The sequence below is a fragment of the Salvelinus fontinalis genome, chromosome 11, assembly GCF_029448725.1.
Source record: "Salvelinus fontinalis isolate EN_2023a chromosome 11, ASM2944872v1, whole genome shotgun sequence".
NCBI classification, from domain to species: domain Eukaryota; kingdom Metazoa; phylum Chordata; class Actinopteri; order Salmoniformes; family Salmonidae; genus Salvelinus; species Salvelinus fontinalis.
Window position 1 is genome coordinate 44,296,398 of NC_074675.1, and position 60,948 is coordinate 44,357,345.

At 42.6% G+C, this 60,948-nt stretch overlaps 5 protein-coding genes and 1 long non-coding RNA gene across 6 annotated transcripts; 3 read left to right on the forward strand and 3 right to left on the reverse strand.

Annotated features, from left to right (window-relative positions):
- Positions 1 to 2,843: 2,843 nt before the first annotated feature.
- LOC129865772 (zinc finger protein 583-like) lies at positions 2,844 to 12,708 on the forward strand. Its single transcript, XM_055938782.1, has 3 exons — positions 2,844 to 3,085; positions 5,520 to 5,972; positions 11,306 to 12,708. Exons 1-3 carry the CDS (start codon positions 2,923 to 2,925, stop codon positions 12,595 to 12,597), a joined length of 1,908 nt encoding a protein of 635 aa, XP_055794757.1. The 5' UTR covers positions 2,844 to 2,922; the 3' UTR covers positions 12,598 to 12,708.
- A 5,855-nt stretch (positions 12,709 to 18,563) lies between these two features.
- LOC129865773 (uncharacterized) lies at positions 18,564 to 19,918 on the reverse strand. Its single transcript, XR_008761411.1, has 2 exons — positions 19,447 to 19,918; positions 18,564 to 18,806 (listed from the first exon to the last, which is right to left on the reverse strand). It is a non-coding gene; the product is annotated as an uncharacterized LOC129865773 (long non-coding RNA).
- Positions 19,919 to 21,296: 1,378 nt separating this feature from the next.
- Positions 21,297 to 25,498, reverse strand: LOC129865776 (tapasin-related protein-like). Its single transcript, XM_055938784.1, has 4 exons — positions 23,677 to 25,498; positions 23,173 to 23,481; positions 22,889 to 22,957; positions 21,297 to 22,728 (listed from the first exon to the last, which is right to left on the reverse strand). The coding sequence occupies exons 1-4, from the start codon at positions 24,002 to 24,004 to the stop codon at positions 22,682 to 22,684; spliced, it is 753 nt and encodes a 250-aa protein (XP_055794759.1). The 5' UTR covers positions 24,005 to 25,498; the 3' UTR covers positions 21,297 to 22,681.
- Positions 25,499 to 26,793: 1,295 nt separating this feature from the next.
- LOC129865775 (tRNA methyltransferase 10 homolog A-like) lies at positions 26,794 to 33,136 on the forward strand. The gene is made up of 7 exons (XM_055938783.1): positions 26,794 to 27,330; positions 29,760 to 29,925; positions 30,184 to 30,255; positions 30,378 to 30,452; positions 30,671 to 30,820; positions 31,063 to 31,168; positions 32,579 to 33,136. The coding sequence occupies exons 1-7, from the start codon at positions 27,158 to 27,160 to the stop codon at positions 32,782 to 32,784; spliced, it is 948 nt and encodes a 315-aa protein (XP_055794758.1). The 5' UTR covers positions 26,794 to 27,157; the 3' UTR covers positions 32,785 to 33,136.
- A 254-nt stretch (positions 33,137 to 33,390) lies between these two features.
- Positions 33,391 to 42,915, forward strand: LOC129865778 (spermatogenesis-associated protein 6-like). Its single transcript, XM_055938786.1, has 11 exons — positions 33,391 to 33,544; positions 36,195 to 36,332; positions 36,653 to 36,701; positions 36,986 to 37,027; positions 37,526 to 37,650; positions 37,888 to 37,983; positions 38,242 to 38,460; positions 40,252 to 40,505; positions 40,645 to 40,738; positions 41,472 to 41,570; positions 41,848 to 42,915. The coding sequence occupies exons 1-10, from the start codon at positions 33,497 to 33,499 to the stop codon at positions 41,541 to 41,543; spliced, it is 1,137 nt and encodes a 378-aa protein (XP_055794761.1). The 5' UTR covers positions 33,391 to 33,496; the 3' UTR covers positions 41,544 to 41,570; positions 41,848 to 42,915.
- An 859-nt stretch (positions 42,916 to 43,774) lies between these two features.
- On the reverse strand, positions 43,775 to 59,947 carry LOC129865777 (excitatory amino acid transporter 3-like). Its single transcript, XM_055938785.1, has 12 exons — positions 59,469 to 59,947; positions 50,513 to 50,653; positions 50,234 to 50,326; positions 50,019 to 50,133; positions 49,736 to 49,778; positions 48,921 to 49,031; positions 48,327 to 48,511; positions 47,096 to 47,203; positions 46,452 to 46,574; positions 46,163 to 46,357; positions 45,696 to 45,830; positions 43,775 to 45,360 (listed from the first exon to the last, which is right to left on the reverse strand). The coding sequence occupies exons 1-12, from the start codon at positions 59,551 to 59,553 to the stop codon at positions 45,126 to 45,128; spliced, it is 1,569 nt and encodes a 522-aa protein (XP_055794760.1). The 5' UTR covers positions 59,554 to 59,947; the 3' UTR covers positions 43,775 to 45,125.
- Positions 59,948 to 60,948: the final 1,001 nt, after the last annotated feature.

Sequence of the window (60,948 nt, forward strand, 5' to 3'; positions counted from 1 at the left end):
TTAAACAATGAATGGAACTATTTATGGAGATAGTTAATTGCCTAAAATAAGGGGATATTTTACCCCCTTTTTCAATCTTGTCACATCGCTGCAACTCCCCAACCGGCTCGGGAGGCGAAGGTTGAGTCATGCTTCCTCTGAAACATGACCCGCCAAACCATGCTTCTTAACACCTGCCCGCTTAACCCGGAAGCCAGCCGCACCAATGTGTCAGAGGAAACACAGTTCAACTAATGATCAGGGTCAGCCTGCAGGATCCCGACCTGCCACAAGGAGTCGCTAGAGCGCGATGAGCCAAGTAAAGCCCCCCTGGCCAAACCCTCCCCTAACTCGGATGACACTGGGCCAATTGTGCACCGCCCTGTGGGACTCCTGATCACAGCCGGTTGTGATACAGCCCAGGACCCGGGTCTGTAGTGATGCCTCTAGCACTGCGATGCAGTGCCTTAGACGGCTGCACCACTCAGGAGGCCCGCTATAATTTTTCTATTGAAAATGAATGAGCCATTGTCTTGAATACAAATTGTGCAATATCTGGTTTGGTTTGCTATACAGTACTTATACTGAAATGAGTATGTTGTTGTCTGTTTATTCTGAGTATGTTTATTACTGAAATGTCATTAAGTGTTGAGAATTTTGCCCTGTCACATTTAAGTGCTCTTAATATACAGTAGGTAAGAGGTGAATGTTTAGACATTTCATAAGAACACAAGGTATGCAGTGAGGAAAGTATTATCCATTTTTATTGTTTTTATAGTAACAGGGACAGAGCAATCTCACATTTATGAACTGAAGTGTGTTTTGGAAATATTTTCTTTCCAGACCCCTAGACAGTATATGCAAGCATATTACTGTTCTATATTGATGTGTATAGCAAACCACATGCTTTCAGAACTGCTGGCCAGTCCATCTGTCTCCCTTTATGAGTATGTTTTGGGATTGCTATTTGATATTTCTTATGCAGGATAACCCACTGACACAATTTAGGGCTCTATTCAATCCGTATCGCGGACCTTCAGCATTACAGCGTGTTTTAAATTGAAAGACAATGTTCCCACGTTAGAGAGAGACTGCATTCAATGTCGGCTCAATCAGAAATGACCTTTACATTTCTATCGCGCAATCTGTAACACTTCAGCAATACAGATTGAATAGAGCCCTTACTTTTATAATTTTACTTGTCTTCATAAATTAAACATTGCTCTGTGAATTTTTTTAAATTGATTTTCAGCAGTGGAATGTTTCAGGGTTGTCTAGGGCTGGACGTTTCGTAACCCAGTACATTTTATAAGTTTTGTTGGATAACAAAAAGGTGTCACAATCTTTTTGGAGGTGCCATTGTGAAGGGAAGTGTGTGTGCTAACAATTGGACAGAAGGACTAGAGAATGTTGAGGGTATGCACAAGTCTAAAAGTAATGGTTGAAAGGAAGAAGAGAGATTGAGAATATTGTCTTTTAAATATTGAGATCTCTTCTTCCACCTGACAATACGGACGTAGAACATGAGGCAAAAAGAAAAGATCAAGATGATTTCCTGGCCACAGGAAATGTAGATAACTAGTGTCAGTTAAAGAAAACAAACACAGCATAGAATACTTTGTGGCGTAAAATATGTTGATACTGCGAATGAATGTGTTTTTGCAAGCAAATATACATTTTGAGAGTTGTTCAATAAATTTGAAATACTTTTCCAGAACTTGTTCTCTTTTTCTTATTTCTTTATATTATATACTGAACAGAACACATATGTTGTAGTGAGTCTGACTTTAAAGGGAGGCTGGACATTTTTGTCTTTCTAGCGGGCATGACTGAAGCCAAAAGAGAGTTGGCTTGGGTGTGGTTTGATGTGGATGTTTCTTGGTCTGTAGTTGCCATTCAATCACATCAAACAAGGGCAGTAGTGAGTAGTGACAGCGAGGTAAGCTAAGGTAGCTTTGCTATGGAGAGAAGTTTTGAAGTACCGGACTTCTCCCCTCCTCCCTTACGAAAAAAGATTACAGTTAGAGTGCAGTATAACTGCAGTATGCTGCAAACACTGCGTCCAAATCAGCACAATTTTGCAGTGTTACTGCAGTTAGAGTATGTGCTGAAAACTCAGAAATGCAACAGAAATCGTCCTTTTTTTGAGAATATCAAGATCCGGATATGACCCTCAGTCAAAAGATATCTGGAATCAATATAGCTTCCTATCTTGAATGTGCTGAAAAAACAGATATGCTATGTACAGTATACAGTTAGTATTTGTCAACATGGAGAAAATAGGAGGTCACATACTGTATCTCAGGATATTGAATGAGCCATAGGAAATGTCCATGTCTGATATTTGGAGTAATCCCAATTTTATATACATTATGTCTAAAATACACATCTGGATTCCAAATATGTCAGGATGGTGCATTTCCACAAAACTACAAATGTGCATTGGAAATGGTCTGTATTCTATAGAACAGCTATTCCCGAACTGGGCTACGTACACGCAATGCTGTCGGGGCTACGTCAAATAAAAATGTGATTCACAATTTATTTATTTTTTAAATAATAAAATCTTCACATATTCAAACAGTCCATTTATATTTTCCAACGGGGCTGTACATTTGGGTGAGGTTTTTTTTCTCGCCTGAGTAGCCTCGTTTCACCGCCAAAAATAAATTTAAACCATTTACTGTTCAGCGAAATAACAAGACAATGTCAAATACAGGTAGCCTAGTCAAATAATTAACATCCAATCACATGAACCTTTACTCGCGGGAATTCCCGTGCAGTAAAACTCCATCCACATGGAGCGCTGTGTTGTGTCAATAGGCTCGCCACACGCTGATACACAGAGAAGAAGAAAATGCGGAAGTAAAAGTCATAGTTACGTTTCAACCCTCTTTGACGAAGACATACTGGATGAATTCCAAACTCGCAGTCGACTAAAACATGTCTAAACTACAGTCGTTTAGTGTGTTTTTAGATGATCGTTTATCGGCGGCCGCTCTTGAGATTTTCGGGGCAGTTGAGAAAACAGTAGTGGAGTACCAGGAAGAGAATGATCGTTTAAGAAGAATGCTGCTGATCACGCCGGAGATAAAACTATGTATAGGTTCGTATGTAGGTCTACTAGCTAGTTATAGTTCTAATAAGTTAATACACTGTTTAGGCTAACGGTGATCATTATTCCATAAATTTTTTTAAACAGTTATCTACTGTTACTTTTACCGTGAATGGAGAAAAAAATTGTCTGTCACGAAAATCTGATTGAAATAGCATAACGTTACATATATCTGCACTCAGTTATGACTAAAGGCTGAATTAGATCTAGCTGAGTACCTCACCTCCCCCATAACATTTAAAACTATATAAATATACAAAAATATATACAAAAATAAGACTCAGAAATATCAAAAAGAAGTAACAAAGACAGATAGAAACAAATTGTAGTATACAAATATAAAAGAGAATCGAATTATTACACTATTACCCTATTACTAACAAAAAACACAAACGAAACTAAATTGCACAAATCCTATATCACACAAATGCACAAATAGAATAACACACTTATGAAGAAGAGAACCTCATTATTAAACTATTGCACTTCAAACAAGAAACACACAAACTAAATTGCACAACTGCCATCTAAACCCTGACCTTTCTTGCCTTCCTTGATGCAAAGTCATCAATTACATCATCATAAGAAATCTGCCCAGCAATTGCATGGTTAATACTGATGACAGCAAGGCCACTAAGGCGTTCCTGTGACATGGTGGACCTCAGGTAGAATTTGTTGATCTTTGAAAAGCTCCTCTCAGCTTCAGGTACGGTCACTGGAAGAGTAAGACAAATTCTGAGACTGGTTTTATATTATTCTTAACGATTTTGCACAAACCAGAAAAAAATGCAACAATATGTCTGTGAAACTATATATTCATAGTATTATGAATTCATTGTGGTATATTTGGTAGCATTTCGTAGTGTGACTGATTCTACTAATTGTATTAGTACAAAGTTAGAGGTGCGCTATTTGATAGATTCCCCAGTACCCCTACCTCGGGCTTCCAGTGGGGAGACCTGAGCTCAACCTACCAACGCTCCCCTCCCCATCTCATACTTCTGAGTGGGAGACCTTCCCATGCAGTAGACTGCCTAGCTCACAAACTAGAATCAGGGCGCCCACTCCGACAAGCTTAATTGACCCACAGTCCCACACGGTGACATGATATCATTGACTTGACGTGCAAATGTCACCATTACAATTTTTTGTGTTCGGGCGCCCCGTGCCAACCTGGGCGGCTGCCCATGCCGCCTACACCTAAATCCGCTACTGCTTAAACCCTTACCATGTAGTAATGTCTGTCCTCTGTTGCATGCTTTTCTTTGATTGCTGAAATCCATACTTTTTGATAAAAAGTTAATCAAATAGACCCACCAACTGTTTCCTTGTTGAGATTGTATTGGCACATGTGCATTCGCACTGAGTTGGCATCTTAGAGCAACTGTCGATGGTTATATTTTAGGAAACAATCGTGGTTGTATTTAATTAATATTTAATTAAAACGTATGGATTTCAGCAAACAAAGGAAGGAGCGCAACAACAGAGGACAAACATAGGTACACGGTAAGGGTTTAAGATACATATTTGAAGTGTTGATGCATAGCGAGTCAGAGGTTAATTTAAAAAACTCTAGTCTGCTCTCAACTCCTCCGGTACTCTGCAATATTAGATAATTGCTTCAGATTTGTAATGGTCGATATGCAGTAATGTAATCTGTACTTGCATACACTGTTGAAAGCGTGGCACATTTCCATTCAAAGCGTGGCACATTTTCAACCAACCTTTACTTGCCGATACTTCTTTAATGATTCATTGGAAGGCACTGCAGTGTCTTATTAATGAGGGGATTAGATTAAGCTTTGGCCCTTCACGTGACTAGGCGAAGCCGGCGAGGGAGGTGCACCCTGCTCAAATCAAACAGGATCCTAATCTGTGCTGCTCGGTTATATTGTCAACAATGCAGCATAATGCATCGTTTAGAAACATCTTTCTGTAAAAGAAATGTCAAACTAGTTTTCATTGGGAAGGCAGGTAAAGCGTTTTTATCAAAGTAAATCACTTTAGCATGTGAAAACACAGAATCCTACTCATTAAGCGCGTATCAGAGTCCAAAGGATGTTTCGTGTCCACACAGCAGTGTTCTAGAATATGGATCTGTCTGCTCGAATTCTCAGCGCACCGCACACAATTTCCAAACCGTCACCACATTAATAAAATGAATAGAAGCCGCATAAGCGGAGTCGTGTTGGTTGGGACACAGTGGTGACAGAGCGGGACAGATATGTCACAATGGAGTACAATCGTGGCTTTGGACTCTGAATTGCGCATTACTCCATATGCTCATACGTCACTTTTCTTTTGAGGCAACTTCGCCTTAGGCCAGAGCGGGGCACCTGGCTCGCGGCTGGGATGCAGCCCGGTTCCAAAAGGAATGCAATCACTTTATATAGATAACCTCTGCTCCTCCTCTCCTACCCTCCAGACTCCTTGCAGCCCTCTCTCACTATCTCTGAAGAGGAGATTTCCCCTGAGCAGCAGCACTGTGAGCAGGAGTGGAGCCCCAGTCTGGGGCAGAAGGACACAGAGCCCACACAGATTAAAGAGGAACAGGAGGAACTCAGGACCAGTCAGGAGGAAGAGCAGCTTCAGCTCTTTGATACCAGCGACTCCATACTCACGCCTTCATGTGTGAAAAGTGAATGTGATCAGGAGGACCCATGTCAAGAAGCCATACTAGCTGAATGCCCAACTCTCAGTCTACTGAAAATGTCTAAACTAGAGTTATTTAGTGTGTTTTTAAATAAGCGTTTAACGGCGTCTGCTGCTGTGGAGATTTTTGGCGCCTTTGAGAAAACAGTAGCTGAGTACCAGGAGGAGAATGATAGCCTACGGAGATTGCTGCGGCTCATCCCAGAGATAAAATTATGTAGAATAGGTTTGTATGTATTTCTACCAATGTCTAGCTACAGTTCTAGTCAATGAATAAACTGTTTAGGCTTTCAGTGATCACAATTTCAAAAAAAGTGAAAGTACTTTTTACTTTTGCCATGAATAGATAAAAGTAGCACTGAAGTGCCAATGCTTTCCCTCGCTTGGACAGCAACATCACACATTTTTCCATTGACAAATGTTGAATACAATTACATTTGAACTTACTTCCCTAAAGTCCTTTTGTTGCCCTTCTGATTCCAATGCTACATTGGAGTTATTCAAGGTCCCTCAGGGATTTTTCTGCCATTGCAAACCTTGGGCGTGCCGCCTAAGTGTTTTTTAATGTTCTATTAAATCCAAACGGTGTGTTATTTAAAATATAATAAAACATCAGGATCGAAAATGCTAGGGAACTAGCTTTAAAACTGCAAAGAACTTGTAGAATTGCAGGAAATTTGCTTAGAAATGCACACATTTCTCTCCACCGCCAAGATGGGGGCCTCTAAAATGTAGTCGGGCCAACCGGGCTCATTGCCACGCCCACCACCTAAGCCCCTTATTTATCCAGAAACAACCCTGCCTTTTGATTAGCTGAGGATGATGATTTGATCAAGTGTGAAACGCTTTATCTAGAAACAATTGATCATTGATTGCGATATGGTTTTGGAAACCTTGAACACTCAATTTAATAATAATCCAACATAATTTTACAACAGATTGGCTGTTTTTTGTGGAACACAGCTTTAAGGTAATATACAGTTGAAGTTGGAAGTTTACATTGTGGTGGCATATTTTTGCTTTACCAAATGAGGAGAGTTACAAACTACACACCAGGCAGAGTTCTACTTAAACTACATCTTTAATAATAAGCTTTGCAATAGCATTTGACTTTCAACAATTCACTATTAATAATGAACCGTTGGGAAGTACCAACAGAAAAGTACAAAGATCTTTTATAGCCAAGATACACCCCTCTCAACCTACATGACAAACCACAGATCTTAGGAACAGTTCACAAAGGGACTTTATAATTGAGAAAGGAGTATCCCGTAGCCAGATAACATTCGCTATTAATTATCATTGAGTTTGGTCCCTCAGACGAGGTTCTAATCTCGTTCCTGGTTCTTCATAGTACACCCGACGTCCACGGGTGGGGGTTGTGCTTACAGCCCAACACCGTGCAGGACGTTTGGCATTTGCCAAACCGCCATAAAAAAGCCAGATTACGGTTTGCAACTGCACATGGGGACAAAGATCGAACATTTTGGAGAAATGTCCTCTGGTCTGATGAAACAAAAATAGAACTGTTTGGTCATAATGACCATCGTTATGTTTGGAAGAAAAAGGGGGAGACTTGCAAGCCGAAGAACCGTGAACCGTGAAGCATGGGGGTGGAGCACAGCATCATGTTGTGGGTGTGCTTTGCTGCAGGAGGGACTGGTGCACTACACAAAATAGATGGCATCATGAGGATGGAAAATTATGTGGATATATTGAAGCAACATCTCAAGACATCCGTCAGGAAGTTAAAGCTTGGTCGCAAATGGGTCTTCCAAATGGACAATGACCCCAAGCATACTTCCAAAGTTGTGGCAAAATGGCTTAAGGACAACAAAATCAAGGTATTGGAGTGGCCATCACAAAGCCCTGACCTCAATCTTATAGAAAATTTGTGGACAGAACTGAAAAAGCGCGTGCAAGCAAGGAGGCCTACAAACCTGACTCCGTTACACCAGCTCTGTCAGGAGGAATGGGCCAAAATTCACCCAACTTATTGTGGGAAGCGTGTGGAAGGCTACCTGAAACGTTGACCCAAGTTAAACAATTTAAAGGCAACGCTACCAAATACTAATTGAGTGTATGTAAACTTCTGACCTACTGGGAATGTGATGAAAGAAATTAAAGCTGATATAAATAATTCTCTCTACTATTATTCTGACATTTCACATTCTTAAAATAAAGTGGTGATCCTAACTGACCTAAAACAGGGAATTTTTACTAGGATTAAATATCAGGAATTGTGAACTACTGAGCTTAAATGTATTTGGCTAAGGTGTATGTAAACTTCCGACTTCAACTGTATATATATTATCTCTTTTTTTTGTTGCCTCCCTTGTTTCCATTAGCTAAGGAAGCATCATAGTTCAGGTAAATGTGCAATGGAAAACAGCATCTTTTGTATTTGTTAAAATAATTTTGGGGTGATATGAAAGTCAAGTTTCTAAGGTTTCCAAAACCGTATTGACAGTGAGGACTATTAATGGTCAGAGAGTGTTGGGACTTTCGTACACATTGGCTTCGGTGTGTTTCATAGTAGGCAATAGGAGTGAGAACCCAAGCGCTATGTGGCTTGTGTGAATGAGAGCAAATAGCAAGATATCTTCACTCAGACGTGTCTAAAGGCTATATACAGTGCCTAGTGATGGTCTCTACACCCCATTCACAGTCTTCACCTTCCTCTATGATATACCGTCGCTAGTGAAAGTCTACACATTTTGCCTCCTTAAAATGAAATATAAAAAGGGATTACATTAGATTCTTCCCTACAGATCTACACAACCTATTCCAAGGAAAGAAAAGTGTCAACAATTGTCAAAATTGTTGGCGGGTTTTCCTTTAACTTTTAACCAGGGCTTTCCTCATTTTAAATGTATTTTGATCCTGACAAACTCCCCAGTCCCTGCCAGTGACACGCATAACCATAACATGATGCTGCCATCGCAATACTTGAAAATACAGAGGATCAACACCATTGCATTCACTCCACATTACTGGCCTGTATGACAAAAGGAATGTAAGAAAGCCTGTGTTAAAATCCACTCCAAATCATCCATTATTTTTGCAACAAGGCCGTTAAGTAATAATGTTAAAAAAAACATAGCAAAGAAATTAACTTTTTGGCCCAAATTAATAAGTACAGTTTGGGTCAAATCACAGAGTGAAACACTCCATTTTCAAGTATTGTGGTGCGGTCTGCTTGTTATGGGAATGCATGCCATCGGCACAGACTGGGTAGTTTGTCGGAATCAAAATCAATATTAAAGGAGCAAAGCACAGTTAAAACGTTTGAGAAAAACCTGCCGTAGTCTTCCGAAAACCTAACCTGGAATAGAGATTTACAGTGGGACTGTCAAAGAGTCTTTGAATGTCAAAGACAACAGAAGGGCTTTCCAAGAGATGTTGAGTGTTCCTGAATGGTCCAGTCACAGTCCTGACTTAAATCTGCTTGAAAATCAGAGACACGGTTTGAATATTGCTGTCCATCAATGATTCCCAAACAAAATAGACTGAGCTTGAGCACTTTTTGACAGAAACAATAGATATGTTGCCCTAAGAGTTGTGCAAATTTGGTAGACCCTGATTCAAAATTATTCACAGCTGTAATGGCTGCCAAATGTGCTTCCACCAAGTATTAACTCTTCAATGTGAAGACATACACATCTTAATGTTTTATTAAGTTTTAAAATGTTCTATAATCTTCTTTCATTTAGAAAATGTGGAGTAGGTTGTGTATATCGGTAGTAAAAACAAAAATTGAATCTAATCCCTTTTTGGATTTAATTTCAAGGCATCAACATTTGAAAACTGTGCAAGGGGTGTGTAGACTTTCACTAGCGTCTGTATATCATAGGAATTATACAGTACCAGTCAAAAGTATGGACACACCTTCTCATTCCAGGGTTTTTCTTCATTTTTACTATTTTCTACATTGTAGAATAATAGTGAAGACATCAAAACTATAAAATAAAACATGGAATCAAGTAGAAACTAAAGTGTTAAACAAATCAAAATATATTTTATATTTGAGGTTCTTCAAAGTAGCCACCCTTTGCCTTGATGACAGCTTGGCACACTCTTGGCATTCTCTCAACCAGCTTCATGCGGTCTTCACCTTGAATGTATTTCAATTAAGAGGTGTGCCTTGTTAAGTGTGCAATTTCTTTCCTTAATCTGCGTTTGAGCCAATCAGTTGTGTTGTGACAAGGTAGGGGTGGTATACAGAAGATAGCCTTATTTGGTAAAAGACCAAGTCCATATTATGGCAAGAACAGCTCAAATAAGCAAAGAGAAATGACAGTCCATCATTACTTTAAGACATGAGGGCTCCTGAGTGGCGCAGAGGACTCAGTGCTAGAGGTGTCACTACAGACACCCTGATTCGGAGTCCCATAGGGCGGCACACAATTGGCCCGGGTTTGACCGGTGTAGGCCGTCGTTGTAAATAAGAATTTGTTCTTAACTGACTTGCCTAGTTAAAATAAAGGTTACATTTAAAACATTGTTTTAAAGTGAAGGTCAGTCAATCTAGAACATTTCAAGAACTTTGAGTTTCTTCAAGTGCAGTCACAAAATCCATCAAGCACTATGATGAAACTGGCTCTCATGAGGACCGCCACAGGAAAGGAAGACCCAGACTCACCTCTGCTGCAGAGGATAAGTTCATCAGAGTTATCTGCCTCAGAAATTGCAGCCCAAATAAATGCTTCACAGAGTTCAAGTAACAGACACATCTCAACATCAACTGTTCAGAGGAGACTGTGAATCAGGCCTTCATGGTTGAATTGCTGCAAAGAAACCACTACTAAAGCACACCAATAAGAAGAAGATACATGCTTGGGCCAAGAAACATGAGCAAAGGACATTAGACCGGTGTAAATCTGTTCTTTGGTCTGATTAGTCCAAATTTGAGATTTTTGGTTCCACCGCCGTGTCTTTGTGAGACGCAGAGTAGGTGAACAGATGATCTATGCATTTGTGGTTCCCACCGTGAAGCGTGGAGGAGGAGGTGTGATGGTGTGGGTTGCTTTGCTGGTGACAATGTCTGTGATTTAATTAGAATTCAAGGCACGCTTAACCAGCATGGCTACCACAGCATTCTGCAGTGATACGCCATCCCATCTGGTTTGCACAAAGTGGGACTATCATTTGTTTTTCAACAGGACAATGACCCAACACACCTCCAGGCTGTGTAAGGGCTATTTGAGGAGAGTGATGGAGTGCTGCATCAGATGACCAGAATATGTCGGAACTCCTTCAAGACTGTTGGAAAAGCATTTCAGGTGAAGCTGGTTGAGAGAATGCCAAGAGTGTGCAAAGCTGTCATCAAGGCAAAGGGTGGCTACTTTGAAGAATCTAAAATCTATTTGTTTAACACTTCTTTGGTCACTACATGATTCCATATGTGTTATTTCATAGTTTTGTTGTCTTCTATTATTCTACAAACCCTTCAATGACTAGGTGTGTCCAAACTTTTGACTGGTACTGTATATACTTCTAGTGTTCGATGTAATCCTGTGGTATATAGATAACGTCTGCTCCTCCTCTCCTTCCCCCCAGACTCCCTCCAGTCCTCTCTCACTGTCTCTGAAGAGGAGATTCCCTCTGAGCAGCAGCATTGTAAGCAGGAGTGGAGCCTCTGTCTGGGGCAGGAGGAACCAGAGCCCACACAGATTAAAGAGGAACAGGAGGAACTCAGGACCAGTCAAGAGGAAGAGCAGCTTCAATGGCTCTTTGATGCCGAAGACAACATATTCACTCCTCCCTGTGTGAAAAGTGAATGTGATCAGGAGGACCCACATTGGTTCTTGACTCCTCCCCAAACCCAGACTGTGGAGAACAGAGAGTTTGACTCTAAACCAGTGAATCGAAGACCTTTTGGCACTGTGACTTACCTAAAGGGTCTAGACACTTCCTGTGACACTCCAGATAATCAAAACGATGCCTCCAGCCACAACTCCGCCATAAGCAGCGACCGAGTTGGACTGAACAGCAGCCCACTATTGGATCCCAGCTCACCATTGAATCCAAACCCATCAATGGGGGAACACTGTTTGAAGCTTAGCACTACGTCTAAAAAAATTCACTGCTGCCGTGACTGTGGTGAAGCGTTTGCTCTGAAAGCTGACCTGCAGAGGCATGTGACTCTAGCCAAGAAAAGACTCAGTGAATGCCACTTCTGCAATAAATGTTATAACTCCATCTGTAAACTGAAGGCCCATGTCAGACTCTGTCACGGTGGGAAAACCTGCACTTGCCCCGTTTGTGGCAAGACCTTCAAATACAAAAAAGATCTGTCCAGGCACATGAGGATTCACACAGGAGAGAAATCATTCCACTGTGGTGACTGTGGGAAAAGCTTCAGTCAGAAGGGAGACCTAAATAAGCATATACGGACTCACACAGGAGAGAAACCATTTAGCTGTGGTGACTGTGGGAAAAGCTTCAGTCTCAAGGAGAACCTAACCAAGCATACACTGACTCACACAGGAGAGAAATATTTTAGCTGTGGTGACTGTGGGAAAAGCTTCAGTCAGAAGGGGGACCTAAGTAGGCACATACTGACTCACACAGAAGAGAAACCATTCATCTGTGGTGACTGTGGGAAAAGCTTCCGTCGTAAGGATAACCTAACAGATCATGTTCGGAGTCACACAGGAGAAAAACCATTTTGCTGTGTTGACTGTGGGAAAAGCTTCAGTGCCAAGGGGAACCTAAACGTTCATAAATTGACTCATACAGGAGAGAAACAACATGGCTGCTCAGTCTGTGGTAAAAGATTCACTAAGAAGGCTTCTCTGCTGACACATGTGAAAAACATCCACAAAGCAAGAAGACAAGACAAAAAATGAACAAAGAAAGAAAATTAGGACATAGACACAGAGAGTAGGTTTTCGATGTGTACAATAAATTCATTATGTGGGTGGAACACAGAATGAAACAATAAAAGCCCTGTGGTTGTAGTGACTGCCCATTACTGCTTATCAATTATCAACCATTTATAGACATTACATATTTGTTTTTCATAAATGAATTGCAAGAGGCGGGCAGTAAATCTTTATACACACACCTCACCAAATGCATTACCATGTATTACAGTGATGTCCATTATTAGTTTACTTGTCTAACTTTTGCGTTGTCCTGTCAAGCCATTGGGGCAAGATAAAGTTGTCACTTGGCCAATGTAACTTGATTGGCGGCTATGGGTGCATACTCTTGCCTATGATTAGCCAACTTTATGGAGGAGTTGTCAGATTATAAGTCTGTCTGTCAGCAGTGATGAAGTCAATGTCCTATTAATTTGATGTTGAAAAGCGGTGAAGTATTCTTTTAAGAATTGACTAATAGTAGTACTATTATAACTAACAAGACTGAACTGTACCTAGGTCATCAGCAGGCAGTCCTCAACTGCCCTCTCCCTCTTGCACCAATCAAAGAGCTGCATGTCCACAAAGTTTCAAATCCCAATCAGGAGCAGCATCCTGGGAAGAGACCGAGACAAATGTCATCTTAAAAAGCAGGCGTTTACGTCAGATAGCATATCACAAAGTATTAAGTCATGTTTTGCCGAGCATATACCACAAAATATGAAGTCATGTTTTTTTTCAGAGAATGCTACATACTGTCCTGGGACCATTCTTTACTTTTCCTGAAAAAATTAAATGACAAGCAATTTTACTAATTTAAATAAATAGTTGTGTGTGGTCAGCACCGTTTTGATTGGGACAGCGCCATCGCTCTGCTTTGAGACAAGCGTGGGGGACATAAATCAATCAATGTCAGATCTTTGTTTCTTTGTTTCCACTGAATCTCCGTTTGGATATTTGGTGACAATAAGGTTGGGAAAATGTTAGCTAAATTGAGCTGAGTGCTAATGATCAACTGATCAGTACATTTTATACAAGTGGATTTTGCTCTTCACTCGCGTTAGTAGCCAGTCCTACTACCAACAAAAAGCCTGTGATTTGTCTGATAACCAATGTGATTTTGTTTCAAGGAATCTCTGTCTGTATATTTGCTTAATTGATCTCTGGTCGGACTAGTGGAAGTGCTAGCTCATTTATTCGTTGGCTCATCTATCACTGATCAGAAACATTTACCATGCAATCATGTAGCCTGAATCAATCTATTGACTCGCGTAGTAGCCTTATAAGCATATACCAAGCTTTTTATTTTGAAAGCCTTTTAATTCAGCTTGTGTCATGCTAATGTTGCTTTTTGTGACAGGCTGAAACAACTTTAAAGATGACGAACACAAAATGTAAAATCCTCTGAAGTTCTTGCGAGGAACCTGCACTTCTATGTCAACAGAGCTCGGTGCTTATTATCAGATGTATTAGGTTACGAAATCCGACTTTTTGGATATAATGTTAATTATAAACTGGGTGGTTCGAGCCCTGAATGCTGGTTGGCTGAAAGCCGTACGGGTATGACAAAACAATTATTTTCACTGCTCTAATTACGTTGGTAGCCAGTTAATAATAGCAATAAGGCACCTCGGGGGTTTATGGTATATGGTGAATATACCTTGACTAAAGGCTGTATCCAGGCACTCCACGCGAACAGCCCTTAGCCATGGTATATTGGCATATTCCACACCCCCTCGGACATGTTTGTATAATTATATGTTAGAGAAAGACCCCACTGAACGACTAATAACATGAATAATCATATTTGGCTTGGTAACATATATTTCATAAGGAAGTTCAATTTCATCACCAAAATGCGTTTTCGTGGGTGGATGCTCTCTATTGTCTTCTTCTTCCTTTAGTACCAGCGGGTGGCGAGTCCATAAACACCTCACAGCAACCCCATAAGGTTGGGGTTTTACTACAAGGTACAAACCAGTTAACAGTCGACGCCTAAGTGCATTGTGTATGAGTGCATACTGTGTTTTACGTGCACTTCACTGTTTTTCCAGTACCAATTCAATATCATTCCTAATTTCTCCTGATAACTGCATTCTCTGGTTTAGTTATAGCTGGCCTGTGCCTTCCAGTAAAACCCATTCACATTTTGATAAACTATGAGTGAGAAAACGGTTCTAATTAGTAATGTGATGATCATTTATTGCATGAACTGAATTGGAAAACGCATTGAAACACAGATGATTATTGATAACTGCAACAGCTTGGAGCGAATGTGGCAGCCCCCAAACACGTTTCAGTCGACTGAGAGTTGGGAATTCAGCTAGTATGCCTTCGTCAACGAGGAAAGAATGTTGGTCACAAACAAAAACCCTCTTTAAAAAAAAAAACTCTTTGACTTTTACTTCTGCATTGTCTTCTTCTTCTGTTTGCGTCAGCCGGTGGCGAGCCCATAAACATAACACAGTGCCCCATGTGGATGGGTTTTTTCTGCAAGGTACAGGGACCAGTCATAACTACCCAGTCATAACTACAACATAAAGGAAGAATAGCATTGAATACTATTGACTGGAAAAACACTGCAGTGCACTTAAAACACTGTATGCGCTCATACACAATGCACTTATCAGGAGTTGACTGTTAATCATTACTTCCCAAAATAAACAATATCATGAATGAGCAGCACTTGTTCAAACTATATGAGAAATACCCTTGGACAAATGCAAGGACATATTTTCTGAAAAGCACTTTAAAAAAAATGTTTTTATCAATAACATCAATCACACTATTCTCTCATCACCCTGAGAAACATTCCAAAAACAATCCACCAGGAATTGCAGTTTCTTATGGCTTGAAGACATCAACAGACTTTTAACAGCAGACCTGATTCCCATAATACTGTGTATTATTGTTTGATCATTACCTCATCATTCAAATCAAACTTTATTCACATAGAACATTTTACAAAAGTAAATCCATCACACAGCTATTCATCTGAAACTCACAGTATGAATGACTCAGAGTTGCTTTGCTTTCCTAAAAGTGTTGTCCACATCCTGCCTTTTTACTCCCATCTTCTGACAGAAGATCTCTTAGCCCTAATTTCTTTCAGTTTTTGTCCAGTTTTCTTACTTCGGGGGAGCTGGGATCCAATAGTGGGCTAGGATGCAATGGTGGGCTTCTGTCAAGTCCTACTGGGTCGCTGCTTAAGGATGAGCGGTGGCTGGAGGTATTGTTTTGATTATCTGGAGGTTCACAGGGAATGTTGAGACCCTTTAGGTTGGTCACAGTGCCAAAAGGTTTGAGATCCACTGGTTTAGAGTCACTCTCTCTGTTCTCCACAGTCTGAGTTTGGGGAAGAGTCAAGGACTGAAGTGGGTCCTCTTGATCACATTCACTTTTCACACAGGAAGGAGTGATATCAAGCTCCAGGACTTGAAGCTGCTCTTCCTCCTGACTGGTCCCGAGTTCCTCTTTAATCTGTGTGGGCTTTGGTTATTCCTGCCCCAGACTGGAGCTACACTCATGCTTACAGTGCTGCTGCTCAGAGGGAATCTCCTCTTCAGAAACAGTGAGAGAGGACTGGAGGGAGTCTGGAGGGAAGGAGAGGAGGAGCAGAGGTTATCTATATACCACAGAATGAAACAGAACACTTGAATTATACACATGAATTATAGATCTCTATAATCTATACAGCCTTTAGACTCGCTTGAGTGCAGATATCTAGGTATTTCCTCTCGATCACACAAGCACTATAGGGCTTGGGCTCTCATGCCTACTATGGAACACACTGTGGTCAATGTGTCCAAAAGTCCAGACACTGTAACCTTTAATGATCCACAAACCTTAGAAACTCTACATTCATATCACCCCAAAATAATTTGAACAAATACAAATGATACACTTACAGTGCGCCCACAGAGGATTTTTGCATTGCACATTTACCTGAACTACGACACTTCCTGAGCTAATATGGAAACATGGGAGGGAATGAAGAAAAACGTTGGCTCAAATCTTTAGTATTTTTTTTGTTGCTATTTTAGGATGCTAATTCAATTGTGTTCAAGGTTTCCAAAACCGTATTGCAAACAAGTATAAATTGTACACAGACCGTTTCATGCTTTGACCAATTCCCCTCAGCTAATCAAAAGGAAGATTCAATGTCTCCAATGAAATGCATTGGAGTTGGGCTGTTGAACATTCAGCCTGCTGCACAGTCATATGGAAGCTCTAGTCTAGAGCACCTGGTTAAATTGTGGTTAAGCATTTTTTATTTAATTTTTTACTTTGTCTATAGTTAAAGTAGTAAGAAATATGTAATAGTTGTAAAAAAAAATCTGAGTGTGCTTGATTTAATATTATCCTAAATTGAAATGGTGAATTATTTTGACATTTAATTATTTTATATTTCGCAACTTTCCCCATGATGTTACTACATTACACAGAGTAACGTTTTCACCACACAAGAATTACAGGAAATACACATTGTTTTTACCTCAGATTGGTGATGTTAGTATAAAAGTTTATAGTCATCACGATGACACTGTCACGCCCTGGCCTTAGTATTCTTTGTTTTCTTTATTATTTTAGTTAGGTCAGGGTGTGACATGGGGAATGTTTGTGTTTTGTTGGTTTTGGGTGATTCTATGGTAAAGGGGTTGTTGGGTGTAGTATATGGGTTTGTGTTGAGTTCATGTGTCTAGCGTTGTCTATGTATGTTTAGTTGTCTAGGAGAGTCTATGGTTACCTGAATGAGTTCCCAATTAGAGACAGCTGATTTCGGTTGTCTCTGATTGGGAGCCTTATTTAGGGTAGCCATAGGCTTTCATTTGTTGTGAGTAGTTGTCTATGTGATACGTTTGTAGCCAGTGTGTGCACATCGTTGTTTAGCTTCACGATCGTTTTCTTGTTTTGTTTAGTGTTTAAGTGGTTTTTGTTTCGTTTGCCTTCTTCGTTCAAATAAAGGAGATGGCTTATTTTCCTAAAGCTGCGTTTTGGTCCGTCAATCCTCCACACGATCGTGACAGACACACAATTGATTGCCTAATTCAGATCAATATCTTTGGTTTTGTACCAGTGTTTGTCATAAGCGCCTGTCGGTAATGGGACGTAGAATGCAGCTGTCATTACAGCGAGGGGCAATTGAATGCCAGATTCACAAAAACATGAAAAAAAATTATAGCCTGTCTATCTATGGGTAACTGGGTTGACGTGTTATGCTCGACCCGCTCCTTTTTCCACCAAAAAACACCAGAAAATGGCCACAGAGAGTAGAATCAGCTTACCTGCTTTTACACTAGGATTTGACTATTAAATGTTCCATATTTCTTTTGAAATAAATATTTAAAAAATAATAATTTCACCATATCAAAACGCGAGTTCAGTTCACGTTGGCACCTCTCTTATAAATATCTCTGGCCTCAATACAATACACGGACGAGGGTCAAACTATTACTCAAATGAGAGCCAACACTAGTGGCTATTTAGAAATGTATATGCAGTGATGATTCTGCGAAATTAACTAGTATAAATATTGTTTTTCCTAAGATTTGTATTGTCTCTTCTGTAAACATTGAGGGGAATCGATTAAGATGGCCAGGCTGCTCAGGGTTTGCGTTGTTTAAAAGGGCAAGTTCGTTTTGCATAGACCGGTACCCTGGGTGGGTGGAGATTTTGCTCAAGGACCAATAGACGGGTTAGCTGACAACGTCACGAAAATGATGCGCTTCAATGGGGCAGAAGGCCGTGATTCTGGATGGCCAGATAGCTAGCAACAATTACAAAAAGCCTCCATGTGGAGAATCGTAGGTGTCTTGTTTCAGCTAGTTTAAAAAAAATGGTGTTCTTAATAGGTCTGCCATGTCTTGTTTTAAGGCATTTTGACTGTCATGTTTGTTGATGACACAAGTTTACTGGAGAACTGAGACGAAGTAGAGACTCTGGACAGGGTGGATATTCGTATAATAAAAAGCAGTTTTATTCAGAGGTAAAGATATCTGATACAAACATGCATGGACTCGTTCATTCAGCTCGTAAGGAACCTGCAGACAGAGCCCAGATAACAGAAATACATAGTCATTTTATACAGGACAGAAAGTAGGTTGAGTCTGGTAGATCTGGTTTTCTGGTTGGTCCTGATCAGGTTGTTGTCTTCTCAGATTGGTCCGGATGAGCTGTGCGTCATCCTTCTGAGTCTTGTATCAAAAGTTCTTTGTTACCAAATGGTCAGCTAAAACAGGAGATTTAGGTGTGTGCGCAGATGTTCCTATCTAATCGGTGTTTATGAAAGGTTTACGTCAGCCCTCAGTCCTTGGTTATGTGTGTGTCTCATTATTTCGTGAAATGCAGACCCAAGCACTCTTGCTCAAGGCCTTTCCTGCCTTATCAGTGTTTATGAATGTTCTGTGTCAGCCATCTGTCTCTGGGTGTGTGTGGGGGTCTCAGTTTCTGCTTATGAGTATGTGAGAAAACCTTGTTTAAGAAAGAAGTTAGTTATAACAATGTAATAGCAATGTGCTTGTGTTATTTAAAATGGTATTTATTACATGTATATGCGAATATGGCTAAAATTCGCTAGCTAGCTAACCAACAACCGTAACTATGTATTTGAGAGACAACAAGTGATCGTTTTGAAAACAAATACATTTGCACTAAACATTGCAGACAAAATATAGTTTAGGCTACATGTTGTCAACAATCTCTAAGCCAACCCAGTCTGTTTTGCCCCATAGTTGCGCATGCCTCAGTTTTGTTGCTAAACAACCCGTTTATGGAATGGTCTAAAATATACAAATTCCGCCAACCTGGGGTACCGGCCATGTAAAATAAACTCACCCAAAGTGATTGCATTTGTTTCGTAACCGGCTGCCTCCTATGCCTGAGCCGGGAGCCCCGCTCTGGCCGGTGATTTCGGCTCAAAACAAAAGTGACGTAGTAGAGGTATTTTTTAATTGTACCGCAATTAAGAAACGATTCACATTTATATGGAGTATTTGGCTGTTTTGGCTTCAAGCGACAACTCGCCTTTAAACAGAACATGTATGGTCCTTGGACTAAGGAGTACAGTTTAGTCCAATATTAGGCTACATACGCACCGATTCTACAGTTTATCTGGCGTGATCCGCAGCATTCTTCGTAACCGATCTTTCTCTTCCTGGTAATCGGCTACCGTTTTCTCTGCCCACTTTAAATGCTGATCTACAAATAACAAATAACCCTGACTGCAGTGTGCAGTTCTGGGCCGGGACAAATGTGGGCGGGGTCAAACGTTTGACCCCACCCACCTGTGCTTTTTTGTCCATCTGAGGTTTGACAGTCACACACTGAATACAAACACACACGTTTGTGCAAGGCACACGTTGATTACAAACGTATTTCATTTTTGAAGATCATAAGAAATATTATAGAAAGTGGTACCAGCACATGTGTTGTACTTTTTGCTTCATGCTATATTTGAGACAAGCTACTGATATTGTTGCAGTGAACAACAGACTTGTTATGTATGTCATGTACTGTTACAATTGTGTTGATGTTATAACTTTGCAATTATATTATTTCATTGAGCATTTATATACAGTTACTACCTATCCTGAGTTATAATGCTATTTACTTTCCTCATGATAATGGAGACAGACTATACCATATAGACATACTGACAAGCTGACTGTGCTTTGTACATTAAGTTATACCAGCTCCAGTAAAGAGATCAGAGACTCGGGTGACTTACTAAACATCAAAACACAATTAACACAGCAGACAAAAAAACAGGTTTGACCACTCCTCAAAAATGGCTTCACTCCTGCTTCTCAAGAGGCAAAGGCAGTCTATTTCTTGTTGTCAACTGCCTCCACATAAACAGTGTTCTGTTGATTATTGTTGCCGTAGCAATAGCAACAATGAAAGTATGTCGCATTTCAACAACTGAAGCCACACTTTATGATTGTGATCTCTGAAAGAGAGGAGAGGAATAACAGTGAAGTAACACGTTATACAATTTAATTAAATACACTGATGTATCTGAAAAAACAGGGCAAATCCAAAAAAACGTGAACGTCAAATATATTCAATAAACAAAGGAATAAATAGTTATTGAATAATTTAATTATTGTATATACTATGTGTAGGCTGTGTAGACTCGCTATGTGTAACTTAGGGAATGGCCGTCGGCATCAACGATACACATTTAGAGCCAGGCAAACACAACAAGGCATACATTGAAGAAACACAGAAAATCAACGATCAAATCGATTACATAACTGTACATGTAAACCTAGCCTTGATGCTCAAATAGGCAAATTTGTCCAAATAAGATTCACTTACTGTAAGCAATTAGCTAGTGTAACAGTATAACTTTAAACCGTCCCCTCGCCCCAACCTCGGGCGCGAACCAGGGACCCTCTGCACACATCAACAACTGACACCCACGAAGCGTCGTTACCCATCGCTCCACAAAAGCCGCAACCCTTGCAGAGCAAGGGGAAACCCTACTTCAGGTCTCAGAGCAAGTGACGTAACCGATTGAAATGCTATTAGCGCGTACCCGCTAACTAGCTAGCCATTTCACATCCGTTACACTAGCTCACGTGCAAATGTGTGCTAATTAACGCTATGCTAATATCAGTGCAATAGTTGGTTATATAAAAATATACCACTGCACTGGTATAACATGAATATTACAAAGTACATTATGCCTTATTATTTTCTTTTTTAAATTTAGTTTATTGCAAAAATAATATTACACATCAATACAGGGACAATGAAAAAAATGAAATAATAGAACATCAGGCAAACCCCCCCAAAGAAAGAATAAGTACTCATTTACAACTGCGACCTGGCCAAGATAAAGCAAAGCAGTGTGACACAAACATACAGTCAATAACACAATAGAAGAATAGTTCAATGGAAAAAAAACTACAAAATAAGGAATTTTTCCACCCCATTTACATTTGTGAATATAATATTTGGCCAAGAGAATAATAATGTTAATAAAATAGTTATAGTCGGGATAACAAGATTAAGCATAATGCCATTTAACATCATCAAAGGTAAACATACAGTTGAAGTCGGAAGTTTACACACACTGTTGGAGTCATTAAAAATAATTTGTCAACCACTCCACAAATTTCTTGTTAACAAACTATAGTTTTGGCAAGTCGGTTAGGACATGTACTTTGTGCATGACACAAGTCATTTTTCCAACAATTGTTTACAGACAGATTATTTCACTTACAGTGAATTATATCACAATTCCAGTGGGTCAGAAGTTTACATACACTAAGTTGACTGTGCCTTTAAACAGCTTGGAAAATTATGTCATGGCTTTAGAAGCTTCTGCTAGGCCAATTGACATCATTTGAGTCAATTGGAGGTGTACCTGTGGATGTATTTCAAGGCCGACCTTCAAACTCAGTGCCTCTTTGCTTGACATCATGGGAAAATCAAAGGGGGATCCATAATAAATACAAATACACTGACTTAATGAAACTCATGGAATTAATCCTATCATCGATGTTTAAAGATTCTAAATCTGAATGCAAAGAGTGTGCAAAGCGGTCATCAAGGCAAAGGGTGGCTACTTTGAAGAATCTCAAATATATTTTGATTTGTTTAACACTTTTATGGTTACTACATGATTCCATATGTGTTATTTCATAGTTTTGATGTCTTCACTATTATTCTACAATGTAGAAAATAGTAAAAATAAAGAAAAACCCTGGAATGAGTAGGTGTGTCCAAACTTTTGACTGGTACTGTACATGGCTAATATGACCAGTGGACTTTACCGCTATAACTACAGTCTACATAAGAAATTTATTTAGAAAATAGGACATAATAAAATGTTGTATTGAGATGAATCGATAATTATTCATAGGTCAAGTTATGTGAATAATAAATACCAAAGCAAGTATAGAACTGTTGAAACACACAATCCAGAAACAGTGTAGTAATTATTAAATACAAGCAATTAAACAAACAATAAAGGTACTTCACACACCCAAAATGTCCAAATTAAGCACTGAGCTGCAAAGGGGGAACAAGGAGGTGGAGACTTTCTTGTTTTGTCTTTCTTTTATCGTCTTCTTACTGTCTTGTTAAAAAAACGTCGTCTTGTTACTGCTGTGAAAGAAAATAATTTGTCCTCACAATCAATTAACACTGTCCCATCGAACAAGTTTACAGGTTAAGGAAACCAAAATAATATTTTATAATTTGAGTGAATTATCAGTCATTCTAGCAGTGACTCAATGATTATGTCCACAGAGTAGGAAAGGCTCACCTATGAAAATGATCATTAAAACCAGGCATACCAATCCAGGCAAGGTCAGATGAAACCAAGTCCAACAGCCTGATAAGATTCATCACAGGTTAAATATAATACAATATTACATTCACACAGAGGATTAACTCCTAACATTTGAACAGAAATGTCCTCTTAAAACGTGCTGTGTTTAAGTCATCTCTAGGTGTCTTCTAACTAGGCTGTTTTTCTAACCATCTTTGCATCACTTTGTGACTGGTGCTGATGTATAGAGCTTTATACATGGGATTGATTGATCTCACCTGGGCCGATAATGCTCTTGTGGATGTACAGACCTTGCAGGGAGACGTGTGACACTCTACAGGAATAGGTTGCGCACCCAGAGTCCTGAGGGGAGGGCCGCAGCCGGACGAAGGCTGCCAAAGAGTGAGTACCGTCATGATGTTGGAGGTGACTAGAGTGCAAGACGTTCCCCAGCTTCTCAGGCCGTTGACCACTGCTGGTCTCCTTGAAAAGGTCAATCTCCACGTCCAGGGGGTAAAAGCCATTAGCCTCACACACTACGCTGGGGATCTGCTCCTCCTTTGTGGTCAAGGAAACATCAGGACGCTCTGAGGGAGGAGAGGTGTGAAACACAAAAGATGGCCATCTAGTGTCTGCCATGCATCTGTGTGATTATTTAAAGTTGCACTTCCTCAAGTCATTAAGACATTTTCAATGATTTCAATTCACTTTCTGATTTGACTGAATTGAAAACTAGACCCCAACACAGTGAGCTGCCTCCCTCATACCCCCAGAGGTCTCACCTATGATGTGCAGCGCGATGTCCACGCTCCCGTTGAGTGGGGGTACGCGGACGGAACACACGTACATCCCCTCACTGCTCACCTTGGTGATGGGCACAGTCAGGGAGGCATCCCCCCCAGCAATGCCCTTCACTGCCACCCCGCTGCCCTCTGTCTGACCTGAGCTGCTGGAGTAGCTGAACAGCTTGGTCCGGCGCTCTCCGTGCCGCTGTAGATGCCACTCGACTGTAAGGTGAGGAACCTTGTGGTCCACAGCAAACTGACAGTGCAGGGTCGTCTCTTTCTGCAGGCCGACCCGCACGGATGGAGAGCGGGTCATAAGCACCATCACAGCTACATAAAGACAGGCCACAGGGAGAGTGTGAGGAAGGTAAGGGCAATAGAGGAAAGGGGAGGTACACAGACTGATATGAGTAGCCAAGTGTATCGATAGCCCTGCGTTTTTACTATCATTAGCAGCTCACGTGTTTATTTTAATATCGAGGAATATTTCACATTCTCGTGTCAAAGGAACGACAGAAATTTGTGTGTAACAGTTTTACTTTACGTCCATCCCCGGGCGCGAACCAGGGACCCTCTGCACACATCAACAACAGTCACCCACGAAGCATCGTTACCCATCGCTCCACAAAAGCCGCGGCCCTTGCAGAGCAAGGGGAACCACTACTTCAAGGTCTCAAAGCGAGTGACGTCACCGTTTGAAAGGCTATTAGCGCGCACCACCGCTAACTAGCTAGCCATTTCACATCGGTTACATGTGCATGAGGCAGATGCGGTGCTACTCCAGTTTCGCCATTGGTTGGAAGACGGTGTCCCCCCTCTCTGTTCAGTCTCACCGGAGGCCTCTCCTTAGACTAATGGCGTGTTCATAAAAACTGGGAACTCAGAAATGTCAGATTTCAGTGTGTTCAAGACAACTGGGAAGTCGGGAAAAAACGTGATTTTACTGGGGGAAATCGCTTTGAAAGGTCATCTAACTCGGAAGTCAAGTTGGAAACTTGGGCATCTTTCATGAGCTCTGACCTTCCGACCTGAAAATCACTGACGTCATGATTTGACCCCCCCATCAGTCCAGTAAAACAAAAAGCTAATTATTTACATTTATGCTACGCAAGTGCTACACCAACTGATCTATTTTGTTATCAAAGCTTGAGTTTTGAAATATAATATGGTCTAAGAATATCAATATTGGCAGGCCAGGCATAGAGCTAATATGCTGTGATCACGGTTATTAGTCATATTAGTCCTACTGCACAAACATCATGCCTATGTAACGGATGTGAAATGGCTAGCTAGTTAGCGGGTACGCGCTAGTAGCGTTTCAATCAGTTACGTCACTTGCTCTGAAACCTAGATGTAGCGTTGCCCCTTGCTCTGCTTTTGTGGAGCGATGGGTAACGACGCTTCGTGGGTGTCAGTTGTTGATGTGTGCAGAGGGTCCCTGGTTCGCGCCCGGGGCGAGGGGACGTACTAAAGTTATACTGTTACACCTACAGAACAGTTTTTAGGATAATGTTCGATTTAATTCATGTTTTAAATTTTTTTATTATCAGAGCAGTGATCTTGACTCAAAAAAGGTTTGTGAACACTGCCATAGAACTAGGAGAACCCTTTTTGGTTCCAGATACAACTATTTTCGCTTCTGTGTAAAACCCTCTGGGGAAAGGGTTCTAACTGGAACCAAAAAGGGTTCTTCAAAGGTTTCTCCTATGGGGAAAGACGAAGAATCCTTTTCAGTTCTAGATAGAAAAAAAGGTGCTAAGAGTGCATAAACCATACCAAACACACTGCGTAATAGGTGGGTAAAGCCAATGACAAAATAAAAATAGTTTTGGAGTTTACTCTCCACTACACGGATCTGACCTCACCTGCAACAAGGAACGTGATTGAGTCAGACAACATAGCGCTGTTCCCTGAGTTGTCAAACTGCAACACAGCATCTCTGTAGCTGTTATTAGTTTCAACGTGTCCCTCAGCATTTGTCCATACATACTCATCTGTCAGTCGACAGCGCAGCCATTGCACCTGTAGGAATCCAAGCACACCTGGGGAGGAAAGAGAATAGTGCTGAGCGATTAAACGATATTTCGGTTGTTTTTTGTGTGGTTGGTAAACAAGTAGACCTAATTGACCGAAGTCGGTTTAATTACTTAAATACAATTTTTTTTTCAGCGCAGAAACGTAGTAATAAACCACAAAGACCATAACTCATTGCGGCAGTTTATTCCTGCTCAGACAGATCCGAGAGGAAGAGGCGAAGCGAGAGGTTTCACGCTCGGAAAAATCTGTCCAAAATAAGCCCAATGGGTTTCTAAGGGTTTATTTAGCATTTAAGCTTGTCGCCTGCCTTCCCGTCTTTGGGACAACGACTCTCATTGTTAGGGCGGAGAAATGAGCGTCTCGTCATTATATAACGATCTTTGGACGAATACACCTTTACACCAGCTACCCTAGGTTAGCGATACACACAAGACCGTCTGAGAGACGAATGTACATGCACAACACAACGATGAGAAGGACAGAGACAGTTCGTGAAAGTATGACTTAGCTACTTAGTCAAATTATTTCTTTAGACAGCTACTTAGGTAGGCTAGCTAAATAGGATAACTATAGACATTACAGTATAGGGAGGACGTCATGTTAGATGGCCTGGCTGGCTGACTGCTACTGCCTGAGCAGAGTTGATTACAGGAATGACAAATAAGTAATATACACAACATAAATATTGTATCATTTCATATTAATTTCCTATTTTGCTATTGATGTCTACCCAATGTTTTGGCAATTGAATGTTCATTATTTATTTTCATTTAAAAGCTCTATTTTATAATGCATTTCATGTTTTCTTTTAAAAATTACATCGAAAACCATGATTATTTTTTTAAATAATCAACCAACCGACCTAAAAAAAAAAACAGTAATCGTTCAACACTAATGGGGAGGTTGTGAACCGCCACAACAGGGATGAAATATAGCATAAAGGGTAAACAGAAAATAATAATATTAATAACAGAATATATGTTCTAAATTACCTGCATATGGAATTAAACAAAGGAGAACAGTGAAGATTTTCATGTTGTTCAATATCTCCTCTCGTTGCAACTGAAACAAGTTAAACTTTTACTTTCATTTCCACCACCATAGTTTGCATAGCACAGATAGATTGAACCTAGATCTTTGGCTAGCGGCAGAGCGTCATTAATTGTGCGACTATGCAGTGTTTGCTGAAGAGGACACATTGTGGGACAACGGAAAAAGGTACATGTGGAATGGCCAGACTGACAGGGAACATTTAGCCAATGTATTATGTTTTTAGAGGGTCCTTTTTTAAATTAAAAGCATTAGTTAGCGAATGTGTGTGTGAATTATTATATGCATGTGGTTGGTAAGCTTTACTTTCCCAGTAGTAACGTGCATTTGAACACTAGCTAGTAGTAGCGACAACCTGGCTGTTTGCTACAGAAGCAAAAACACACGACCAATGTCCAGCGAATATTTAACACCATCAAAGGAGAACAATGATGTTGCCAGTGCCACTGAGAATAAAGAGGGACAGAGCAGTGCTTATAAAAAAGAAACCGAGACTCTCTCAAAAAAACAGAGGAAGAAGCTTATGAGGCACCAGAAATGGGAAGAGGAGAGGAATCTTCGCAAGTAAGTAGCTAACTAGGTATACGTTACTGTTTTAAGTATTAAGTAATGTTTTCAATGACAACTCCCCCCATGCATTCACGTAGTCTACTTCTTTGTGACTATGTACATATTGACAAATTATTGACTTAAGAGTAAGACATCATCACACTACTTACAAACAACCGAATTCAACTCTACATAGATTGCCACTATTGACTTATGGCAAGTTGTGCCTTGAAGCATGCCCACATGAAACATTTTAATGTTGATTTTCGTAAGCAGGAAGTGCCTTGTTGTGTATGATAATGTCATATTGAAATTGTCACAGAAATTTGCATCCTGTAGCACAAACTCCCAAAAGTTCTGGGACACTGTAAAGTCCATGGAGAATAAGAGCACCTCCTCCCAGCTGCCCACTGCACTGAGGCTAGGAAACACTGTCACCACCGATAAATTCACGATAATTGAGAAATTCAATAAGCAATTTTCTACGGCTGGCCATGCTTTCCACCTGGCTACCCCTACCCTGGTCAACAGCTCTGCACCCCCCACAGCAACTTGCCCAAGCCTCCCCCATTTCTCCTTCACCCAAATCCAGATAGCTGATGTTCTGAAAGAGCTGCAAAGTCTGGACCCCTACAAATCAGCTGGGCTAGACAATCTGGACCCTCTCTTTCTAAAATTATCTGCTGCAATTGTTGCAACCCCAATTACTAGCCGGTTCAACCTCTTTTGTATCGTCTGAGGTCCCCAAAGATTGGAAAGCTGCCGCGGTCATCCCCCTCTTCGAACGGGGAGACACTCTAGACCCAAACTGTTAGACCTATATCTATCCTGCCCTGCCTTTCTAAGGTCTTTGAAAGCCAAGTTAACAAACAGATCACCGACCATATCGAATCCCACCGTACCTTCTCCACTATACAATCTCGATTCTGAGGTGGTCATGGGTGCACCTCAGCCACGTCCAAAGTCCTAAACGATATTATAACCGCCATCGATAAAAGACAATACTGTGCACCTGGCCAAGGCTTTCGACTCTGTCAATCACCACATTCTTATCGGCAGACTCAACAGCCTTGGTTTCTCAAATGACTGCCTCACCTGGTTCACCAACTACTTCTCTGACAAAGTTCAGTGTGTTAAATCGGAGGGCCTGTTGTCCGGACCTCTGGCAGTCTCTATGGGGGTGCCATAGGGTTCAATTCTCGGGCCGACTCTTTTCTCTGTATGCATCAATGTTGTCGCTCTTGCTGCTGGTGATTCTCTGATCCACCTCTACGCAGATGACACCATTCTGTATACTTCTGGCCCTCCTTTGGACACTGTATTAACTAACCTCCAGATGAGCTTCAATGCCATACAACTCTCCTTCCGTGGCCTCCAACTGATCTTAAATGCAAGTAAAACTAAATGCATGCTCTTCAACCGATCGCTGCCCGCACCTGCCCGCCCGTCCAGCATCACTACTCTGGACAGTTCTGACTTAGAATATATGGACAATTACAAATTCCTAGGTGTCTGGTTAGACTGTAAACTCTCCTTCCAGACTCACATTAAGCATCTCCAATCCTAAATTAAATCTAAAATCGGTTTCCTATTTCGCAACAAAGCATCCTTCACTCATGCTGCCAAACATACCCTCGTAAAACTGACTATCCTTGACTTCGGCGACGTCATTTATCACAGTGCCATCCGTTTTGTCACCAAAGCCCAATATACTATCCACCACTGCGACCTGTATGCTCTTGTTGGCTGGCCCTCGCTTCATATTCGTCGGTAAAGCCCTGCCTTATCTCAGCTCACTGGTCACCATAGCAGCATCCACCCGTAGCACACGCTCCAGCAGGTATATTTCACTGATCACCCCCAAAGCCAATTCCTTCTTTGGCCGCCTTTCCTTCCAGTTCTCTGCTGCCAATGACTGGAACGAATTGCAAAAATCACTGAATCTGAAGACTCATGTCTCCCTTAACTAATTTTAAGCATAAGCTGTCAGAGCAGCTCACAGATCATTGCACCTGTACATAGCCTATCTGTCAATAGCCCATCCAACTACCTCATCCCCATATTGTTTTTTTGTTTTTATTTGCTCCTTTGCACCCCAGTATCTCTACTTCCACATTCATCTTCTGCACATCGATCACTCCAGTGTTTATTGCTAAATTGTAATTACTTCGCCACTATGGCCTATTTATTGCCTTACCTCCCTTATCTCACCTCATTTGCACACACTGTATATAGATTTTTTTCTATTGTGTTATTGACTGTATGTTTGTTTATTCCATGTGTAACTCTGTTGTTGTTTGTGTCACACTGCTTTGCTTTATCTTGGCCTGGTCGCAGTTGTAAATGAGAACTTGTTCTCAACTGGCCTACCTGGTTAAGTATATATTATAGTGTCATGAAATCCTTCCATTTGACAAACTTTTAGTTTGTGGTGTGCTTCCCAGGCAGAAGCGGAAGGAGAAGAGGCAGAAGAGGAGCCTTGAGAGGAAGAACCAGGGGGAGGAGGGAGGGGAGTTTGTGGGTCGGAAGCGTTTGAGGAAAGAGGTGACGACCAGTAGCCCCCTGAGACTGGTGATAGACTGCAGCTTCGACAACCTCATGATGTTTAAGGTAGGTTGGTAGGCTGTCAGGGCCTCCGTGGTCGGTAGGCTGTCAGGGCCCCCGTGGTCAGTAGGGCACAACATTGTGGAATGTTCAGATAGAAAAATATTATGTAGAACAGACATTCATCTCAGATATGTAGAGTAACGAATCAAGTCAACTCTATTCATGGCATTTCTGTTTGTCTGCAACGTTCCATGTAAATACAAGAAAGGCACGGTATTGAATCCTGTGTTTCAGTGTTTATGTATTGTCTCCCCTGTGTAGGATGTGAGGAAGCTCCATAAACAAATCCAGAGATGTTATTCAGTTAACAGACGAGCGGCGCACCCTGTTCAGGTCAGTCTACCTGCCCCACAGGACATTGCCATCATCGTCATCCCCTGCAGCATCATCCATCAACCTCCACTGAAGTCAAGTGATTCAAGACTGAAGTGGTGTATTTTATTTCCTTCTCCCAGTTTTATTTAACCAGCCTTGGTGGACAGCTGAAGCAAAACATGGATAAGACTGATGAAGGATGGGTTAACTGGAAGGTGAGTGTACAAAGTCTGTTAGTTTGAATACGCACACGGTCAATGCATGTTGAAATGACCAAGGGAAATACATAGCGGTGTGTTTCTGGGTGGTTAAAGAGAGCTGTAACTGGAGGAAGAGTAATGTGTCATTAGGCCGTAGGACTTCTATAGGTGAAGAGGGAAAGGCTGCAAATTACATGAACACCTGGTACCTTCTGTGTGTGTGTCCGGGGCAGGATATAACGGTGAAAACAGAGGCATACCATGAGTTGATGGCCAAGGAGGAGCTGGTTTATTTGACCTCGGACTCTCCCAATGTGCTGACAGAGCTGGATGAAACCAAGGCCTATGTCATCGGGGGCCTGGTGGATCACAACCACCACAAGGTTCAGTAACACAGAATTACCTACAATATTTAGAACATGACTATATGGTCGATTTCCACAGGACACCAAAAATATTTTTTTATCTAACAGATTGGGTGTGTTGACCAGCAAGTCAGACATCCAATTCCAAATCGACCCCCTACCCCTAGACACTTCACGTAGATTTGAGCCAATTAAATGGGAGCCCTCTTCACGTCCCATGTTTTTCAGTTGTTGGTCTGACCTTTAACCTTATCCTGTAGGGCATCACCTTTAAACGGGCTCAGGAGCTGGGGATCGACCACGCACAGCTCCCACTGAACAGCTTTGTCAAGATGAACAGCCGCAAAGTGCTGGCGGTCAACCACGGTGAGGAACTATCCTAATTATTTACACCTCAAGATATGACACCAACTCCATTTACTGTGGCCTATTCATGTAGTGTTGACCCTTATGGAATTATTTTTTTTAAAGCATTAGTGGTCCACTACATGACCAAAAGTATGTGGACACCTGCTCATCGAACATCTCATGCCAAAATCATGGGCACTAATATGGAGTTGGTCCTCCTTTGCTGCCATAACAGCCTCCACTCTTCTGGGAAGGCTTTCCACTAAAAGTTGGAACATTGCTTCTGGGACTTGCTTCCATTCAGCCACAAGCGCATTAGTGAGGTCGGGCACTGATGTTGGGCGATTAGGCCGGGCTCGTAGTCTGCTTTCCAATTCATCCCAAAGGTGTTCGATTGGGTTGAGGTCAGGGCTCTGTGCAGGCCAGTCAAGTTCTTCCACACTGATCTCAACAAACCAGTTCTGTATGGACCTCGCTTTGTGCATGGGGGTATTGTCATGCTGAAACAGGAAAGGGCCTTCCGAAACTGTTGCCACAAACTTGGAAGTATAGAATCGTCTAGAATGTCATTGTATGCTGTATTGTTAAGATTTCCCTTCACTGGAACTAAGGGGCCTAGCCCAAACCATGAAAAACAGCCCCAGACATTATTCCTCCTTCACCAAACCTTAGTTGGCACTATGCATTCAGGCAGGTGGCGTTCTCCTGGCATCCGCCAAACTTTGATTGGTCCGTGGGACTGCCAGATGGTGAAGCGTGATTCATCACTCCAGAGAATGCGTTTCCACTGCTCCAGAGTTCAACGGCGGCGAGCCTTTACGCCACTCCTGCTGACGCTTGGCATTGCACATGGTGAAATTAGGCTTGTGTGTGGCTGCTCGGCCATGGAAACCCATTTCATAAAGCTCCCAACTAGCAGTTATTCTGCTGACGTTTCTTCCAGAGGAAGTTTGGAACTGTGTAGTGAGTGTTGCAACTGAGGACAGAGGATTTTTTACACGCTTCAGCACTCAGTGGTCCCATTCTGTGAGCTTGCATGGCCTACCACTTCGCGGCTGAGCTGTTGTTGCTCTTAGACGTTTCCACTTCAATAATAGCGCTTACAGTTGACCGGGTCAGCCCTAGCAGAGCAGAAATTTGACGAACTGACTTGTTGGAAAGGTGGCATCCTATTACGGTGCCATGTTGAATGTCACAGCTCTTCAATAAGGCCATTCTACTGCCAATGTTTGTCTATGGTGATTGTATGGCTGTATGCTCGATTTTAGACACGTCAATAACGGGTGTGGCTGAAATAGCCAAATCCACTTATTTGAAGGGGTGTCCACATACTTCTGTATATGAAGTGTATGTGATAGAATTAATGTGTTCAGGATTTTTTTATGTTAATTTATGAATTTCTAAGTGTGTGTGTGTTCCCTGGCACAGTGTTTGAGATCATGCTGGTGTACCTGGAGAAGGGGAACTGGCAGGAGGCCTTCTTCACTGTCTTGCCTCTAAGGAAAGGGGCCATGCCCCTGGGCCAGAAGGGCACAGCCACAGAAGATGAGGAGGAGGAGGAATCTGACAGAGACTCAGACACAGCAGAGACAGTCACACCGAACACAACGGGCAACAAACAGGACCAACAGTAGAACGTACAGGGAGGACAGGACACACTGCAGTCGGAAGACGCCCCTAAATGTGCAGCATAGCTGTGTCCTACTATGAATTATCGATTGCAAAATGGTTGATTTAGTGATTTTTTATTTTATTTTTATTTTTATTTTTTTTGCAGAATTGTAGATTTTTTGAGTCAATGTTTTGTTGATATCACATTTATGTTTTCAGCTTTATTTAATGGAAGATATTTTACTTGGAGTGCTTATATTAAGTGAACAAGTTCTACACATCTGCAGTTCTATGTTCTACCTTATAACCTGTTGTTCTTGCTCTGCAGCAAGCCTTGTATTGTGTTTTATTAAAAAGTTAAATCATTTTTACTTACACAGCAGACTGGCATTACTGGAATAAAAATAGTCTCCATATGTAAAAATGACTATTCTTACACAGGTCAGTCCCTGGATGGGAGACCAGATGCTGCTGGAAGTGGTGTTGAAGGGTCTAAAAATATCCCAATGTAAAAATGAAAAGGGTTAATATAAAACATTTGATAATTCTACAGGATAGTCACTGCTCTAGTAGTATACAGTAGTGCCCTCTTGTGGCTGAGGAAAGATAATACATCTAAAATAATTTGGTTGAAACCGGAACTCTCAGACGCCATGGAAACACATGACGCTGACCTGTGCTGCTAAATTGACAGCTAGCTAGCATCAATAGAATAGCTAGCTACTGGTGAGATTAATGTCTCGGAAAGCAATGAAAGTGGTAGTTGACTTACAGTTTAGAGCGGTAAGACATTTTTGTTAATGCAACCAGCTAATTACCTGATTCCCAGGCAGTAGTTTACTTGTGAAGCGTCGTGTACAGTGGTGCATATAAATTGGCTTTCTTGAGACTAAACTCAACTGTCTCTGTTCCAACACATTCATATCTAGCTAACTTTAGTTTGTAAGTTTTCATGCAAGATATATACATAACAGTAATGACATTTGGTGACATACTTGTGGGATCCACCCACTGTGTTTGATTTTTCCAGGCTATATCATTTTGATTTGCAGTTATGTAGCCTTAAGTGTATTGAAACTACTGCCTATGCTACAAGGCCATGGCTTTTATGGCATCATCATTGGAGAATTGTTGGTTCTAGGCCCAATTTGGATCTTCCTTTTCAATTGCTACATTAAACATGGTGAACATTACATTTACATTTAAGTCATTTAGCAGACACTCTTATCCAGAGCGACTTACAAATTGGTGCGTTAACCTTATGACATCCAGTGGAACAGCCACTTTACAATAGTGCATCTAAATCTTTTAAGGGGGGGGGGGGGGGGGGGGTCAGAAGGATTACTTTATCCTATCCTAGGTATTCCTTAAAGAGGTGGGGTTTCAGGTGTCTCCGGAAGGTGGTGATTGACTCCGCTGTCCTGGCGTCGTGGGGAAGTTTGTTCCACCATTGGGGTGCCAGAGCAGCGAACAGTTTTGACTGGGCTGAGCGGGAACTGTACTTCCTCAGTGGTAGGGAGGCGAGCAGGCCAGAGGTGGATGGACGCAGTGCCCTTGTTTGGGTGTAGGGCCTGATCAGAGCCTGAAGGTACTGAGGTGCCGTTCCCCTCACAGCTCCGTAGGCAAGCACCATGGTCTTGTAGCGGATGCGAGCTTCACCTGGAAGCCAGTGGAGAGAGCGGAGGAGCGGGGTGACGTGAGAGAACTTGGGAAGGTTGAACACCAGTCGGGCTGCGGCGTTCTGGATGAGTTGTAGGGGTTTAATGGCACAGGCAGGGAGCCCAGCCAACAGCGAGTTGCAGTAATCCAGACGGGAGATGACAAGTGCCTGGATTAGGACCTGCGCCGCTTCCTGTGTGATGCAGGGTCGTACTCTGCGGATGTTGTAGAGCATGAACCTACAGGAACGGGCCACCGCCTTGATGTTAGTTGAGAACGACAGGGTGTTGTCCAGGATCACGCCAAGGTTCTTAGCGCTCTGGGAGGAGGACACAATGGAGTTGTCAACCGTGATGGCGAGATCATGGAACGGGCAGTCCTTCCCCGGGAGGAAGAGCAGCTCCGTCTTGCCGAGGTTCAGCTTGAGGTGGTGATCCGTCATCCACACTGATATGTCTGCCAGACATGCAGAGATGCGATTCGCCACCTGGTTATCAGAAGGGGGAAAGGAGAAGATTAATTGTGTGTCGTCTGCATAGCAATGATAGGAGAGACCATGTGAGGTTATGACAGAGCCAAGTGACTTGGTGTATAGCGAGAATAGGAGAGGGCCTAGAACAGAGCCCTGGGGGACACCAGTGGTGAGAGCACGTGGTGAGGAGACAGATTCTCGCCACGCCACCTGGTAGGAGCGACCTGTCAGGTAGGACGCAATCCAAGCGTGGGCCGCGCCAGAGATGCCCAACTCGGAGAGGGTGGAGAGGAGGATCTGATGGTTCACAGTATCAAAGGCAGCCGATAGGTCTAGAAGGATGAGAGCAGATGAGAGAGAGTTAGCTTTAGCAGTGCGGAGCGCCTCCGTGACACAGAGAAGAGCAGTCTCAGTTGAATGACTAGTCTTGAAACCTGACTGATTTGGATCAAGAAGGTCATTCTGAGAGAGATAGCGGGAGAGCTGGCCAAGGACGGCACGCTCAAGAGTTTTGGAGAGAAAAGAAAGAAGGGATACTGGTCTGTAGTTGTTGACATCGGAGGGATCGAGTGTAGGTTTTTTCAGAAGGGGTGCAACTCTCGCTCTCTTGAAGACGGAAGGGACGTAGCCAGCGGTCAAGGATGAGTTGATGAGCGAGGTGAGGTAAGGGAGAAGGTCTCCGGAAATGGTCTGGAGAAGAGAGGAGGGGATAGGGTCAAGCGGGCAGGTTGTTGGGCGGCCGGCCGTCACAAGACGCAAGATTTCATCTGGAGAGAGAGTGGAGAAAGAGGTCAGAGCACAGGGTAGGGCAGTGTGAGCAGAACCAGCGGTGTCGTTTGACTTAGCAAACGAGGATCGGATGTCGTCGACCTTCTTTTCAAAATGGTTGACGAAGTCATCTGCAGAGAGGGAGGAGGGGGGGGGGGGGAGGAGGATTCAGGAGGGAGGAGAAGGTGGCAAAGAGCTTCCTAGGGTTAGAGGCAGATGCTTGGAATTTAGAGTGGTAGAAAGTGGCTTTAGCAGCAGAGACAGAAGAGGAAAATGTAGAGAGGAGGGAGTGAAAGGATGCCAGGTCCGCAGGGAGGCGAGTTTTCCTCCATTTCCGCTCGGCTGCCCGGAGCCCTGTTCTGTGAGCTCGCAATGAGTCGTCGAGCCACGGAGCAGGAGGGGAGGACCGAGCCGGCCTGGAGGATAGGGGACATAGAGAGTCAAAGGATGCAGAAAGGGAGGAGAGGAGGGTATGTATCTGCAAAGCCGGTGTCGTTCATCAAGACACCATAACCAGTTTTTATTACATTTCAGGTATCATGCCCTGGTGTGCATTTGCCAGCCAAGGATGACATCTACCTCAGTGTGTGCTTCATGAGCCAATACCGCAAGTCGGAGTGTCTCCCCCCTGTCTTCCCTCTCCTGTTTCGAGAGAAGATGAGATTTGAGAAAGTGGGTTAATGTGACGCGTCTCTTCCTGGTGATTCTAAACCAAGTATGGCCTAATCCCTCTCCTGACGAGCTATCAGGAGTGCAGGCTTTTGTTTTACCCCAGCTCTTGCACAGTATAAACTAATCAGCTTTTCATCTGGGTGCTTGATTTGTTGACTTAGAGCAGGGCTGGAACAAAAGCCAAAATGCCCTGTAGCTCTCTTGGATGCCAGGAGGTTGGCACCATGCAGCGGTTCTATAAACTAGTAACAGATCAATTCTAAAATGAGAATGAACAAGATTTTCTAAATGAGATTTGTTCAGTTTCTGTTCCCATCCAGGTGTTCCACTATGCTGTTGACCCAGGAGATGTTGCAGAGATGCTGGAATGTATGTTATATTTTATGTACCTGTAGGCCAGTGGAGGCTGGTGAGGAGAGCTATAGGAGAATGGGCTCATTGTAATGGCTGGAATTGCATAAATGGAACGGTATCAAACAGAAACCACGTTTGACTCTGTTCCATTAATTCCATTCCAGCCATTACGATGAGCCTGTCCTCCTATAGCTCCTCCCATCAGCCTCCACTGCTGTAGGCCTATTTGATTAATTTTGCTACTACAATGTTGTATGCTCATATTCAACGACTGTGTGTTTGCTTATTTTTCCTCCCAGATGAAACGGTCAAAGTTGAACTGGTACAGTTGATCCCCCCAGGTGTGGTAATCTTCAAAATGTTTAGAAATGACTTTGGTCCAAGTTTGTAAGCTAAGTGTTTAACTTTAACATGATACAGACACAGTCTAATACAGTGGTCCCCACCCCAGTCATCATGTACCCCCAACAGTACACATGTTTATTTAGGCCCCAGACAAAAAAACTGTTAATTTAACTTGTCAACTAATCATCAGGCCCTCAATGAGTTAATTCAGATGTTTTTTGTCCGGGGCTACAACAAAAATGTGTGCGGTTCGGGGTACTAGAGGACCGGAGTTGGGAACCACTGGCCTAATACACCATAAGCAAGTTGATCATATCATAATATGCCATGTAGCAGCTGCTTTTATCCAAAACAACTTGCAGTACATTGGGCGCACACATTTTAGTATACGTGACCCCTGCAAGAAATGAACCCATGATCTTTGCGGTGTGTTCTTACTAACTAACTGAGCCACAGAGGACTGCAGTGATTGACCTCTGTGTGCTTTGCTGCAGTGGGGGAGGCCCTGGCCTGCTTTGAGGAAGACGCCAGACACTTCCTATTTCCAGAGCCCAAATTGGTCCCATCCTTCTCTGGAGTAGACAGAGAGGTTCTGATGACACGCTCCATTAGCTTCCCTGTAAGTAGAAGAGCGCTTACAGCATCACTATGGAGAACCAGGCTGTAGTCCTGTTTCAGTGAGATGTATGAGACGGCGATGTTTCACTAGACACTGACTGATAGGTCCGATTAGGACAATACAGAGGCAGCGTGCCTGTACAGAGAGGATACAATTTACTTTGATGCATTAAGCTGCTCTTCTAACTAGTGGATTGGGCCAGTATCCATTCAAATGATCCACTCTCATCTTCCCCAGGGCATTGCTCCAAGGTTAGAGTTCTCCACCAGAACAACCATCAGTGAGTGCTCTGCGAACGCCGAGGTCAACAGCACCCATCTCAGGTCTCCAATGGTAATGCTTTCAGTTTACGTCATTAGCACTCTCCATAGACTTCCACTTAATGTTAACGTTCCTCTATTAGCCTGTTCCCAGATCTTTTTGTGCTTTCGTAACTCCTATGGTCACCATGATATGGGACCAGTCTAACCCATTGCAGGCCAATGTGCAGGACTTTTTTTCAACCACTTATTCCCATTGGACCAAGGGCCAAGATTGAGAAACACTGAGCATATGGAATAATACTTTGTTCATTCACTCGTTCGATCACAGAGGACAGTGGTGCCAAAGAAACGCACTAAAAGGTCCCGAAAGGGACACCGGAGAGGAGATTGGGACGGTGCCCGGCGGGCACCAGTTATGCCCAGATCACGCTCCCTCTCCCCGTGCAAAGCCAGCCAGATGGACGGTTGTCATGGAAACATGGGGCGGCTGGCACAGCTCAGTTTGGGTTCCAGCTGGGATATAGATGAGGAGTTTTTACCCCGTCATGTAAGTATATTTTACTTCTAGTGGTGTGAGCTGTCATGGTGACAAATGACAGTATGACATCTGCTATGTCATGACAGCGAGTCAGCAATAAGTTCATACATAGTTGTATTGATGTGTGTTCATGTTATATTATTTTGTGTGTGTGTGTGTGTATCAAATCAAATTGTATTAGTCACATGCGCCGAATACAACAGATGTAGACCTTACAGTGAAATGCTTACTTACGAGCCGCTAACCAACAATGCAGTTTTAAAAAATAGGGATACGAAATAAAAGTGACAAGTAATTAAAGAGCAGCAGTAAAATAACAATAGCGAGACTATATACAGGGGAGTACCGGTACAGAGTCAATGTGCGGGAGCACCGTTTAGTTGAGGTAATATGTACATATAGGTAGAGTTATTAAAGTGACTATGCGTAGATGATAACAACAGAGAGTGGCAGCGGTGTAAAAGAGGGGGGGCAAAGTAAATAGTCTGGGTAACCATTTGATTAGGTGTTCAGGAGTCTTATGGCTTGGGGGTAGAAGCTGTTTAGAATCCTCTTGGACCTAGACTTGGCTCTCCGATACCGCTTTCCGTGCAGTAGCAGAGAGAATAGTCTATGAATAGAGTGGCTGGGGTCTTTGACAATTTTTAGGGCCTTTCTCTGACACCTCCTGGTACAGAGGTCCTGGATGGCAGGAAGCTTGGCCCCAGTGATGTACTTGGCCGTACGCACTACCCTCTGTAGTGCCTTGCGGTAGGAGGCTGAGTAGTTGCCATACCAGGCAGTGATGTAACCAGTCAGGATGCTCTCGATGGTGCAGCTGTAGAACCTTTTGAGGATCTGAGGACCTATGCCAAATCTTTTCAGTCTCCTGAGGGGGAATAGGTTTTGTTGTGCCCTCTTCACTACTGTCTTGGTGTGCTTGGACCATGTTAGTTTGTTGGTGATGTGGACACCAGGGAACTTAAAGCTCTCAACCTGCTCCACTACAGCCCTGTCGATGAGAATGGGGGCGTGCTCGGTCCTCCTTTTCCTGTAGTCCACAATCATCTCCTTTGTCTTGATCACGTTGAGGGAGAGGTTGTTGTCCTGGCACCACACGGCCAGGTCTCTGACCTCCCTATAGGCTGTCTTGTCGTTGTCGGTGATCAGGCCTACCACTGTTGTGTCATCGGCAAACTTAATGATGGCGTTGGAGTCGTGCCTGGCCCTGCAGTCATGAGTGAACAGGGAGTGCAGGAGGTGACTAAGCACGCACCCCTGAGGGGCCCCTGTGTTGAGGATCAGCGTGGCGGATGTGTTGTTACCTACCTTTACCACCTGGGGGCGACCCGTCAGGAAGTCCAGGATCCAGTTGCAGAGGGAGATGTTGCGTGTGCGTGCCCATGAGTGTATGTGTGTGCGTGTGTGTGTGTGTATTAAATGATGGCATTATAGACAGTAGTTGGCAGAGAACAGCACTCTGTTATTTGAACTGAAGAATATTCCCAGGTGATTTTATCCTCGACCCTACCCAGTCATGTGGTAATGATTCCCTGTACTGGGCATAACACTCTCATTGAGATGATGACATTCACATTCAGTGGTGCAACTTTGTTGATGAAGGAAATAGAACATTGAACTCATCAATCCATCCACCTTTGGACACGAGCTCTAAATAAAACCAACCATTCATTCTGTTTGGAAAATGATAGGATCATTTCAGGCTATGGACTCCCAACTGAATCAAATAGTTTTTATTGTATTTTACTGTTGTTGTTTTTTACCCCCTGCTTTGCTCTACTCTTCTCCTCCTGTCCTTAGAAAAGCGACCTCTGGCTTGGGACTGGACACTCCCCTACACCCCACCTCTCCCCTGTCATGGCCAGACCCACCCTGACCAACGACTCCTCTCCTCTTCTCCCACGGTCCCTGTCCTCTGACACAGACAATCTCCTGGACTACCCACCAGGTCCAAGCCAACGGTGTTCCCTGGTTAACATAGGGAGATCCTCCACCCCTCCACCCAGCCATTCCATACTTTGGCACTCCTACGGGGAAAGCTCGAGACAAAATGGGTATGTCGAGCTTAGTTGAATGATCTTGATGTAAGCTCTTGGCTCCTATAAGGAGCGTAATGCCGTTGACAAATGTCCTCCATCTCAGTTGGTTCAGGCCTGACCCTGTCCTGATCCTTGTCTCTATCTCTATGGACAGGTCACGCCCCAGCTCCCAGGGCATGTGGGAGGAGGTCCAACACCGTGTCCGAGGACTCCTTACCACCCCTAGAGCGGTGCACAGACTCGCCCATGTGAGTAAGACACATGCCGCGTTCATCTGCAGTGGGTGCGTTGGAAACCATAACAGCAATCACACCAGCAATTTAACCTTGACAAGATTGAACAGTAACTTAAATTGACCAGTTACTACCGTTTGCTGTCTGCTTCATTGAGCTTGCCTGGCACAATGGAATCAGTAGAATAGTTGTAAAATGGCCAACCCCGCCCAGCTGCCACTCCAGACAGACTAGAACAAAAGCTAAAAGTAGAGCCTAGTATTTGACCCCAGGTCTGCAGTCATGCCTGATCCCTACGCTTTGTTTGGAAGCTAATGTTTGGACCACTTGCCTCATCCTCGGCTCGCATCACCCTCATTCCAAAAATAATTTTAGTATTAGCAATTCCCTAAAAGTTTTGTGACGCGTCTGGCTGCCGTAGATAGGGGAATAGACCGGATAGAAATGCAGAATCGATCCATAGGGAACTGGAACTCCAGCAGAATGACAGAAAGTCATATGCAGACTCCACTGCTCCCTCTCCCCCTGACCCTCCTCTCTCTCTCTCTCTCTCTCTCTCTCTCTCTCTCTCTCTCTCTCTCTCTCTCTCTCTCTCTCTCTCTCCTTTCTCTTTGGCTATAGTGTGATGTAGTAAGACAGGTCTGTTTTTTATTGTCAATGACAAGATGCTGTATCATAAACCAACTGGGATTAAGCTAGTGATGTGTATTTGTGCGAACTCAGTGCTAATGTATTGGTTGGTCCTCAGGGGGCCACAGACTCCGAGATAGACGAGGTGCTAGCCCGGAGGTCCATCTCCCCTAACCGATGCCCACCCTAGGGAGTCAGTGGGGAACGGCCTGGGAAGGTAAGAGGGAATAGTCAGATAGCCTCGCTGCACTAACGTGTCACACTGTATTCAAACAAATATCTTCTTCTTACAAACATGAATTACCATGACAGTATTATATCACAATTATGATAACACAGCATGATCCCCGGTATTGATCTGCATTGGTAGTGATCAATATTTGAATACCTTTACATTTCTGTATTGAATGACAGTGGAAGGCCCGTCTAGAAATATTTCAATCAAAGTTGACGTTCCAGGGATTTTGATTTTGATTTACCTGCCTTATTTCCAGGGGTGCCTTTCACTCAACAACTTGAAGCTTTATCTTCTATACCACCAGTGAAGAAGCCAAAGTGTCCGGTTCATTTCAGCATTGATTTCATAATAATGTCATAATTCACTCTGTGTGTGTGTGTGTGTGTGTTACGGTTAGCTGAAATGAAGTATTAAGGCATACGGTGGCTATTGCAGAGAAGTGATTACCAGAATTCAAAGCATCTCATTATATTGACGCTAATGTTATTAGTCATTTTGTATGTTTATTTATGGTATTGAATTGAGGCAGAAACCATAGAAATGCATATCATTATAGTTGTGTTCTGTGGACATGGTCATTTTGTGTGAATAAAACGTTGTGTTATCTAACAAAAACAATCATGAATTTCTCACCCTATATTGAATGTACAGTTTTTGAAAATATAAGCTATGGTACAGTAACATATTGTTACTCTTGGGTGTGTTCAGGAGAGCGAAACCTGCAGATAGAACTGTAACGTGTAGAGCAGCCTGGGTTGCCTATTCTCCATGACAAAGAAGAATATCTGCTCAACACAATGTATATCTATCTGAACGTTGTCATGTCGCACCTTCCTGAATGAGCCTCTGGCCTCTAGCCAGCAAACGGGCTGACTTTGTGGAGTCCTCGGGTGCGTCGGTGGAAAGATGTTAAAGGGGAATTATGGGTAGGTCGATTGTGCTCTTTGTGCTCTAACAACTCTCAGGGGAAATAGCCGGTTAGGTGATTTATATATTACTGCACCGGCTGGCTGCTTCAGGAACATTCTGTTCCATCACTGTACCTTTCTAAGCTATGACAGTTCAATAGCTAGTCTAGAGGATCCGAAACCGCAACCTGTGGTATAATACAGTGACTGCAGTATTTCAAATGGTTTGCGAAGTCGTTCTTGTAGATAAAAGCAAGGCTGTACAGTAAAGGATGCACATCCGATGGTCAGATGCTGGACAGGAAGAAACAAGTAAATGAAAGCAGTAATGTCCACAACTCTAATTCTGCATTCTCAACCATTTCCAAAGCCACTCAAAAAGAGAAACGCCCAAGTTGTATTTTTCTTTATTAGCTTACATCTAGTACACGTTGATTCATATACTGAAGTCATTTGTGAACTGTACACACTTTAGCCATTGATTGTTGTTGATCTCGTCATACTGTGCTTTTGAAATGTACAGAAGAACCTGATTCACAAGCTTTATTTTGAGCCACATCTGATCAATCAAATGTTAGTTACGTCGCCCTTGACTTGCTTTCCTATACTCAATAACTCACCAACTTGAGAGATGTTCTATAATAACGTTGTCTACTAGCTCAAATTAGGCCCGTATGCCTCTGTTATGGAACAAAAACAAGTCGTAGAGGTCAGATTGCAATGAGCTGTAAAATGAAGAGGCCGTTTCAATAATCCCATGCCTCAAGGGATGAAAACAAATTCTAAATGGAGATGGATGTAATTTTAGTTTAAAAAATGTTACATTAAGGCTCATATCTCTCAAGTTTAACCTTTATTTAACTAGGCAAGTCAGTTAAGAACAAATTCTTATTTACAATGATGGCCTACTGGGGAACAGTGGGTTAACTGCCTTGTCTAGGGTCAGAATGACAGATTTTTACCTTGTCAGCTCGGGGATTCAATTCAGCAACCTTTCGGTTACTGGCCCAACACTCTAACCACTAGGCTACCTGCCGCCCCAAAGTAAGGCTACACAAAATAATGAATTTGTTGGGCCACACAAAGTTATTACATAATGAGCTGTTTGGAAGGCTTTGTATCTAACTAAGGTTTCATGGTTGATGTTGGAAGATGTACTAACTGCATTCAATTGAATTCCTGGATTCTACTGCTGGGTCTTCTAAAACATTGCCTCAGAGGCCCAACAATTCTTTGTTTCTCTGACAAACAAACATGAAGCTTTTAAAGTTAGCGTTCGTTATCAGAAAGCCTTTATTGTCAAGACCATCCTTATTAAAAAGTTATCCATCCTCTTTAGCAATTCATTATGAAAATATTTCACAGTATTCAATTAAATTCATAACTCAAACCTCGTTAGTGTGCCCATCAACTCTACTTTCTTAAAGGCTATTGGTCACTTGAAAAAGACTTTCAGCAGGTTCATTACAAGTTTCCCACTGTATTTATTTGTAATGCAATAAAATTACATGGATGAATGATATAAAGTTAATGAATTAATGAATAAGATGTTTGGCACATATTGTAAAGCTTAAGAACATTAACTTTCACCAACAAATATACTTGACTATGTAAAGAACAATCTCAGCTAAAACGCCACACATACAAACCAATTATATATATATATTTATTTGAACTTGCTTTCGCTTTCAGGCCCATGGGGAAGGGGTGGTATGGGGGTCTCTGGATGTTGTTGGGGGATGGGGGGCGACTCTGGGAATGGGTTGGTGGGGGGCTGATAGACAACCTCTGTTGCTGGGTGAGATGGGAAGGGATGGGAGGCTAAGGGGGACTAGGGGGGAATGGGTTGGGGTTGTCTTTGTATGGATTTCTTTGTTTTTTGTATCTGACCCCCCCAGAACAAAAATGGACAAAATGAAATAAAAAGTCGCACAAAAAATAATTCTGAATTCTGATCTTCTGAAGAGCAAACAAAGTCTGTTTGAATCTTTGCAATACACAGTGTATTGAACATCAAGAATATAGTTATTTCATCTTCCATGCTCTTTTTCACAATACATATACACAGCTCAGGCCGGCGATATATTATTTCAGTTACACACACGCACTGTGTTTCAAAAGCTCTGGCTCTTGTAGTCACCTTTGTTCACTCTATGTAAAAACAATAGCAAAAGTATTGATTCATTCAAAAGTGACTGTGTACATTGTCGGCACTATGTCAACATAACAATGGAAGCTCTTTTGGTAAAAGAGAGCATGGGTTCATCCCAAAGGGCACCTCATTCTCTACATAGGCCCTGGTCTAAAGTAGTGCACTATTTAAGCAATAGGGTGTCATTTCAGATACAGCCCAGCTCATTTTAAGGGCTGCTGAGGATTTCCACTTGTGGTTAAAAAACATACTGATCATTTTGGACAGTGCTGGAAAGAGAATCAAGAAAGAACAGATGGTGGTGGCTGATATTGCTACAGGTGTAGGATCTTAATTTGAGTCAGTGTGCTACAGCAGGAAAATAATCCTCCTGCATCAACAGGAAATGTTGGTCACAGATCTAGAACCAGGCTACAAACAGAACCAGGCTAAACATCTAGCAGCATTGGCACTTCTTTGCTCCCCCCCTTCCTCCTAAAACTGGGAGGTCTCGGTGAAGGAGATGGCGTCAGTTTTGTCGACGGTGAAGCCGCCGTTGACGTAGGACTTCTTCTCACACTCCTCGTTGTCCAGCGTGGTCCCCAGGGCGAAGGGGTTAGTCACGTCCGAGGTGCCGTCCATCCTATCCAGCTCCCGCCTGGACAGCTTCTGAACGATGCCAGCTCCGTAGGCATCTCCCAGCACGTTGATCATGGTGCGGAAGCGGTCTCTGAAATGGCGAGTGAACATTGATAATCAGTTAAAGATACTGTAGACTTTGCAATACGACGTCATCCTACACTGCGGGTCAACTTCCAGTTTACAGTCATCAACAACAACAAAACGTAACCTGCCAAGACCGTCCCTCCTGGGCATTGTTTAAGGGATGGCACAAATTGGGAAGAGAATGTAGTGGTAGTCTTGGCAGATTTATGTTTTTGTTGTCTCTACTGTGTATGGTGATGTTATATTGCTGAGTCTACCTTTAAAACGTCACACCATTGGATTAATCACTCAAACAATATTTTCTCTTGACAATATTTCACTCAACAAGGTATTACTCACAGCAGCCAATCCACAGCAATAATTAAAGTGACATCATTTGCCGGTAGTCCAACCGCAGTCAGCACAATCACCATGGTAACAAAACCAGCGTTAGGCACACCGGCGGCTCCGATGCTGGCTACTGTTGCTGTTACACTAAAATCAGAGGAAACAGTAAGTTACCATCATTACAATTTTAATTATTTTAAATTATTAGGTCAGTAACTTGATACATGATAATAACATACATACTGCCATGACATATTTCAACTGATTATGATTGAGTTTCCAGTGTGAAGTCTGTTTTGTCACGCACAAATACATTTTTCCTTACATCACTCAGTGGCGTACCCATTCTGAGCAGCGGAAGTCTGAGACCGCCAAAGACTTTCCGTCTGATTAGAAATATGCCATGACACTTTCACCTGCCCAAAATGAGTACATCCGAATACACAATCTCCTGTCAACCCAAGGTGTTGGGGACTTGCCTGATGGTGACAATCTGACCCACGTCAAGAGCATAGTCGTTGAGCTGGGCAATGAAGATGGCAGCGACCGCCTCGTAGAGAGCTGTACCGTCCATGTTGATGGTGGCGCCCACGGGCAACACGAAGCGGGTGATCCTCTTGTCGATCCGGAGGTTCTCTTCGGCACAGCGGAAGGTGACAGGCAGGGTGGCAGAGCTAGAGGGAGGTAGCATTTAGGTTAAAAGAAGGATGGATGGATGATTGGACAGGTAGGTGGATAATTGGACGGATGGATGTGACCGAGGCTTACCTGGAAGAGATCATGAGAGCAGTGACCAGTGCCTGAGCCATCCCCAAGGCAAAGGTATACGGGTTCTTCCTCACAATGACAAAGTAGATCAGCGGCAAAAAAACAGTAGCGTGGATAGCTAGGCTGAGGAGAAAAGTAAAACATTACAAAAAAGTGTTTGATTTTGACTCGTTGTAAGAAATAGCTGACTAATCCCTGGGGGTTAACTGGGGACTAAAACTTCTCCAGGTTATAATAACAGAATAAACAGGCTGGGTATCAAAAGGCACCCTATTCCCTTTATAGTCCACGACTCTTTGACCACGGCACATAGGCCTCTGGCCAACAGTAGTGCACTATATAGGAAACAGAGTGCTATTTAGGACACACACGGACAGCGTTCCCCCTCACTAGACTCTGGAGAATCATTTTCCTGTTGACACAGAAGCATGATTCTGTCCAGGAAATTTATGGTTGGACAGGTGTTCGCAAAAGGCCTCATTACCGCACTTGCAGGTTGAGCAGTTTTAAATGTCCTTGGTTCTTATCTGTGCCAGGACAGAGATGACATTTTACAGTATCTTTGCAAGAATACTGGACCCTAATCCCGGGTATAAATCTACCAATGTTGTGGAGAGAGAAAGAGAATCCTGGTTTAGGCTCACCCACTCAACACTGTCACCATGTACATTCCCAACTTCCTGAAGACCTCCCAGTCTTCTACCTCGATGATCTTGGCAGCGATGAGGAAGAGTATTCCCACTGGCATATAGCTGTAATAATAACAATAGTTATGTTAATGCTATCAACATTTCCACCATCATCTCCACCATTGGAATAGCATTGAATTCTACAGTACATTCATATAATTGCATAGAAAATAGTTAATGTGAATTACAAGATTCTAAACATTTGTAGTGTAGCTAAGTGAGATGGAGGGTGAATTTTAAGATTTAAAAAATTGTATTCGTAAAGAGCCTGTAGACTACACTGTACTTATGCCGCGTTCAAATGCTAGTCGAAACTAGAAAACACTGATTGTAGTTATACGCGTGCCGTGTTCAACCAGTTAGCAAGTCGGAAATGTCCAAGTTCCGACTAGCACGTGAACTCAGCAATACATACAATATGATAATCTGGACCAGCCTGTAGTTACATACCACATGATCATCTGGACTAGCCTCATGGTGGCCTGTAGTTAAATACCACATGATCATCTGGACTAGCCTCATGGTGGCCTGTAATTACATACCACATGATAATCTGAACTAGCCTCATGGTGGCCTGTAGTTACATACCACATGATCATCTGGACTAGCCTCATGGTGGCCTGTAGTTACATACCACATGATAATATGAACTAGCCTCATGGTGGCCTGTAGTTACATACCACATGATCATCTGGACTAGCCTCATGGTGGCCTGTAGTTACATACCACATGATAATCTGAACTAGCCTCATGGTGGCCTGTAGTTACATACCATATGATAATCTGAACTAGCCTCATGGTGGCCTGTAGTTACATACCACATGATAATCTGAACTAGCCTCATGGTGGCCTGTAGTTACATACCACATGATAATCTGAACTAGCCTCATGGTGGCCTGTAGTTACATACCACATGATAATCTGAACTAGCCTCATGGTGGCCTGTAGTTACATACCACATGATAATCTGAACTAGCCTCATGGTGGCCTGTAGTTACATACCACATGATAATCTGAACTAGCCTCATGGTGGCCTGTAGTTACATACCACATGATAATCTGAACTAGCCTCATGGTGGCCTGTAGTTACATACCACATGATAATCTGAACTAGCCTCATGGTGGCCTGTAGTTACATACCACATGATAATCTGAACTAGCCTCATGGTGGCCTGTAGTTACATACCACATGATAATCTGAACTAGCCTCATGGTGGCCTCGTTTAAAGCATCAAAGAACTCCAGCAGAATGCGTCCCCTTTCACCCATCTTGCCAATGACGAGGCCAAACGCCACACAGAACACGATGAGGCCCAGCACGTTGAGCCCATCAGAATATGACCCGACTATTATATAGTCCTTGGTGATGTTCTACAGAGAGGAGAAATAAGGAAGCAAATAGAAAAATAGAAATGGATTTTGGTCAAAACATCCACAGGTGAAGTACTGTGTTTCAGTGGGCCGACAGCCATTTTCTTATGCTTTTTCCTCAGATCACAACATATTGACCCCTGTCCACACAGTGGCATTATAATGTTCTACAAGTTGATCTGTGGTCATCACACTCGATGTGGGTAGCCAGGTGTAGACGCACCAAGGCACATCTAAAAAAAAGACTGAAATGGACACATTTTCATACCACAAAAGATTGTGATTGGATAGATAGACTGATGAACTCTAAACAAGTAAGAAAAGAAGACCGGGCTTGCCAGCTTCGACCCTATCAAATCACAGCTCTTGACACACAGGCGGATAAACATATGGAAACAGTAACACCTACCTCTGGGGGGAAAATGGTTGCCATGACAGTGGTAGAGAGAGGAGGGAACATTGTGGTTGTAGTGTTCCTCTTCACTTTAGAGGGTTCCAACTCTTTGCGCGTTGTCTTGTACTGGTTGAATTGAAATAGTAACATTTGACATGGTTATATTTGAATGTAGATCATGTTTTCTCCTCAAAGAGCATTGAGTGGCTGCTGCAAACATACTGACTCAACTCCAGCTCACTTTAATAATGGAAATGGATGGGAATTGATCAAAAATGTATCACTAGCCACTTTAAACAATGCCACTTAATATAATGTATATGTATATACTGTACTCTATATCATCTACTGCATCTTGCCATCTTTATGTAATACATGTATCACTAGCCACTTTAAACTATGCCACTTTTATGTTTACATACCCTACATTACTCATCTCATATGTATATACTGTACTCGATACCATCTACTGCATCTTGCCTATGCCGTTCTGTACCATCACTCATTCATATATCTTTATGTACATATTCTTTATCCCTTTACACTTGTGTGTATAAGGTAGTAATTGTGGAATTGTTAGGTTAGATTACTCGTTGGTTATTACTGCATTGTCAGAACTAGAAGCACAAGCGTTTCGCTACACTCGCATTAACATCTGCTAACCATGTGAATGTGACAAATACAATTTGATTTGATTTGTATAGCCTGCCCCCAGATTTGTTTGTGCCGTCTTGACAATTCTCATAAGAGTTGACAAGGCAGCACAAACAGATCTGGGACCAGGCTAGTGACCGTAAGCTTGAATGTACAAATCAGACAATGACTCTTACCTGTTGGAAACAAGCCTGCACTATGTTTTCAGGAAACATGTTTCTGTGGATCGAATAAGACAAATGTGGAAATGCCAACAATGTGAGCCAAATGTGGAAACGTTATTAACTGCATCTCTGACTGATGTAGAATGGGCCTTTTATAGAAATTCTATCAAATTAAATATCATATTCATTTATTTAACTGCTAAATTGGTTCGGTTCGGCCACCCCTCCCCTCCCTCAAACTAACTTTGCCACTGCTGCTGAAAATAATTACAGGGGAAACACTGGAAGCCGTCACCTGACAAGATCCAGTAGTGTGTCGGCAGTGTTGACGTTTTGTGTGTTCTCTGTCCTGTCGATGTTTTCTGCCTCCTGAGAGACACCAGGTTTGATGGCTATCACCAATGCAATACCTGAAAAACATGTTCACCATCATTCAATAGTCAAATGTCATTCTTCATAACAAATGGGGGAACAGCTGAAAGGGAGTGAGACCAGGCGCTTTTAACTCACCCAAAATGACTGCAATGATGGTGGTGGTTAAGTAATAAACCACAGCCCTCAAACCTATCTTTCCGGAAACATCCGAATCCAGGGCGGCCACTCCTGTGAACACAAACAAGACCTGTTCACGCAAAGGAAGCATGTCTGTCAACAAGTCCTCTCAATGACTAGGACTATGTTAGTTGTCTTTGACTAAGATATCTGTACGCATTCTGACGGCCCCCTTCATTAAACAAAGTGCAGAGTGACTGAAATAGAGCTGTTGAGATACAATTCATCCCAAGTTACCTGTTATCATGCTGGAGATGATGAGGGGCAGGATGACCAGCTTGAGCATCCGCATCAGGATATCTCCCGGGAATCCAAAATACTGCTTATCGAGGTGGGAAAGGGAAGCATAGTCCCTAACCAACACCCCAAGGCCTATCCCTGAGAGAGAGAGAGAGAGAGAGAGAGAGAGAGAGAGAGAGAGAGAGAGAGAGAGAGAGAGAGAGAGAGAGAGAGAGAGATGAATAAGGTTAGTTTACGAAGGTTAGTTCAGTACAAGGTTTGTTCAATACATCACAAGTTTAGTTCCCAGTTCCCACACTACCCATTCACTGAATATGAAGCATTTTCACTGTGGAAATGTAGTGGGAGAGAGGGAGATATAATGATGACAAAAGGAACAACATTGGTGTTCGACCTGCATGCCATGTCAAATTAAAATGTAAGCGTCGCTATTATTTAAGAGCTGCCAAGTAGGATACCACAGTATTATGACTATATGACTTTCTCGTTTTTAGTTTATGGGCAAGGTGTTACATAACTTTAGCTTAGCTTGGCACAGGGTTTCATGACAGGGGTTTAAGGTTATGACATTGAGAAATACACTGTATGTAACGTTTATGGGGTGGAGAGGTGGGGGGTTCGCCCATAAACGTCACATACAGTGTATTTCGTGTATTTCGCTGATCCACTTCCATCCTCCCCACCCTGTGTGTTATCAACCACTACAAGCCATTAATTTTACTGAGTTACACTTCATATAAGGAAATCAGTCAATTGAAATATATTCATTATGCCCTAATCTATTGATTTCTCATGACTGGGCAGGGGCGAAGCCATGGGTTGGAGGCGCGCGGTGTTAAGAAGCAGTGCGGCTTGGTTGGGTTGTGCTTCGGAGGACGTATGGCTTTCGACCCTCCCGAGCCCGTACGGGAGTTGTAGCGATGAGACAAGATAGTAATTACTAGCGATTGGATACCACGAAAAGTGGGGGTAAAAAAATAATAATAAAAGAAAAGTTGCTAATTAGCTAAACGTATAAAGTTGTCCGTGATGAGATTTTAAAATAGCTCAAACATATAACGCAAAAGTCTAGCAACCTAAAGGTTGCGAGTTCTTATCTCATCACAGACAACTTTAGAATTTTATCGCATTATACGCCCATCCTTCCACCGCCCCGACCAACCACCCTCCTTTCGTTTTCGGAAAAGGAAATTACAAAATGCTCATTTAAAATACCACGCACCCACTAGGGGTCAAAAGGTTTTTGGCGCTCCAACAATAGGGTACGGGTACTGTTTTCTGTGGAGTGGAATTACAGTACCATTCGACAGCAATTACAGCAATTATTTTACTGTTAATAATACAAATAATTACCATTAGTTTTCCATTACAGTGTGACATCTGATGGCAGAACTATGTGTCTGTTTAAGGCATTACATGGCAAACCAACCAAATTACAGACTGACAGAGTGCCCATCTCAGTATGTAATCCAAATGACTCCCTGTGGTCACTCAAGATTCCATGACACTTTCTAAAGAATAGAGGTGTTAAAGTAATATTCTGCAATTTTGAGGATGAAATCCATTAACAATCAAGGTTCAATCAGAACACTCAATCTTAGGCGAAGAAGGTGCTAATGAACATTGTTCTGTGCCTCTGTGTTCAGTTTCTTCCAAATGTAATGTTTTTTTTATTGTGAGCTTCCATAGTTTCCTGGTCGATGTAGAGCTCAGAAAAATGTGGTTGGTGACAGTACGTCGTGACAACTTTACTGTCACCAAACACACAAAGGTGTGTAGTACACATTTCGTCGAAAGTGACTTTGTTGAGGGAAAAATTGGGGGGGCGACAATACCTAAAAAGAGGTGTTGTTCATACTGTCTTCGCGTGGAACTGGCACATTCAAAAGAGACCTGGTGTTTGGGAAAGAAGACTGAAACCTCCTTCTCCGACTGAGGGGGATGAAGAACAAGGTGCGCTGCCTATGGACTGTGCCGTCTCTGATCCGGTCCAGACCCATGATTACTGTGCAGTCCCTGAACCCACAGCCCTGGACATGGCCCTAATGGCAAACCATGAGCACGTAAGAGAAATTGAGGAGCTTCGAGCCAAGCTGGAGAAACTGACCACCCAACGCGGCTTTGGTCTACAGCGATTTGCTGGTTCTGACGAGGATATACGTTTTAACACAAGGTACAGTAATTATTTATTATTATCCAGCATTACTATTGTTTATTATTTACTATTAATTATATTATCCCAAAGTCCATCTTACCTTTAAGTACATGTTCATTGTTATTTAAAACCAGGCTAGCATACCCAGCAGCATACCACCCTGCATACCACTGCTGGCTTGCTTCTGAAGCTAAGCAGGGTTGGTCCTGGTCAGTCCCTGGATGGGAGACCAGATGCTGCTGGAAGTGGTGTTGGAGGGCCAGTAGGAGGCACTCTTTCCTCTGGTCTAAAAAATATCCCAATGCCCCAGGGCAGTGATTGGGGACACTGCCCTGTGTAGGGTGCCGTCTTTTGGATGGGACGTTAAACGGGTGTCCTGACTCTCTGAGGTCATTAAAGATCCCATGGCACTTATCGTAAGAGTAGGGGCTTAACCCCGGTGTCCTGGCTAAATTCCCAATCTGGCCCTCAAACCATCATGGTCACCTAATAATCCCCAGTTTACAATTGGCTCATTCATCCCCCTCCTCTCCCCTGTAACTATTCCCCAGGTCGTTGCTGCAAATGAGAACGTGTTCTCAGTCAAAATAACGGTAAAATAAATAAATAAAAATATATTAGCCTAAGTAGGCACATTGGATGTATATTGTCTTTACCTTCGTTTTCAGTTAACCCCCAAAAATGCTCCCAGGTCGTTGCTTCAAATAAGATTTGGTTCTTAGTCCACTTTCCAGGTTAAATAACGGAACATTTAAAACAAATTCGCTGCTGTGAATTACAGTACAAACTGCAGTAACAAGAAAGCAGGCCATAGCAGCTAGGTCATGTCTAGTGCTAGGGCTTAAAGATGGGAAATAACAGTAATGAGCTTTTTTGGTATTCAAATACTCTGGGTCCATCTTTAGATTTGCAAGCTACACCCACCTGATGGCCTTCTGGCACTTAATTGAGCGGGCAGCAGAGACCAAGTTTATAAGTATCACAAGCACCAATCCATCTGAAACAAGTGTTACTCGAAGAAAACCGGTAAGGGACAACTTCATTAAATACTTAAGAGTTTATTATTTGATCTTACTGTAATTGTTAAACATTATTTACTTTTTGTTATGGACCGAATATAAGGACTATTGTACTAAAATGGATTTCTTTACATTCAGACAATGCCATCAATCGACGAGTTCTTCTCATTTATGACTCATCTGTTGCTGGGTCTGAAGCAGAAGGATTTAGCCCATCAGATCAGCATCAACCAATTGACGTTGAGCCAGATTATCATCTCTTGGGCCAACTTCCTCTACTGTCTGCTTGGATCAGCAAGGATATGGATCCCCAAGAAAACCATCAAAGCCCACCTACCACCTGAGTTCAAGGACTATCCAGACACCCAGGTAGTGGTCGACTGCACTGAACTCCACTGCCAGACACCATCTTCACTACTACTGCAGAGTGAGGTGTTTTCTTCCTACAAGTCAAACTGTACCTTTAAAGGCATGTTGGGAATGTCACCACATGGAGCTGTCACTTTTGTGTCATCGTTGTATGCTGGATCTGTGAGTAACAAGGAGATCTTCAAGTAGTCTGGAATTATTCCCTTACTCACCCCTGACATGGCCATTATGGTGGATAAGGGCTTTCTCGTAGATGACATTGTTCCGTGCAAGGTCTACCAGCCAGCCTTTCTGTCAAGACGCACACAAATGCCAGCGCATGAGGTTAGGGAGACCCAATCCATTGCCAGGCTGAGAGTGCACGTTGAAAGAATGATCCGCAGAGTAAAGGAGCACAAGCTGTTTGACACAGTCATCCCCCTGACCATCTCAGGCAGCATCAACCAATTATTTGCAGTGGTGTGCCTGTTGGTCAACTATCAAAACGGACCTTTGGTCAGAGCATGGGCCAAACCAGTGTAAATGAACATGTGTTTATTTGCTAGCAGCATGTATCAATCATTTGTGTTGTAGTGAATATCAGTTTGTGTGAAGCTTGTATTGGCTTTAATTAGGCAATGAGTAACAGGGGTGGGGGAAATAAATCAAATAAACACAGAATAACCAGAATGCAAGATTGAATAATGCTAGAGATGTGTAATTGATTAACTAAACTGTTGAACATTTGCTGAAATACATTTTTTTAAACAAATCTATTCTACTGTAGATTTCTTCACAAGAACATCAATACTTATTTTTCATAAAACCACTAAACTTGGCACCCATGCAGGGGTTCCATTCAGGTGCGATAGACACTTCTGCAAGTAGTGGTAAACATAAAAGTGGTCAACCTTCTCTCTTATAGTTTTTGAAACCTGTAGATCTTTATAAATCCTTTCAACTAGGATGTCCTCCTGTGCACAGATGACAAAGTAACACCAGCTACAACCTGTGAGAAGGATTTGACCTTGCACCTGCCAGTAGTAAGCATGAGATCTCTTCAACTTCAGCTCTCCATTCTGTATCTTCAGGTAAGGGCAGTCAACATAACTTGGTACATTTGGGCACTTGACCTCTAAGAGTCCAAAGTGTAGTCTCACACTGGGATCAAATATGATTCCATCTGGAGAGGATCCTAACCACGGAGCATCTGGGTGCACGACGAAGCCACACGGAAAGAAGTTAACATTCTTCAGTGTGCAATACTCCTGTACAGCCTCTGGCTCCATGGCAAGCCCCCTCTTCATCTCCATGGTCTGCATACCAGATCCCTTGAACATCCGCTCAGCTAGGTGGTCTGAGGTGAGGTCTCTCCCCGGACATGGCAAACTTTTCGGAAACAAGAGGATGTTATTCTCATTTTCCTGAGCTGATGCCATTCCGGGCTGCTGCTCTGCTCCCTTGTAGCAACCTGGACTTTGTGTGACATCTCATAGGTTGTCTCTAATGCCTTGAGGTGGAACTGCTCCTGATGGCTAAGGACGTAAGCACACTGGAAAGACTGAAGCCTGTAGCCATCTAATGGAAGTATTGGTGGAGAAGGGGCATCGGCAATCTTCACAATTTCACGGGTCTTTGGCTGTGGAAGCTGATAGGACAGAACACTGTCGGCTTGTACTGGCCCAAAGGCAGACTCAACCAGGGGCACGTCAGCTGACATTTCCATTGTTGTCACAAGAGGGGCAGCAAGTGGAGAAAAGTTGGCATACGTTTCTGAGATGCGGAGAAGGTCCATGTCAGGCATGTATCCATTGAGTGCTTTGTAGAGAGCACTTCTGCAAAACATTTTAAAACCTTAACTTCAGGTTGGAGAGATTACTATGACAAAGACTCATGTAACTTTTCCAGAAACAGCACAAGCCCAAAAGTTCAAATAAAATGCATTAAAATGTACAGATTTATAGATTATACATTTCCCCCCAGTCTTTGTCCCAAACATTTGTCATTACATCGTAAAGACGCCACTGTTTAGGCTTATCATCTGGATACAAAAACAATCACAAGAAAATGTTTTCTAAAATGTTTCCATTCTAGGAACCTCCAACGTACCTTATTCCATCAGCACACGAGTTAGTTGGTTTACGGAACTCTATCCCATCAAACAGACCTGGTTTCACACCCTAATTAACAAGGATTTACTGTTACATAGGCTGAATACTTTTCAGGTGCATTTTTTTATGGATATTGATAGACTCACAAGTGTTCTTGGCTTGTGCCAATTCTGTTCTGTGTCTGTGCAGCTGTGAACTAAATGGTGGTGCAGTAGGAATGTTTAGTTGAGAGTAGTGCGCTGTCTGGTAAAGAAGGGCCACCAGATGATTGCACATAGCACTTCCTGCAACACAGGAGCAGTGGCTTTGGACAACTATCACTGGTACGGAGTGCTTTAACCTGTTAAGTGGGCAATTCTAAATTGGGATTGGGACCCATCATTAATATCTATCTACTGATAAGATTAAACGTTGACACTGTCTCCAACACATTTTGACCATGATGACAGTGTCTCACAGGAGATGTTTAACAAGGTCCCTAGTAGCTATCTATAACCTTTCCCTACTCTCATGCTGTGGGGCTTTTCACTCTTCCTCATGGACCTGTGACAGGCAGCCCTCACGGTGATCTCCCCTGTCAATGTATCTTTGTTAGATACTGTGTAGAAGACACGAATAACAATTATTTTTTAGCTAGCATGCATAACTTAACCAAGCTAACGAAAATACACACATTCTCAGGTAGATTCTGTCAACGTTACATCATTTTACGAAGTAACTAGCGACTACAGTTAATAGTTAAATTAGCTAGCTAATGATTGTAGCTAGCTAACGTTATATCTGTCACTGACTTGGTACTCATAGTTGTCTATGTAGGTTCCTATATACATCTTTAACCCCTTTTCATTCTTGCTAGATGGAGTCTCGGAGGCTGATTTAACAATTCGATGTACATCATTAATATTAATTTGAGGCAAGTCCTGAAGACACCTAGTAAAAAAACGGCGACATAGTGGTAGTAACGTTATATCGTCGATAACATCTAGACTGACCGGAAATTGCCACACCGGTAGAAAGTATGTTTAGAAAGTTCGATCATGGAATGTGCATAAGGGCTATTGGCTCTACTAACTCTCCTCTCCATGGCAACTGTTACAATGTTATTGTAAATTACTGTTTTTTTCCAAGAAAGTAAAATAAAAATAGGAATAGGTTATCTATTTGGCCAGGTTTACATGTTTACATTCTGAAAAACCCACTGGCTACACACTGGTTGAATCAACGTTGTTCCCACATAATTTCAATGAAATTACATTGAACCAACGTGGAATAGACGTTGAATTGACATATGTGCACAGTGGGTAACTTCATAAGCAGAAATTGCATTATCCTTGTGGAGGGCCCTTCAAAGGCACCATTTATCATTTAATGGTTTGACAGCCTTTAAAACACAATACTGCCACTGAGCCAAAGTCCATTTAGTCCATAAAATCATAAATGTCCAACCAAGCAAGCACAACAAAATAGTTACAGGGCAGGACAATTCAGTGACGGGCCCTAAATGTTAGTGGGCTGTTTTTTTCCAAAACAACGGGTCGCAGGCAGCGTCAGAAGGCAGTGTGAAATTGTGCAATATGGGGAGCAGGACCAAGTATGGGAAACCCTGCTATATGGAATCCTTGGTACATCCCTACCTTAAACCCTAAACTTAACACCTAACCTAACCAAGGATTCAAAATTGCAAGGACTGATGCAGAATAACTGACTGACTGGACTGAAGGAGCCAGTGGAGTGGGTCAGTTCAATCTAGTTCCGTTTGACTGGGGCAGTGAGACAGGCTCAGGGAGACAGCACAGCATACAACAGTGCAGGGAACCCTGTCTCTGTAGGAGAGTGGGCATCAGCGTAGCAGTGGCAGAGACTGCTGTGCACATCAATATAATGAACAGTCACACAGAAACACACATTATGACCAGCCACAGTCACACACACACACTGCCATGGGTTGTGCCATGGGGGAGATCGTTGTGGGCTATACTCGGCCTTGTCTCAGGATGGTAAGTTGGTGGTTGAAGATATCCCTCTAGTGGTGTGGGGGCTGTGCTTTGGCAAAGTGGGTGGGGTTATATTCTGCCTGTTTGGCCCTGTCCGGGGGTATCATCGGATGGGGCCACAGTGTCTCCTGACCCCTCCTGTCTCAGCCTCCAGAATTTATGCTGCAGTAGTTTATGTGTCGGAGGGCTAGGGTCAGTCTGTTATATCTGGAGTACTTCTCCTGTCTTATCCGGTGTCCTGTGTGAATTTAAGTAAATTTAAGTGAATTTAAGTATGCTCTCTCTCTTTCTCTCTCTCGGAGGACCTGGGCCCTAGGACCATGCCTCAGGACTACCTGGCATGATGCTGTCCCCAGTCCACCTGGCCGTGCTGCTGCTCCAGTTTCAACTGTTCTGCCTGCGGCTATGGAACCATGACCTGTTCACCAGACGTGCTGTTTTCAACTCTCTAGAGACAGCAGGAGCAGTAGAGATGCTATGAAAAGCCAACTGACATTTACTCCTGAGGTTCTGACTTGTTGCACCCTCAACAGCTACTGTGATTATTATTATTTGACCATGCTGGTCATTTATGAACATTTGAATATCTTGGCCATGTTCTGTTACAATCTCCACCCGGCACAGCCAGAAGAGGACTGGCCACCCCTCATAGCCTGGTTCCTCTCTAGGTTTCGGCCTTTCTAGGGAGTTTTTCCTAGCCACCGTGCTTCTACACCTGCATTGCTTGCTGTTTGGGGTTTTAGGCTGGGTTTCTGTACAGCACTTTGAGATATCAGCTGATGTAAGAAGGGCTATATAAATACATTTTATTTGTTCTGTTCGCATCCATCTTTGAACATCCTCACAGCTGCATGCACACAGGTGCACACACACACACGCAGCATGCACAAGGCAACATTATGCACACACAACAAATACACCCATGCATGCACATTACTACTCCCATAGGGTTTGGCCGGGCTAGGCCGTCATTGTATATAAGAATTTGTTCTTAACTGACTTGCCTAGTTAAATAAAGTTTTTTTTTTTTTTTTTTCCAATTCTCATCAGCCAGTCCCCCAGCCCTACACATCTTTATAGGACCAAGACAGGCTTCTGGATAACTCTAAGCCTGGACTGCAGCAATGGAAAACATCAGGAGAAATTAAAAATGTGTCAAAATAGACAAAAAGGAGAGAGGGAGTAGGGAAAGGGTGCACTGACAGAGCAAGGAGAGAGAGCGGAGACAGACAGGCAGCTACGCGGGAGTGTGTGACATCAAGCAGGGCTTCTTCACACTAAGCCGAGCGCAGACAATAGGGTTAGGGGGGCTTCACTTTCACTTACCTAACAGCACTGACACAATGGTCGCAATCAGCAACCAGTTCCTCTTCAGTAAGCCTTTGAGGTCCCAGCCCCTGTGTTCTTTCATCTTGTCCACTGGTGGCTGTTTCCTTTAGCACCCACAATAGATGGCACGATGGAAGTCAGACACAAAAGGATCCACGTATCGGGCGGCCAGCTGACAGATGTAAGCAGGCAGTAGAGGCTAGTAGCTGTATACGCTCCAGCTATAACTACCTAAACAGAAAATGCAGCTCTCCTGCCTGGCCGTCAGTTGTTTCTGATGGAGAGGGAGAAGAACGCCTCCTGCGTGTGACGCTCTGTGTGTGTGTGTGTGTGTGAGGCAGAAAGTATGTGTGACAGAGAATGAGATCGATCAGCAGGTTTTTACCCGTAGGGTTACCTCCAACCCACCGCCATTCCACACACACACCCCGTCCCTCCCACAGACACACGAAGGCTCCATTCCCAGAATACACTGCCACCTACTGTGTCTTTAGACACCTAATCATTACTCTATCTAACACCAAAAGGCATTCTACAAGAATATATATCAAAAGACCTATAGCTAAAAATAAAATGACAAATTAACAGTTCTTTACAATTACCAAGCTCATTATTTTACGATAAAAATAAACATTCTGTATTTCACAGGTAGATATACTGTATACTGAAGAATGTTTAGAAATTGGTTATGTTCTAAATGTTTAATTAGAACAGCATTAACTAATCCAAATTACAGTTAATTTTATACAGAATTCTTAGATGTTCAATATATTACATTTAATCATTCCAAAATTAATTATTAGAACTATAATATTTATAAAATCTATCAACAAAACTGATTAAAAAAACATAGAATGCATGTATTAATATCCTCCCCATATAAACCTGGGTGCTAGTCTGTCCATTGTGGGGCTGTTGTGGAGTATGCTCTATTCGACTGAGTATCCTCCCCGCGGCACTATGGGAGAATCTGCTGCCTCCGATGCCTTCAGAGGAGTGATTTTCTGAGGAGGCGTTAGGCGACTGGTTGCCTGTGATCTTCACTTCAGTGGGGTCAGGGCAGCGGAGGGCCGGAGTATCAGTGAGGGTCTGGACAGTAGATGGTCTTCCATGGGTCTGGACTGTGGAGGGGCTGTTTGCGGGGGTCTTCTCCCCTGCTGCGGTGTCCGTCAGGGACTTTTGTCAACATCTGCAGAACAAGCAACCATATCACACATAAAAGCAATCAATATGAATCCACAATAACAAATACGAATAGCCGACAGTCAGCGGAGAGACCAGGTGCATTATTGCGCATGAAAGAATAGTGAAGACATGCAGCTCCCCTGTTGTTCTATTACGGACAATACAATTATCCTACCTAGAATAGCCTATAACACCACAATGCAATGAATCATTGCATTATTGTTTTCAAGCGAGTTTCAACATAGCCCAAATATTTATCATTTATATTTGAAAATGTATGATATTTTATGTG

Coding starts and splice junctions, on each gene's coding strand:
- LOC129865778 (XM_055938786.1), top strand. CDS start 33,497: ATGTCTCGGAAAGCAATGAAAGTGGTAGTTGACTTACAGTTTAGAGCG. Junction 33,545..36,194: donor TTGACTTACAGTTTAGAGCG/GTAAGACATTTT, acceptor ATTACATTTCAG/GTATCATGCCCTGGTGTGCA. Junction 40,739..41,471: donor CGGTGCACAGACTCGCCCAT/GTGAGTAAGACA, acceptor GTTGGTCCTCAG/GGGGCCACAGACTCCGAGAT.
- LOC129865777 (XM_055938785.1), bottom strand. CDS start 59,553: ATGAAAGAACACAGGGGCTGGGACCTCAAAGGCTTACTGAAGAGGAAC. Junction 50,654..59,468: donor CATTGTGTCAGTGCTGTTAG/GTAAGTGAAAGT, acceptor TCTCTCTCTCAG/GGATAGGCCTTGGGGTGTTG. Junction 50,134..50,233: donor CATCATTGCAGTCATTTTGG/GTGAGTTAAAAG, acceptor CATGTTTTTCAG/GTATTGCATTGGTGATAGCC.
- LOC129865776 (XM_055938784.1), bottom strand. CDS start 24,004: ATGGTGCTTATGACCCGCTCTCCATCCGTGCGGGTCGGCCTGCAGAAA. Junction 23,482..23,676: donor CATCGCGCTGCACATCATAG/GTGAGACCTCTG, acceptor CTCCTCCCTCAG/AGCGTCCTGATGTTTCCTTG. Junction 22,958..23,172: donor CAAGAGCATTATCGGCCCAG/GTGAGATCAATC, acceptor GAATCTTATCAG/GCTGTTGGACTTGGTTTCAT.
- LOC129865775 (XM_055938783.1), top strand. CDS start 27,158: ATGTCCAGCGAATATTTAACACCATCAAAGGAGAACAATGATGTTGCC. Junction 27,331..29,759: donor GAGGAGAGGAATCTTCGCAA/GTAAGTAGCTAA, acceptor TGTGCTTCCCAG/GCAGAAGCGGAAGGAGAAGA. Junction 30,256..30,377: donor GAGCGGCGCACCCTGTTCAG/GTCAGTCTACCT, acceptor TCCTTCTCCCAG/TTTTATTTAACCAGCCTTGG.
- LOC129865772 (XM_055938782.1), top strand. CDS start 2,923: ATGTCTAAACTACAGTCGTTTAGTGTGTTTTTAGATGATCGTTTATCG. Junction 3,086..5,519: donor GGAGATAAAACTATGTATAG/GTTCGTATGTAG, acceptor CCTACCCTCCAG/ACTCCTTGCAGCCCTCTCTC. Junction 5,973..11,305: donor GATAAAATTATGTAGAATAG/GTTTGTATGTAT, acceptor CCTTCCCCCCAG/ACTCCCTCCAGTCCTCTCTC.